General features: G+C 36.9%; 1 protein-coding gene, 2 long non-coding RNA genes and 1 pseudogene across 3 annotated transcripts in view; all 4 read right to left on the bottom strand.

Annotated features, from left to right (window-relative positions):
* Positions 1-38,696: 38,696 nt before the first annotated feature.
* Positions 38,697-40,799, bottom strand: LOC147480685 (protein FAR1-RELATED SEQUENCE 5-like; annotated as a pseudogene).
* A 7,877-nt stretch (positions 40,800-48,676) lies between these two features.
* LOC147480684 (uncharacterized) lies at positions 48,677-51,239 on the bottom strand. The gene is made up of 3 exons (XR_015203509.1): positions 51,001-51,239; positions 49,870-50,109; positions 48,677-49,018 (listed from the first exon to the last, which is right to left on the bottom strand). It is a non-coding gene; the product is annotated as an uncharacterized LOC147480684 (long non-coding RNA).
* A 2,128-nt stretch (positions 51,240-53,367) lies between these two features.
* On the bottom strand, positions 53,368-56,873 carry LOC147480683 (uncharacterized). Its single transcript, XM_086578716.1, has 4 exons — positions 56,865-56,873; positions 56,613-56,746; positions 54,040-54,266; positions 53,368-53,852 (listed from the first exon to the last, which is right to left on the bottom strand). Exons 1-4 carry the CDS (start codon positions 56,871-56,873, stop codon positions 53,368-53,370), a joined length of 855 nt encoding a protein of 284 aa, XP_086434842.1.
* A 12,503-nt stretch (positions 56,874-69,376) lies between these two features.
* The window catches only part of LOC147480682 (uncharacterized), a 3,070-nt gene continuing 357 nt past the window's right edge, over positions 69,377-72,089 (bottom strand). The window contains exon 2 of the long non-coding RNA XR_015206614.1: positions 69,377-70,555. This is a non-coding gene — a long non-coding RNA (uncharacterized LOC147480682). The remainder of the gene's footprint in view (positions 70,556-72,089) is intronic.

Genomic DNA, 72,089 nt, shown 5'->3' with positions numbered 1-72,089 from the left:
GAGAGCAACAACAAAAGAGCACATGGGCGAAGTGATTGGGAAACCTGCAGTTGGACAAATGATCTGAAGTCTAACTAGAGTTGAGTCTCATACTCCCACTAGCATCCAAGGGAAAGATCCAGAAAAGACACCAAATGATGAAAAGAAAAGTATCGACAAAGAACGATGTTATATGGGCTTCGATGTTATTGCGACATTCACATTAGAAGATCGAAGAAGACATTCGACTTACTACACTAAGAGACGAGGTTTTACGTGAGGACATTTCTAGGCTTTTTGATAGACAAGAGTACATTTTCTTGCAATATTTATATTTGGTAAATTTAGTAAACTTCTGCCCTCTTAGTTAACAGCGATGTAAGGCTACATATTGGCGAGAATCGCTTAAGTGACTGACTACGATGTCTCCAACCGAATAGTAGTTTGTTCTTTGAATTATTGGTATGCTTGTTCTGGTTTCCTGTCATAGTTTAGTTTAATGGATCCCTTGGGTCTTTTTAAACATACTTGAGTTTTTCATAAGCAACAACCTCTACATATAAAGAAGCTTCAAAAGCTGCAATAACAGTCAAATACTCAAAATAGTTCTCATGGTGGTAACTGGAGGGTAGTTTCTAATAACATCTTTGTGAAGGATATATATGATGAACATGCCAGAGAGCCTTTAAAGATCAGGTACCAATTTGTGTTTGATTATATTTCCTATAAGTAAAAGATTTATTAGTTCCTTTTGGATTTAAGTGACAATGACTCCTTGTGCATATTGTTTCGCATAATCAGTGCGAGAGAACTTGGTGAAACCCCATCCACTTTCTCCTAGCTTAATCAGGGTTTGAGAAGACAACACAAGACAAGACATATGTTCTGTTCATATTCTTAGTCTAGACATAATTAAATTAACAAATTATTACCTGAGATGCATTTCCAAGCCCTGAAGATTGTGGCTTAAGGTCTGCAACTTCATCCTGAAGTATCTTGCGAGACTTGTCTGCTTCATCAAGTTTTGCCATGATTGCCTCATAACCTGACTCACTGGTTTCATGCGCTCTCTTCTCTCTTTGAGCAATCTCCTTATAAGGAGCTGAAGCATGGTAAACAGTCTTTGTGACACCACCACCTAGACCGCGAACACGTCCCCTTCCATCACAACCAATAACCTATTAAGCAAACAAAAGTTTAGGTAGAACTTTGAACAAAACCCATTTGAAAAACCAAAACAAGATGAGGAGAAGCATCACACCATTGCAACGGGGTCATTTGTCTAGATCCCTTTCCACTATGTCAGACGTTGTTGTTGAGAAATCTGAAACGGGAAGGTTACTTTTTAATTCCCACGTAACCATAATATAAATATAATCATGGTCTAAATGTAGTATAAAATATGGATACATCAGACGATTCGATTCGTTCCAATTCATTGGTTTAATCCGGTATAAATATCAGAAAAAGACGACTTCTTGACAAAATAAACAAAAGATATATCTATTCATGTCATGTTTGTTTTTAATGGCTTTTCACAAGATAAATAGATATTTTTATCCCCCTGGAGAAAGATGTTTCTTTGATGAAAAGTTTTCTATTTTCTTTATTGATCGGCCATACCTATATTGAAATAATATGAATCTTGCAAAATACTAGGAATGGCTCGCTATTCACTCGATTTCTGGGTCATAATCATAAGATTTCTACAGGAGAGATGGCGAGTGGTTCAAGGCATAGCATTGGAACTGCTATGTAGGCTTTTGTTTACCGAGGGTTGAATCCCTCTCTTTCCGTGCACTGCAACTAATTCCACGAACATTCTTGGCCGCAATGGATCAAATCCAATAAAATAACAACAATAGATATCATTATTCCAACGTTTTTAACTTTCTTTAATATAGATTGTATATTCCTAATTGTAGTTGTTGTGGTGCTTGTGGTACATAAAATATTGGAAAGATTAAGCCAAAGGGATGAAAATTTCCCCTCGACCCATTTATGATAAATGAATGGGAGAAAAACCCGGATAAAATTCCTTGCCTTAGGCGATTTATTTCCTCAAAGGGGCAAAATTATCCGAACTTTTTTTTTAGTTAGGTTCAAGTCCGACGGGAATAATATTCTACGACTAGCAATTCATTTATTTTCAAACCGACCCCTTACTATCTATTATTTGATTGACCAATCCTTTATATTGGGATGAGTGAAGAGTCAAATGTTTTGGCAATTCCTCGCGGGGGATGAATCAAGATAATTTTGAATCGAGCTCGGATTTTTGTTCATCCCTTGTAGTAATATCTCGGGGTTTGCATCGATAACTTCGGTATGTCTACTATCTGGCCATTAACTAAAATATGCCTATGGTTAACCAATTGTCGGGCTCCAGAATGGTGAAGCCATGCCTAATCGAAAAAGGGTGTTATCCAAACGCATTTCAAGTAATTGTAGTAAAACGACCCGTTGAACCTTTGGCTTTTCCAGTGATATGAGCGTATTTAAGTAATTGTCGCTCTGTCGGACCATAATGAAAACGCAATTTTGTTTTTCTTCTAGGCGAATCACGATATTGAGATCTTTTACCGGAGCATAATTGGTTTCTAAGATCACTTAGGGGTAGGCCTTTTACTAGTTAGTCGGTAAAACACCCGGATGGCATATTTTTTTGAAGCGAGGCCCTCGGTAGCGAGACATAAAGACTCCTTTATTTTATTGAAAAAAAATTACAGAATAACCCTAAATTAAAGACTGGACTAAATGATAAACGGCGAAATCCAATGAAGTCTTGTATTATTAAAAGAAGAATGGGATGAATTGTATCAATATCCGGACCCCTTTGTATATATAGGAAGTTAGGTATACTTTTTCTGATTTGTTGGTAGAGATCTAATTGCTCCAATCCATTTTTATTCATAGTTTGAAGTTCTTCCGTCATAATAGATCAGCGATCCTTGGAGAAGGGGGAAGAAGTCTTTCAATATTCTTTGATTTCAAGGAGACATTCTTAATAATTTATGTAACTTGATTATGTAAAAAAAAAAAAAAGACCAAAGAGATAAAAGCCGGCTATCATAATCGAACCGATGACCATCGCATTACAAATGTGATGCTCTAACCTCGACCTAAGCGGGCTCATATAAAAAGAACTTGCGGTAATGCGTAAGGCTTTAGTGAACTACTGTAATCTTGGCTATTCATTATGAATTTTATAATTTTAATTCATAATGATAATGAATATCTTTGTATATGTTATGTAATATGTAATATAAATAGAATAAATAATAATATATTTATATACAATACAACAATATTATTATAACAATTAATAGAATTAAATGGAAATAACTATAATAACTTAAACTTATATTATAGTAGAATAACTCTATTCTAATTATCAGAAGGTCCTAAGGAAAAGATAGGGATAAAGATTAAGGATAAATCCAGATTAGAATGAGACATTCCTCTGGTTTAATTCGGAAAGGTAGGGGATAAGGCGAAAAAAAAAGGGAATCGACCGTTCAAGTAATAAAAATTATAGGGAAAAATGAGAGTAAGAGAGGCATATATATATGTGGTATATATCCATCCATATTGAATTGCGGATACATCAATGATAGAATCATTTTTGATTGGACTAAATACAAATATAGGTCCTCTGATATATGAAATGCAATAAAATAGAAAAGAGAAATCAAACAAGGGAGACAGAGACACTTTTTCTATATAGAGAAATGCATATCTAACGAATTAAACGTAAAAGGCTCCATAATAAATGAACGAAAAGGGGTGGCATCCCAACGAGATCCTAGTCTCAAAAAAAGTGGGGATATGGCGAAATTGGTAGACGCTACGGACTTAATTGGATTGAGCCTTGGTATGGAAACATATTAAGTGACCACTCGTGCTGCACCCCTGTCCCCCACTATCCACCGTCACCTCCATCAAACACCACTGTCCCCCACCATCCACCGTCCCCCACCATTCACCGTCACCTCCGTCAAGCACCACTGTCCCCATCATTCACCGTCCCCCTTCCCCCTCCTTCAAGCACCACTGGTGCTGCACCCCCTGTCCCCCACCATCCACTGTCACCTCTGTCAAATGCATTCAAACTTTAACATCCATATAACCTGACCCTTACCTAAACACCAACAGATCAAAAAAAAAAAAAAAAAAAAAAAACAGTTCACGTTCTTCTCGCCATCACCAGCTCCATGGTGCACTTCTCGGGCAGCACCGGCAGCCACCACTAGTACCACCTTGTCCCGTCATCACCAGTCAACAACCTTCACCAACCCCTCACGCCATCACCCAATTTCCATTAACCCACTCCCCACTTATCAATTTCGTTCTCTTTATACCCCACTTTTCAAAACCCCTTTACCACCACCACTACCATCGGTTGCCAGCACCACCATACACCATCATCCATCATCTTGTACCCCCATTACCACCACCGCCCTTCATAATCTCCACCACGTCAATCCACAAAATCATCCCCATCCATCATCTACCATCGACCACCAACTCCACCTTCGCCGCACTACTCGTGCAACACCACCACCACCCTTTCCTTTTTGAGCGAAGTAATTCCATTGTCACCAACACACCCCGGTTGCCACCCCTCTTACTTCTGGACCGCCCACAACATAACTCCGCGGTGAGATTGGAATTCTGCATCCCGCTTTTTTCACCACCACCATTTAACAAAGAACAAAGCGCCTAATTGCCCAATTCACCCACCACCCGAGCCCCTCCACCCTTGTAGCACCCAACAACATCGTCGCAATATATGTTGGATTGCCTAATCTATGGTGTTTGAAGTACAACTGGAGTAGTCATTCACTCATTCTTGTATGAGTGTGCTACCAAACTTGATACGAATGGCACCTACCTAATGTGAATTTCTTGTCTTCGAACTATTTCAGACTGTGGTTTGGTTAACTGATTAGATGGGCATGGTTGTTTGTTGGTTTTGATGAAGTTGGGTTTGTTTTGATGCTAGGTTTGTTGTTTGGGTTGGGTGTATGATAGTGTTCTTGTTGGTTGTGGTTTGGATTTGTGCCGACGGTTTTTTGGGTTTGGTAGAGCATAGGGTGTCGTCACCATGCTCTCTCAGAAGAAGCATGTGCATTGCCCTTTTCGTGAGTTTGATATGTGCAAAGATGGGGCCAATGGTGGTGGCGGCTTTGCGGTTTCGTATATCGAAACTCACATCAAGAAACAGCACATGGGTGGTCAAGGAGATATAGATAGCCTGCGGGATAAGATTAAGAAGGACATAAGTTTATATTTATCCCTTCTTAACTTTTTGAAAACGGTGAACAAATGGATATGTGGTCACTGTCTCAGTATGCATGCATTAACCATACCATGTCGTCATTCAGGAGGCATCACAAAACCACCGGAAATGACTGATAATGGAGAGTTGGGATGTCTTATTGTCGGTATACCAGAACCACCGCCTATCCCTATGACTGTGCAATCTGCACTCTCATCACAAGGAGACGCTAGTGCTATCCTGAGGCCTCTGGGTGTTGTTCCCTCTCTTGATGAGACGTTAATTGATAGGGCATTCCGTATACCCTTTCGCACTGTGAAAAGTATACCACGTGCATGTCGTTTGGCATTTTCTGGTGCATTGAAGTCTGCTCTCTGGGATATTACGGCTGATCCTAGTGCAGTTTTGTCATGGGTTCGTCTTCTCCTTCTCCCGTGCTGCACTCTACAGGTTTTTCAACCACAGAATCGTCAGGAACGTCGATCTGGTACTAGGAAAAACCTTCAAACCGAGATACTACATGCGGTGACAATATGGAGCGAGCACGGTGGGATTTGTTTAAGCCTCTTAGAGTCTCTGCGATAGAGCCTCCTTCAATCCAGCCACCCCGCCGATCTGTTTCTACTTTCGGAATGTGCGTCGATGCTTCTGAAGGTTCGATGGACATTTTACATCAGCGGTAAAAGTGTTGTCATTATCGGGGTAAGCCCTAACTTCGGCGGAGACTATCCAAGCATTAAAAGAGAAACACCCAACGCGACAACCACCGTGAGACCAACTGTTCCTTTTCTTTGAGCCTCCTTTATTTGTAGAGAGATAACTTTTGTTGTCATGCATTAGGTCGTTTCGAAAGGCACTTCTTGTGGCCGTGATGGTCTCGAGCTCGGCATTTGTTGGATGCTATGAGTGGTCTGCGGCGACTATATCGTCGATTTGCTAGATGCATTGACCCCTGTGGTGAATCTTTGGTTCTGAGGACGATGTCCACAGGGCGTTAAGCGGAATTCATAGCGAATGCTCCGCTTACCCCACTTCTTAAGCCGGATAACAGTATTCGTCCTATAGCTGTGGGCATGGTTTGGCGTCGTCTGGTCTCTAAGATTGCAATGAGAGGAGTTTCCAGAGATGTGGTTGCGTACTTACAGGATTTCCAGTATGGTGTGGGTGTTTCTGGTGGAGCAGGGGCAATTTTGCACGCTGTCAACCGTATGGTGTATGCTAACAGCGACAATAGCTCTCTTTCTATGCTACTGGTAGATTTTCAGAATGCTTTTAACATGGTTGATCGGACTATCATGTTGAAAGAGGTTCGTATCCGATGCCCAGCTATTGCCCCGTGGGTCGAGTACTTGTATTGTCAGCCTGCGAGGTTATACGTGGGGGATGGCTACATATGGTGCGCTCATGGGGGTCAAAGGCGACCCTCCGGGTCCCCACTTCTATTTGCACCGTGTTTGCATCCTCTTATTCTACGGATCCAGTCCAGTTGTCAGTTATTGCTACAGGCATGGTACCTAGATGATGGGACTCTGGTCGGGGATACAGAACAGGTGGCGACAGCTTTGGGTATGATTCAGGAAGAAGGACCTTCTTATGGGTTGGTTCTTAATGTAGCCAAAACTGAGATATTTTGGCCAACTCTAGATCCACGTCGCTCTACCCCTGGTCTTTTTCCTTCAAATTTGTCCCATCCTCGGTGGGGGTCAGGTTGCTTGGAGGTGCAGTTAGCACTGATGCATCTTTTGTCATGAGTCTTGCTCGCAAGCGTATTGACAAGGCTATGACTCTGATGGACCGTTTGGCTGTATTAGAAGACCCACAGTGTGAGTTAGCGCTCTTACAAGCTTGTGTTGGGCTCTCTAAGTTGGTCTTTGCGATTCGTACTTGTCCACCATCCTTTTTTGAGAGGGACTTTTGACTTTGATCGGCATCTCCGGTGTTCTCGTGGTATTGTGGTTTCGATGGTCCCGGCCCGGTGATTTGATGATGGCGTTTATCGACACTCCCATTACGTCTAGGCGGTTTAGGTATTTATTGTGCCACCGATGTCTACATTTGCTTTTGTGGCCTCCTCGGTCGGACTTCCGAGCTTGAGAACCACATTCGAGGAGTTCGGCCCGATACCTTTGGATGAGATTCTTGATGTTGCTAGCGGTGCATTGAGTATCCGTCTACCCGATTTTGACCTCGGTTCTATGGCTGTGAGTGCTACCGTCCCCTCAAAACCACAAAAAAGTTTTGGCGGAAGCGTTCTATGGTAAGATTGTTCTTTGGTCTTGAGAGGGAGTTTATGTTATCTGCTTTCGTCGAAAAGTCATTGGATGCTTCTGGTCGAGAACATGCAAAGGATTTCCTACTTGCTATTCGATGGAGGGACTTGGGCGATATGTCGCCCGGTAGAGTATCGTTCTATTCTCGGTATCGTCTTATGATTCCTTTGTACTCGATGGTGGCACGTGGCCCTGTTTGCAAAAAGAGCGGACTAGATGCTTTTGGGGACCATGCGGCCACATTGTAGATATTTCCGGGTTTCAAATACCGACATGATCATGTCAGAGATATTTTATGTGATGCATTTTGGAGGGATGGGGTACAGGTAAAGAAGGAGGCTCCTGTGAATTTTCTTACTGATCCGAATGAGGGGAGATCGACACTTCGGCCTGCGGATATATTGATCTACAGTTGGTCTGAGGAGAGGCATGCATGTGTTGATGTAACTGGAGCCTCTCCATTGGTAGGGTTTGGGAATGGAGTCTTTGAGGTGGGTGAAGCAGCTAATAGAGCAGCGGCAGGGAAAATTGAGAAACACGAGGATGCTTGTAGAGCTAACCAGCATTTTTTCATTCCTTTCAGTTTTGACACTTTTGGTTTCTTGGCACAACAGTCTGTTGAGCTCCTTAAGAGATTGCAGAAAGTTATGGACTGCAATGTAATGACAGTTGGTTCTAACGAGTTTGTTTTTAGGAGGATAGGATTTGCCATTCAGAAAGGACTTGCGCGCACTTGACTTGTTGACGCTTGTCCTAATTATTTGTAAAACTTCGTTATCATTATTAATAAAATTTCCACTTAAAAATTAAAAAAAAAAAAAAAAAAAAAAAAAAAAAAAGAACAAAAAAATAAAAAAAAAAAAAAGGATAGGTGCGAGACTCAATGGAAGATGTTCTAACAAATAGAGTTGATTTGCATTGATCGAGGAATCCTTCTATTTAAACTCCATATAAATAAAGGATGAACCCATATACGTCTGAATACATAATAAAATATCAAAGATTCATGGCAATCGAAATACTCTTTTTTTTTATATGCAAAATTTAGGAATTCTTGTGAATCGATTCCAAGGTTAAGTAAAAATAGAATATTCATCGATCAAATATGTTATTCCATAGTCCGATAGATCTTTTAAAGAACTCACTAATTGGACGAGAATAAAGATAGAGTCCCATTATACATGTCAATATCAATACCGACAAAAATGAAATTTATAGTAAGAGGAAAATCTATCGACTTTTTAAATCGTGAGGGTTCAAGTCCCTCTATCCCCAAAGAAAGTCCGCTTTACTCCCTAACTATTTATCTAACTAGTTTTTTTATCCTTTTTTTCAGTGGTTCCACATTAGTTATGTTTATTAGTCGTTTTACTCTTTCACAAACGGATCGTGGGAGAAAGGTTTCTCTCTTATCACAAGTTTTGTGATATATACAACATATGTGCAAATTAACATCTATGAATATGAAAAAGGAATCCACGTTTGAAGCTAAGACCATTCCAATGCTCCTTTTCGCCATGCATAAATAGCTCCTTTTATTACAAGCATAATTGTAACAAGATTTTTGGGCTTCGATTACCAAGGAATAGAAACTTTACAAATGAAGCCCGAGGATTGGCACTCCATTGCTGTTATTTTTATTGTCTAAATATTAAGGAGCTAAGACCATTCCAATGCTCCTTTTCGCCATGCATAAACTGAACCAACAATTGGGATAAGCACGAAAATTAAAGCTTCTATAAATACGGATACACCCAATACATCGACACTCATCGCCCATGGATAAAGAAAAACCGTTTCAACATCAAAAACAACAAAAACTAGAGCAAACATATAATAACGGATTCGAATTGTAACCAAGCATTGCCCATCGGTTCTATACCCGATTCATAACTAGAAAGTTTATCTGGCCCTTCGTTAGTTGGGTTGGGGCCAAAACTCCGGAAATTAGAAATGCCAAAATAGGAATAACACTTGATATTATTAGAAAAGCCCAAAAAAATATCATAAGGTGGAAGCGAAACATAGATGCACTCCTATGAATGTGGAAAATATACCGGATTAGTCGATTCAAATTGTAATGTGAATTCATCCATAAGTATTTAGTCGAACTAAATATGTCTCGTTTCAATATTCGTCGAATAAAAAATCCCAATTTAAACTTTCTTCGATTTGATATTCTATTTCGATATGGTATAGACATATCATGTCCGTATACAAAAAAACTCTTTCGTTCACCGTGCCTCGGGTTCTCGCATTCAAAAAAAGCAATAACACTAGTATTATATATATATATATATGTATATATATTAAATTAAATACTATATTAATTATTAATTAATATTAGTACATTAATCAGTATGTATAATAATATAATAATATATTATTATATATTTATATAATAATAATAAATTGATTGATATTTTTAAAAAATGAATATATATAAAAAGTGTCGTATATACTTTATCATTAAGATCCAGGCAGAATATTTTTATATTAATAGATTATATGGAAACAGAGTGCATTGACCGATTTATTTTTTTATCTCTCCATGTACGAGACTTTAAAGATTGGATTGAATGCGTTGAATTGCGAGGAGCCCTTACATATAACAACGCATAGGCTCCTATCCCCATTAGGATCAATTCATTTTCTCTGAAACAATTAGTTGGGGTTGGTTGTTCTTACGTAAAAAAGTTGATAAGATAAGTAGGGGGATTTCCTAATTCGTCTAAGTTCAAATGGGCCTCCAATCTTCTTGGATAAAGCCAGCATCAGGAGAATTCAAATTTGGAATGGTGGGCAATTGGGTTTGAGTATATTAGTCGGGCTTATGTCATGATTTTTACTTCAAAAATTTACTTTTTTGGTATACCAAAAAAGTAGTATCACTAATTCTTTGATCATGGATAGGAAAACAGGAAAATGCGTATGAATGCGTGTGTATGTAATTCACCCACGAAGATAAATGAAAAAGAGTGGGTTTGTCGAAATTTTTAAAATGCCGATTGGTTCCATTGAAATGTTTTTTTTAGTTTCATGTTCCGAAGGATCCCCGAAAGCGAGAATGTAGGAATGATTCTATTTCGATTTCGATGGAGCAACCAACCGGCCGACTACAAACAACAAATAATAATAAGGAAATGGAAATAAAAACTATGTAAAAGTAAAAAAATTATTTTAATAAAATTAATATTAATGAAAAATTAGGGCTATCTGGGACTCGAACCGTAGACCTTCTTGGTAAAACAGATCAAACTTCTTATTTTTTTATCCAAATAATTGAACTGTTTCAAAGACCCAACATGCATTTTTTTTTTTTTTTTTTTTGCATTGGGCTCCTTCATCGGTGATATAAATATCGGCCGAGTCCATCATCTTTTTTCTTGACGAGAAAGATAACGAGATGGCTCGCGTGCTCGATTCTTTATTTTTATTCAGGTAGCAATACCAAAGTGTTTCAAAAAGAATTATCTTGGCGTAGGTCTGCCTCGGCCTAGATCAACCTAAGTTAAATGGAGTCTCTATCGCTCTGCCCAAAGCATCAAATATGAAACTTCATACACCTTCAAGTTCATAGGACTAAAAAGATTTTTTTTTTGAGGTCCTTATACTCATTATGCCTGGCATTGAATGGACTAGGTATTTACCTTATCAATTATAAAATCAATGGTGGGTTCTATTTGACGCCTAAACCGGCCTCAATTGGACCAACCAACCATTTGTCGCTATTGTTCTCTTGTTCCCTCAAATCCATGGAGTAAGACATCAATTTTGTACTAAGATAAATTACGTTGATTGCATGATGGACTCCTCTGAAAAAGCATTGCGCGTGTAAGCGAGGTGCTCTACCTAACCGAGCTATAGCCCTTGTGTTTGTGATAAATATTTTAATATGTATATAATTTGTTGTCAAGGTGAATATTGCATGATCCGACCACGATAGCTCGATCTGTTTCCTACCAAAGGCGGGTATTGCTTAGAAGTAAAATTCCATCTATAATCTATCGATGTGGCGTGATGGGTTCCTTTTGTTTCTCTTTATGATGATAAATGACCTACTTAACTTCAGTGGTTAGAGTATTGCTTTCATAATGGCAGGAGTCATTGGTTCAAATCAATAGTAGGTAGAACTTATTAGATACCATAATCAATGGTATCTAATAAGTATTTTACCCACCTTACTTTTTTTTTTATTTCTTTTTATCTTTTCCATACTCCACTACTCAGATTCTTAATTCTATATTCTATTAAATTTTTTTTTTTCGATTTGCACCTAAATCTGATTACATTTGATTGGATCGGCAGAATCAAAATAGGGTGTGTATAAACAAAACTCTTTTTATTATTTGGGACGACCGCACCAACAAACAACTAGTTATGAAATTGCATTGATAGCCTCTAAGCGTCCTAGCTCGTCGAGAGCTAAATTTGCCTCAATTGTTTGTCTCTTGCCTTCAAAGACTACTCAAGTTAGCTTCCGACTATTTCAAGAGTTTTTAGCTTCTTGGATCAATGTCACTACCCTCTCTGCATCATTGACTAAAATGGTGATTTCATTATTACCTATTCTAGCTTAAACCGCCCATGAGCTATTGTTAACCATTGGTCGTTAAGGCGTATTCTCAAAATGCCTATATCTACAGCCGTGGCAATAGGGCGTGATTTGATAATACACCAATTTGACCACTATTAGTCGATAAAATGATTTCTTTCACTTCGAATCCCAAACAATTCGATTAGGAGTCAAGACACATAGATTTAAGGTCATTTCTTCAATTTGTTCTCCACATCTAAGTTCATAGCCTTGGCGGTAGCTTCATCGATATTACCTACCAAATAAAAGGCACGCTCGGGAAGACCGTCTAATTCTCGGAAAGAATCGGTTGAAACCCCTAATTGTTTACGTTAGACCAACATATTTTCGGGAGAACCGGTAAAACTTCGCTTCTGAAGAAGGGTTGTGATAAGAAACGCTCAATTTTTCGTGCTCTTGTTATGGTTAAACGATCCTCTTGGATAATTCGTCCAACCCAAGGATAGCTATAATGTCACGAAGTTCTTTGTAACGTTGTGAAGTTTGCTTAACTCTTTTGGCGCAGTTTCATAATGTTCCTCACCAACGATCCGAGGTTGGAGCATAGTTGATGTTGAATCTAAAGGATCTACTGCTGGATAGATACCTTTGGCAGCCAGCCCTCTTGATAGTGCGGTAGTAGCATCTAAATGCGCAAATGTTTGTGGCGGAGTGGGGTCGGTCAAATCGCCTGCAGCAGTACATAAACTGCTTGAATCGGGTTATGGATCCCTCTTTCGTAGAAGTAATTCTTTCTTGCAAAGAACCCATTTTCTGTACTAAGAGTAGGTTGATAACCTACCGCGAAGGCATTCTTCCTAATAAAGCGGATACCGGATCCCGCTTTGGACCGAAAACGAAAAATATTGTCGATAAATAGAAGCACGCGTCTTGTTCATTAACATCCCGGAAATATTCCGCCATGGTTAGGGCAGTCAAACCAACTCTCATACGAGCTCACGGCAGTTCATTCATCGACCATAGACTAGAGCTACTTTTGATTCGAAATATTTTGTTCATTAATCACCGGATTCTTCATTTCCATGTAAAGATCATTTCCTTCAAGCGAATGCGTTAAGCCCACTCCGTAAAATACGGATACACCTCCATGAGCTTTGGCAATGTTGTTGATCAATTCCATGATGAGTCTTGTTTTACCCTCCGGCCCCGAATAGCCCGATTTTTTCCTCCACGGCTATAAGGAGCTAAAAGATCCACTACTTTAATCCCCGTTTCAAAAATGGATAATTTGGTATCTAAGCAGTATAAAGTAGCAGATCTATGAATAGGAGATGTTGTGCGAGTATCTACAGGACCCAAATTATCAACGGTTCTCCAAGAACATTGAAAATTGTCCGAGAGTCGCTCCACCGATTTGGAGCACTCGTGAGGAGCTCCCGTGTCAATCACTTCCATTCCTCTCATCAGACCGCCCCGTCGCGACTCATAGCTACAGCCCTAACTTCGATTATTTCCTAATAATTGCTCTACCTCGCTAAGTTACGTTAATTTGCTGGCCAATGTATCTTGACCTTTAACTACCAAAGCATTGTAAATATTAGGCATCTTTCCACGGAAAGGATACATCCAATCACCGGACCAATTATTTGAGCGATCGTCCCGAGGTTTTTTTTTCTTCAAGTCGCGGAAACCCTAGGACCCGAAGTAGTAGGATTTATTTTCATAATAATAATAAAGTTTTATATGTCGAAATTTTTTTTTTTGCAAAAAGAATAAAATAAAAAAATGTCCGATAGCAAGTGGGTCGGTTAATTCAATAAGAAATGGAATTGAGTACTTTCGATTTTGTTGGTACCATCCAACTGAATCAATTCAATTGTTTACTCATTCAATGAGTGCATTTTCAAAAAATAAAGTAGATGGATAAGAATTATTATGATTCATCATTTTTATGACATTGGCCGCTGTTTTTTATTTCATCATATCTATTTACACTTGTTCTTTTTATACTTATATATAATACCTTTTTTTCATTCATGGATAAATTCCACATATTTTCACATCTAGGATTTAGATATATAACTACAACATATATATCCTTTGTCAAGAGTTAATTTCTTTTTATTTAGATATTTACTTAATTTATATATATATATATATATATATATATATATATATATATATATATATATTTACAAAGTGAGTGATTCAAAACTTGCAAAAAAGGGGATTGGGTTGCGCCATACATATAAAATAGTATACAATAATGATGTATTTGGCGAATCAAATACCATGGTGTAATAACGAACCATTTGAATTAGTTGATAAGATTTGTTGATAATTTTGTGAAGGATTCCTGTGAAAGGTTTTCATTAAAGCCTAATCCATGTCGAGTAGACCTTGTCCTTGTGAGAATTCTTAATTCATGAGTTATAGGGAGGGACTTATCTCACCACAAACAGAGACTAAAGCAAGTGTTGGCTTCAAAGCGGGTGTTAAAGATTACAAATTGACTTATTATACTCCTCAATATACACCCAAAGATACTGATACCACGGCAGCATTCCGAAAGTAACTCCTCAACACGGAGTTCCACCGAAGAAGCGGGGCTGCTATAGCTGCCGAATCTTCTGGTACATGGACAACTGTGTGGACCGATGGACTTACCAGCCTTGATCGTTACAAAGGGGCGATGCTACGACATCGAGCCCGTTCTTTGGAGAAGAAAATCAATATATTTGTTATGTAGCCTATCCTTTAGACCTTTTGAAGAGGTTACATTTACTAACATGTTTACTTCCATTGTGGGTAATGTTTTTGGGTTCAAAGCTCACGCTTCACGTTTGGAGGATCTGCGAATTCTGTTGCTTATGTTAAAACTTTCGGGGGCAGCCCATGGTATCCAAGTTGAGAGAGATAAATTGAACAAGTATGGTCGTCCCCTATTGGGATGTACTATTAAACCAAAGTTGGGATTATCTGCTAAGAACTACGGTAGAGCGGTTTATGAATGTCTCAGCGGTAGACTTGATTTTACCAAGGATGATGAGAACGTGAACTCCCAACCATTTACGCGTTGGAGAGACCGTTTCCTATTTTGTCTTTGAAGCAATTTATAAAGCACAAGCTAAACCGGTGAAATCAAAGGACATTACTTGAATGCTACTGCGGGTACATGCGAAGAAATGATAAAAAGGGTTGTATTTGCGAGGAGAGTTGGGAGTGCCCATCGTAATGCATGACTACTTAACGGGGATTCACCGCAAATACTAGCTTGTCTCATTATTGCCGAGATAATGGTCTACTTCTTCACATTCACCATGATGCATGCATGCAGTTATTGATAGACGAAGAATCATGGTATACATTTCCGTGTACTAGCTAAAGCGTTACATTATGTCGGTGGAGATCATATTCACTGGGACCGTAGTAGGTAAACTAGAAGGGAAGAGAGATCACCCTAGGCTTTGTTGATTTACTACTGCGACGATTTTATTGAAAAAGACCGAAGTCGCGGTATTTACTTTACTCAAGATTGGGTATCTCTACCGGTGTTACACTTTGTTGCCGAGGGGGTATTCACGTTTGGCATATGCCTGCTTTGGACCGAGATCTTTGGGGATGATTCCGCACTACAGTTCGGTGGAGGAACTTTAGGACACCCTTGGGGAAATGCACCGGGTGCCGTAGCTAATCGAGTAGCCCTAGAAGCCTGTGTACAAGCTCGTAATAAGGGACGTGATCTTGCTCGTGAAGGTAATGAAATTATCCGTGAGGCTTGCAAATGGAGCCTTGAACTAGCTACTGCTTGTGAAGTATGGAAGGAGATCAAATTCGAATTTGAAGCAATGGACACTTTGTAATCGTAATCTAGTAATTTAATTACTGCTCGTTACCTTAATTGAATTGCAATTAAACTCGGCTCAATTCTTTTAGTAAAAGAATTGAGCCGAACTGAATAAAGAATGAGGCCCGTAGTTACTATATTTTTCATATCATATATAGTTTAATTATTAAGAATAAACAACCAAAATGTGTCTTTCTATTGTTGGATCCATAATTAATCCTATGGGTCTTGGGATTGGTAGATTATTTGATATTTATATACCGTGGATTGAGCCAAGGAGCACAACGCCCTCTACCCACCCCGTATATTGTCCTTTTCGTTCCGTGTTGCACTAGAAACTTATTATTGTACGAAATTATAAGAAAAGTAATTCTTCATATTTATAATATAAGAATATGTATAATATAAGAATAAGAGAGAAAAAATATTTATCTTTTCGATGAAAATTTGTTCACAACATGGGAGAAACCTCTCTTTATATTTCGAATTGAAGAAGGGGTGCCATCATCTATAGTGAAGTGATACCCCGATTTCCACAATAGAATCATTTCTTCCAATACTTACTCGTTATTAGTTAATGATCCTAGTGATTGGATCTATATGCTTATTCCGAGAGGAAATTTTCAAATGATTATTCATCGAACGGCTATTCATCTATTGTATTTTCATTCAAATAGGGGCAGGGAAGGCTCTATGGAAAAATGGTGGTTCAATTCAATGTTGTCTAAGGAAGAGTTAGAACACAGGTGTGGGCTAAGTAAATCACTAGCTGGTATTGGTCCCATTGAAAATACCAACGGGAGTGAAGACCCATTATGAATAATATGATTCATGGTTGGGATGATAGCTCTAATAATGTTGATCATTTTTTTTGGTATCGAGAGACATTAGGAGTTTGATCTCGATGACACTTTTTAGTTAGGGATAGTAATGGTGAAAATTATTCCATATATTTTGATATTGAAAATAAAATTTTTGAGATTGAAAATGATCGTTCTTTTCGAAAGTGAACTGGAAGTTTTTTTTTCTAGTTATCCAAATGATGGGTTTAAGAGTGACAATCACTACTATGACCGTTACATGTATGATACTCAATATAGTTGGAATAATCACATTACTAGTTGCATTGATAATTATCTTCGTTCTGAAATAAATATGGATAGTTCCATTTCAAGCGGTAGAAACAATTACAGTAAGAGTTATATTTATAGTTACATTTGTAATGAAAGCGTAAATAGTATTGACAAATGAGAGTTTCAAATTATACAAACTAAGCGCAAATGGAAGTGATTTCGATATGATAGGAAGATATACTGATCTTGATATAAGCCAAAAATACATGCATTTGTGGGTTCAATGCGAAAATTGTTATGGATTAAATTATAAGAAATTTTTTAGGTTAAAACTTAATATTTGTGAACAATGTGGATATCATTTGAAAATGAGTGGTTTAGAAAGAATCGAACTTTTGATTGATCCAGGCACTTGGGGTGCTATGGATGAGGACATGGTTTCCGTGGATTCCATTGAATTTCATTCGGAGGAGGAACCCTATAAAGATCGTATTGATTCTTATAAAAAAAAGGGGTTAAGCGAGGTTTGTTCAAACGGGCATAGGTCAACTAAACGGTATTTCCATAGCAATTGGGATTATGGATTTTCAGTTTATGGGGGGCAGTATGGGATCCGTAGTAGGCTAGAAAATCACCCGTTTGATCGAATATGCTACTAATAGATCTATACCTCTTATTATAGTGTGTGCTTCCGGAGGGGCGCGCATGCAAGAAGGAAGTTTGAGCTTGATGCAAATGGCTAAAATATCTTCAGCTTCATATGATTATTGATAAATGTAAAATGAGTAGTTTACCTATCTTATGAACGATGAATCCAAACGTAAGTAAACTAAACTTGTCCTTTTACGAGTCTATTATCAAAGCTTCTACTCTCAATGCGAATTGCACTAAATGGAGTACGAAGTTCGTTCCACTCCTAGTTCCCTAGCATGGATTGTTTTCTAAGTCTAACTAGTCGCTCTTAAGTCAATGAGAGCTTTACGAAATATTATACTACGATACTTAATTAAGATGATTACTAGAAATGAACTACAAATGCTATGGAAATACTATTGTTGACTCTAGATAAGGAATTAGAGGGGAATTGAATCCACCTCGAATCTAACTTAATGACCTAGCATAGATTGTGGTATCTCGATTCTTACGTTTTCGGCAAGAATTCCGAGTCTAATCCCTAGTTTTCATGGCATTTCTACCAAGTACTAACTAGCATGTGAGGTCGCCCACCCATTCTCATGGCGAAACACGACCTTCTATAGTGGAATAGATTCTACAACGTTTCTATACTAAACAACTAAGTTTTCATCAAGGCTTCATCAACCCCTCTAATGGAGGTTTAGCCTTGAGTCATCAATCTAACATTTACCATTGAATCTAAACTAAACATAATGTGAGAAATTGAGAATTACTTAATTTAGCAATAATGAATCTAATTTAATGGTCGGAATAAAACAATGACAAGAATTGAATTTAGATCTAAAATGGAAATGACAAATTGAACTTGATAAAAATACTACTTTATTTATCTAATCAATCGAACAATGATTAGGAGATTTAATCTAAAACAAGAATTTAAATGGACTAAAACTTAATTTAATTAATAAAACTAGATCTATAATTCTATATTTTAATTTAGGTCTAACTAGCTACCATTAACAAAGAGCTAAGCTTTTGTTTTATACATCCAGATCCAAAATTCGTGCATGGGCTTGGAGCCATGGGTTGGGCAGAGAATCGGGCCCAAAACCAATTCTTTCGATCCAAAAGGCCTCTTCAGCTGCAGTTGGCTTCCACAGACTTTTCGTCCACTTCTGCTCCTCTGATTGGGTCAAGGCTTGGACCATTGCAAAGCTCTTTCTGAGCGGTCGTTTTGACATAAGGTAGGCCTCAATCCGAGGTCTGAGTCCAAAGATATGGCATTCGGAAGTTCTGTGACTTTTTGCTCCTTTATCTCGCTAAAGTGGCACATTTCAGCATAATGGACTTTGAAGCCTGAAATGCATAAAAACACGTAATCAGTATTAACTCTTACTTATTATTCACATAATTGGTCTAACAGTATGATTATTAAGGGGTTAAAACTACAGTTTTGGGCTCTTATCAAACCACCCAAACAAACATTTTGCTTGTCCTCGAAGCAAATATGAGAAATTAGAATAAGTGACCAAAAATGGAGTTCTACCTAATCTCGTTTTTTGAGTCGCGATTGCATTGACCATATGCAACAAGGCCTTAAACCACTAGGAATTCCCTAGTGGACGAGTTATAGCCTCGTGAGAGTTTTCTAGTGAAGGTACTCACAAACTTCATCTATACTTCAACGACTAAGAAATAAAACTATTGTTTTTCCTTATTCATGCTCAACTATCTATACATCTCTATAGCAATTACATAAGAATAACAGTAAAAAAACCTAAGTTAATATATGCATAATAATCAATCATCTACAATAAACATATAACAATGAGTAATACTATGAAATGTTTAGCAGGTTTGTTTTTCGAGACTTTCGAATAAGCGTCCTTAAGTAGGTCCTCACATAAATGTCAAGACAAAAACCTCTCTAATTTTTCCACTCAAGTTTCGCTACTCCAGTGTGCAGTGGGCACACTTTACCTTACAATCTCAATGACAACAAGGGAGCCGGGGTCGATCAAACACATCTGCCACTTACTATCACACTAACCTATTCCTAATTGAGCTAGAGGTCTTTATTAGGTGTTGCGGGGATTAGGAGATGGTTTAAGAAGGAAGGAAATGGATATTCTAGAGAACAAGTCTGAGATAATAGAGTCTTCATATTATGTAGCTAGAAAACCTTGTTATTTACCTTTGCTTCTACACTTTGTTTCCATCCTTAGCCATATTTTTTTTTTCTTTTCTTTGGCTTTTTGACTCCCTTTTATTCTTTTTTTTTTTTTTTTTTTTTTTTTATTTTATTTCTATTTTTCTTTTCTTTGGATGGAAACTTCTTTTCTTTATTTTTGAAGCAACTAACAAATTTTTTGTTTACACGGTTTTTCTCTTCTTCTTTCTTCACTCATTCTATTCTCGGACTTATTCTAAATTGGGTAGGTTGATTTATTCTCTTTTTTTTTTTTTTTTTTTTGTTTTTTTTAACAGGGTAAAGGAATTGTGGTTTATGGAAGGCTAAAGAAAGGGCTCGAGTGGCGACTAGCGGAAAGTAATTCATAGGTTTGAATTTACGGCTATATCGATCCAAATGCCTAAATTCTCGCTTAGGATATGGTTTAGTGATCAAGCAAGTGGGCGTGTGATTTCTCTATCGGATTTTACTTCTCCCCTTGTGTCATTTCTCAAATGTTTTGGCTCATATAAGGCTTTAGGCTATATTCTCCAGGATTTGTAGAATAAGTACTCTAGCCTAGATTTGAGAAACTTCTTGCTAACAATCATAGATACTCATGTAATAAATTTATAGATAGATGCAAAGATTATTACCTACATATTAACCTAAGTTTCTAACAATTATTCGATCTGGATGACTCATTGAGACTTCTAGATTGTTAAAAGCATGGAGAAAGAAAACAATACCAATATTCCTAAGTGTATAGCATATTTTTTTTTTTATTTATATTTTTGAATTTTCGAAATTTTAACTAGAAAACAAGTGCACATTATACATATCTCTATCCTAACAGATGTCTTAATTACACGTGTTTCTATGCCCCCAAAACAAAAAGCATGCTTTGTCCTCAAAGCGTTTAAATAAAGAGGGTAGGAAAAATACCATTGAAACGCGGGAAATTCAGAAACATCTGCAAAACAATGTTAGAACATACTAATATAGGAAATAAAAAACCGACCTTAACACTATAAGAGTTCCACCCATTATGGGGTTAACAGACTTAAATTGCTTGGGACATAAGCAGACACTAACTTAACTAAAACTTACCTGCACCCCAGCATTTACTCGCCATCATCCTCTTCTATAAGAGGTTCTTTCGCATCCTGCCATGCCATAACAACTTGCCACGCCTTCCGTCGTGTATCATCAACTATTGCTAACCTCTCTAGTGTTATTTGGTGCGATGGGGTGTAAGGAGCAACCAAATGTGGTTGCACTGCCATCCCGACCAAGTCATGGCTCGGAATGATCTTACCACCACGATTGGTGGGTCTCATGATTTCGACCCTTTTCAATCGGTGTCGCGTGTCTCTGAGAATCACGGGTAGGCAAGCTGGCAAGATAATGCGGCAGACCAAAGACAGGCATAAGAAGGTACTTATGCCTCAAGGTATGGGCTAAACCGAGTAGCAACTAAAACTTCGGGGAATGTCATACCTACGGCGTCCCTCGGCTAAAGCAAGGAAAATGTGTCACCGGTATTATTGCGTGAATAAACCGCCGTTTCCTAGAATGTTCATCATGATGAACAACATGGTTGTGCCTACATTCAGTGATAGGCTACTTTCGAGGCGATGTTATATTGGTCTTGGTCCATGATCTGAAATACCCTCCCCATAATACTCATGGAAATAGGCATATTCATATAGGTATGAGTTATCGTCATATATCCCCGCGTGTGCATAGGGTCGGGGGTAATGGCAATCCGAAACCAAAGCTATCAAGTGCTTATTGAATTCCATAGTCGTACCATCAATAGTAAGGGAAAATTTTTGTTCTCCTTCTTGGGTACAAAAAAGTAATATTATTATAGAAGAATTCAGTTAGCTTAGGTGAAAAAGAATCGGCATCACTCACGGAAGATGCCGCCATCCTAACTTGCAAGATCATTTCGTGGAACGATGCTCCATAGGTATAGGTTCCCATCAAGTCTTCAAAAGGCTGTTGGGGAATGACTATAGGTGGTGTCATCTCAACACTACTTTGTAGAATAGCTGCGAAAAAACGGAAGAACCTCGAGAAAATCTAAAATTCTGTGTTTACTAAAAAAGGCGCTGGCTTCATTATATAAAGCGAAGTCGCTCTTTGGTTTTTGAAATTACGGTGTTTTAGCGGGGGGCGCTCTACTTGAATGCTGGCGCCGCTTCGGTGATTTTTGATTTCGGTGTTTGGCTGGGTGGCGCTCTACTTGGCTTGGCGCACTCTAGTGAATTTTCGATTCTGATAAAAAGGTAGAAGTCGGCGCTCTGCTTGCAAGCTGGCCTTCGTGGTGAGAAAGTGAGTTTCTAAGAAAAAAACAAGAAAAACTAGAAAAAGGGCTGGAGTGAAAAGTGAAAGATGATTGTGGGGTGTAGTGTGGTTTGTGAGTGTAGTATGATGGAAGTTTAAATAGGTTACGGGTTTCCAAAGCGAATCGGCAAGTTGCCAAATTGTTTTAAAGGCAATTTTAGGAAATAGAAAAGCAAAACCGCCAATTTCCCAAACCGGAAACTAACCATAGTTTTGATTTCCTAACAATCATGGTATCTAAACTCTCCTACATATCCGCTACCACTATTTTCAACTTTTACTCCAAGACAACCTTCACGAAAGATGATCAAAATAAATTATATTAAAATACTATGAAATCCAAGCAATCTAAAAAATTAACAACTTAATACTCAATCTAACTCTTTGAAATAAAATTCCACTAACAAAACAATAAAAACAATGTAATTAAAGGACACAATGATGGTGCACACCTAGGCGTGTGAAGAAGATGGTCCACGAGATGGGAGGCTGGCTCTGTGGTGACGAATGGCTTGAGCCATCGGCTGCTTGGCGACACGCTCATGCCTCTCGGACTTCGGTGAGACGGACTCATCCACGAGTGGCATGCGTCGTAGCATCTCTATCCTGAACAAGCGCTGTTCTTCCATCTCAGTCTTGAGTACGGCATACTGGGCTTGGTGATTATTGTGGATAACCTCCAAGTTAAACAATATATCTTGCTGACCCCTTTCGAGCATTTCAACTCTCGTCTGAAAGTTCGTTTGCTTATTCGAATTACAATTTGTCTATGTCTAATGTCTTCACGGATATGATAAGCGCATCATAAAACCCGGTTTGCAGCATTATCAATCGTTCTAAATTAGAAGTATGACTATCAAAATTATCCTCAACCAACCATGTCATATCTTCCCCTACATTATCCGACTCGACTTCCTTCTCTGCAGACAACGGCCAAGTCTTTTGAATGCATTCCTTATAAATACTTGGATTAGAAGGCAATTTGATCTTAATAGGAGCAGATCTAGCGGCGGCTCTAAATGAGAGCATAATCTTAGTGATCAATCACGGGAAGAGGCGCCGGCTCTTTCCCACTCCTCTAATCACATTCAAAATTAAATCAAGGATGCAGAAATTATACTCCTTCGTTTGCAAATTCAGGAGAACGTCGCGGAATTACGAAGTCCGATGTCGTGACTTTGTCTTTCAGGGGCGTTCTTACCAATCCAGCGGGCGACCCGGTTGATTGGTTCTCGTGGTCGTGCGGCGAGCGCGAATGAGATATCGTATTGTATTCACCCTCTATGACCGTATCTTTCATCAAAACGAGGAACTGCAGTATTCTTGGATTCTGAATGGTCGTATCTAGGTTGGTTACAGGGGTGATTCCTAATAGCTCGACCAACAAGCGTCTCGTAACTTCCCTCCGCGTTATCTATCTAATGAAAATCCTATTTCCCTCCACTTCTCGTTTCTTATAAAACTGTTCTACCAAATCAAAGTGATAGAAATCCTCTGTCGAATACCACAGTCCGTTCAATTTCTCTTAAACATCTCCAGCGTCATAAAAATAAAAATCGGAAGCAAACGCGTTTTTCGGGGAATTCTCGTCGTTCGCCATTGAAGTTATTTACTGATTTGGGGTTTGTAGATGGTGGTGGATGCGAGTTTGATGAAAACTAACCAAACCAACAGTGGTGGTTATGGTAGGTTCGGCGGCAGGTTCGAAAACTCGAATTGGTGGGTGGTTTCTTGGTGGAAACGGTTGGAGATTGTGTTGGTGTTTGACAATGGGGGTTGGGTGGTCTTTCTATTTGAATGTATTCTATTTTTATTTATTTTTTTTTTATTTATTTTTTTTATTTGGGTTGCTAGGGTTTGGATTTAAACTTTGTGTCAAGCGGCTGGAGAAGAAGAAGATCGCGATTTGGTTTTGGAAAGGGGGGCGCGGGCGCGCTCTAGGTGAGCGCGAGTCGGCCCAAGCCCAATTCGAATTTTTTCGACTTTTGTCGATTTTTAGCGCAATTTCAAACTAGATTTCCCGCTTCGTTATCGGTCCGATTCTTGCGAATAAGATATGGAAATGATCAGGAGAGAATTTCCAATCCAATGATCCATAAAACACTCGATTCCAACCGGGGGTGACGAATAAGATAGTGGAAAACGCCTCGTAGTGCGTGCATGACGTAAGTTATGCGAACTAATGAACACTAAATTTGATAACGTCAACCCCAATGAACTATACTAATGGACCTAAACAACACAACTAGAAAGTTCGAGCAATCCGGATGGAAAGACTGATTTCCCACCCCAAACAAATTTTTAACCACAAAATTTGTTTACAGCGTCAGGGTCGTTTAAAAGTCGATTCCCAAGACTTGTTGGATTGCTATGTCTATGATTTTTATGAATTTTAATTTATTTTTATTTGTTTACTATAAGAAACACGAAAAACAATAAATACATAATTCACTCCATAGAGGAACATGACTCAAAAATCGAGAAAACATCGCGAAAGTGGAAAGCGTGAATTATGTGAGCTGTGGACTTAGGATCCGGTACTTACAGACCACACACTCCATAAGGAGGGCCGGTTACCTGAATGGTGTACTTATCGGTATATGGAAATGAAAGTAAGTACACACCAAATGACAAGGTCGATCCTCATAGGCGGGGTCTGTAAAAGGACTTCCTCCACATCGGGGACAAAAGTTCGTGAAAATGTTTTAACCGTTGACCATTAACTTGAAAGGTGCTGTTGTCCTTGGGATTTACCAAGGTAATTGCCCGTAAGGGGGTGACTTGATAACGAGAAAAGGACCGGACCAACGGGTTTTAGTTTCCACAGGAAAATATGTAGGCGGGAGTTGTAAAGCAAAACCTTTTGTCCGACCACAAACTCTTTACGCGGGATATGCTTATCATGAACACGTTTCATGTTGGCTTTATAATCCTTGGCGAGATCGTAAGAATCGCCACGGATTTCTTCAAGCTCATTTAATTGTAACTGCGTTTGGCGCCGCCTCATCAATATTGAAATTAAGGCTTTTTTATAGCCCCGAGCCGCGGTGCTCTAATTCAACGGAAGCGGGCAAATGACATGGTTTCCCAAATACAAGTCTAAAGGGAGACATACCTATAGGAGTTTTGAAAGCAGTTCTATATGCCCATAAGGCATCCGATAGGCGCCGACCGGTCTTTCCTATCGGGGTTTCTTGTTGTTTCTAAAATCTTTTTGATTTCCCTATTAGAAACTTCTACTTGTCCGCTAGTTTGTGGATGATAAGGAGTTGCTACTTTGTGTGTAACTCCATACTTTTTCACTAGGGATGCAACAACAACTCTATTGCAAAATGTGTTCCCCATCACTAATGATGGCTTTAGGAATGCCAAACCCTCTGAGAAAATGTATTCTTTAATAAAAATACTACGGTCTTATGGTCATTGCTACGGCAAGCTAGGGCCTCTATCCATTTAGACCGTAGTCCACGGCAACTAGAATATAAATATAACCGTGGGGAATAGGGAGCGGGCCCATGAAATCAATACCCCAAACATCAAAAATTTCTACTATTAAGATTGGATTTAATGGCATCATATTACGCCGTGATTAAGCCCGAGTTGTTGGCAGCGAATACAGGTCTTGCAATGCACTTGGGCATCCTTAAAAGGGTAGGCCAATAAAATCCACATTGAAGAACTTTAGCGGCTGTTTTCATTCCACTAAAGTGGCCACCACACTCTTTGTCATGGCGAAGGATAGAACTTCATTATATTTGGGGGAATGCAACGACGAATAATCGATCCGCACAATACTTAAAAGGTAGGGCTCATCCCAATAGTATAACTTGACTCGGCCAAGAACTTCTTACGTTCATTTCTTGACCAATTATGAGGCATAACATCAGCCGCTAAATAATTTCACGATGTCCATACCATGGTGATGAAAAATAGCATCTGGATGCTCATCGGGGAAAAGAGTCGGTATGGACTCGGAATCACTACTATCGTCATTTGTAAGTCTAGATAAGTGGTGGTGGCAACTTCGTTTTCGACCCCTCTTTTTGTCCTTTATTTCTAATGTGAACTCTTGCGGGGAGAAGAATCCATCGGATTAATCTGCGCTTAGCATCCTTCTTTGCAAGAAGGTACCTAAAGGGCTGCATGGTCCGTGTAAACTAAAGTTTTAGAACCAACCAAATAAGGAATGAAACTTATCTAAAGCATAAATGACTGACTAAAATTCTTTTTTCAGTAGTTGTATAATTCCGTTGAGCATCGTTTAATGTTTTACTAGCATAATAAATAACGGTGGACTTATTATCTATTTTACGTCCCAAGACGGCACCAACTGCATAGTCACTAGCATCACACATGAGTTGAAGGTTTTGACCAATCGGGGAGGCTGTATAATAGGTGCGATGGTTAGAGTGACTTTTAAGGTGTCAAAAGCCTGTTTTCTGATTAAAATTAAAATCAAAGATTGCATCCTTCAAAAGCAGGTTAGTTAAAGGCCTAGCTATTTTTGAAAAATCTTTAATGAACCGCCTATAAAACCCTGCATGGCCTAGAAAGGCTCTAATCTCGCGGACGGATCCGTGGTTTTAGGTAAATTAAGCTATCTTATCTAGTTTGGCTTTATCTGCCGATGCCATCACTAGATACAATATGACCTAATACTATGCCCTTTTTGACCATGAAATGACACTTTTCCCAATTTAAAAGCGAGGCTCTTTTCTTCACCGTGTCAAAACCTTAGGCGGAGGTTAGACAAACGATCGTGAAGGAGTCTCCATAGATAGAAAAATCATCCATGAAAACTTCCATAAAGCTCTACCATGTCACTAAATATATGAAGCATACATTTGGAAGGTACGGGGAGCATTACAAAGGCCAAAAGGCATTCGTTTATAGGCATATGTTAGAAGGGACATGTGAAGGTTAATCTTTTCTTGGTCATCAATATCAATAATAATCTGAAAATAGCGGAGTAGCCATCCAGGAAACAATAAAAGGCATGACCGGCCGGGGCGTTCAAGCATCGATCTATAAATGGTAAGGGAAAGTGATCCTTTTCGTGTCATAGCATTTAAGCGTCGTAATCAATCTGATTCTCCATTTCATAGGACCTTGAGTGACAACATAGTCACCCTTCCGTTATGTACCATGGTAATTCCGACTTCTTAGGAACTACATGAATGGGACTTACCCATTCGCTATCGGAGATTGGGTATATAATACCCGCATCCGATGTCGCAAGACTTCTTCCCTAACCACCTCTTTCATGGCGGGGTTCAAGCGGCGAGGTTCGCGAGAAGTCTTGGCGTTATCCTCAAATGTATCGATGAGTGCAGACATTAGGGTCGATGCCCTTAATGTCAGCTAAGGACCAACCAATCGCAGACCGATGTTCCCTAATCACCCTTATTAAAGATGTCTCTTCATCTTTAGTTAGCAGAGAAGATATAATTATCGGGTGACTACCATCCGGATCAAGTTGAATATATTTTAACTCAGGGAAGAGGTTTAAGCACTGGTGTGGACAGAATGTCCGTTGATGTTTCATAAGTGTCCTTATCTTGTGTAATGAATACTTGCTTAGGTAGCAAGTCTTCATACTCAGTATATGGAGCAACCGACGGGTCTACAATTGGTGTGGACTCCAGGATGGTGTTGACCTCCTCTAAGTAGGAGTCATTCACAAAATCAGAAGTTCCAAAAGAAAGGAATTTGTACATATTGTTTTCAGGAAACGTGTTGTTAAAATAATCTTGAGCTAAACTCTCGATCATGCTAACCTCCCCATCTATAGAAGCGAATCGGTAAGCTGTTTCATCATTTTAAAACATTTACCTCACGCGGAAAAGATGGCCAAAAGATAAGGACATCTTTCCATCGCGACAATTTATAAAGCGCGTTGGCGGTTGCCAAGAAGGGCGCCCTAAGATGATTGGTACAGAGTCATTAGCGACTTACGTATCGAGGATAACAAAATCAGCGGGGATAGTAGAAATCACGAACCTTAACAAACACGTTTTCCACTACACCTTTAGGATACTTAATTGACACTGTCCGCTAATTTCAGCGTTATTTTTGTAGGTTGCATTTCTGTAGACCTATTTGTTTATACAAGTAATCACGGGGAGTAAGTTAACACTTTCGCCCCAGGTCTAATAAAGCGGTCGTCGTGTGGGAATCTCCTAAGGTGCATTTTCTGATGGGGCGACCGGGGTCCTTGTACTTAACAATTCCATTATTTTCGGATAAAGTTGGGGGCTATTTTGGTTAAAAAGCGTCTTTGGGTATGTTAGTCTTCGCCTAGTAGTGCACAACTCTTTAAGAAACTTAAGCGTGGTTAGGAAGCTTTTTAATAGCTTCGAAAAGGGAGGTTTATCGTTAGATTCTTGAAAAGCGTTCCTAATTTCCTCAAAGTTTGTATCCCTAGTTAGCATGGCTAATTTTTGAGGAGCGGTGGTTTAAGCTCTATATTTCGTGATATGGCTCTACCTGCTGTGTAACCTTGGCTTTTCGGTTTCTTTGGTTGTGGTTTAAGCGGGTACCTCTACCGTGGTAGGCTCTTCGGTTTCTATTGCGGTATCTAGTTCGATATCTGGTGTAGGGAATCTTGATGGGGTAACTATAGGCGTAGTTACTTTGTTATCAACCACTCTTCGAAGCGGAGAGTGGTGATGGCATTTAGGTCACCTACGATTGTAGTTTCGTACTAGAATTACCATTTACCTCAAAGGCTGTGTTTGCTGTTTTAGGGTTTGGTATCGGTTGACCTGGAAACACGCCTTTTGGTTGGGCTTTCTCTTGGGCTAACTGTTGTATGCCCTGATTTATGGATTGTAAGATCTGTTGGTTTGATTGAGTCATTGTCTGGAAAAGTTGTTGGGTAACTTGTATAAAGGCGTCTATCTGATCCGGTTTGTGTAGGTGTAGTAGTCACGGGTGGTGCATTTGGAACTATCTCTCGTTGATTATTTATGGGTGGGTTGTGATAGTTATTATTATTAACCGGAACGATACCTCTATTGGTATTATAATTATTATAATTATTCTGACCTTGTGCTTGACCTTGCCTAGGTTGCGCTTGGTTGTTATAATTATTATAATTCCCTTGACTTTGTCCTTGTCCTTGCCTAAGTGGAGCTTGGTTATAATTGTTTGCTTGCCTAACGTTTTGATTATTGTACCCTGGAGGCGTTACTTGTTGATTATTTCTCCAACTGAAGTTGGGATGTTGTCTCCAAGGGGCGTTAGGAATAGGATAGTTATTAATAGAGTAAACATTATCTTGCTCTAGTGGTTGTTGTTCATAAGCTAGAGGACAATAATTGTCAGGGGTGCTCGGACTCAAACAGAAATTACATGGGTTGGAGTTTACATTCATGACGGGGATAGGCTTTTGTTGAGCGAAATAGCCTCCACTTTTTAGTTAGAGATTCGAGTAAATTTTTAAGTTCGGATCGGTTTTATTCTCAAACATACTAGCGGCCTTGATTTGTTGAAGAAGAACTAGCGGAGCGGGGATATCATCTCCCCCCAATTATTATTCCGTTTAGTTTGGTCTTCTAAAATTTGTAAGCCTCGAGGCTCCTTTACTTAGGAAACTACCCCATTCATTATGTCAAGGACTTCTTTATGGTGATGTTGAAGTCCTTTGAAAAGGCCGCGAACTAACGTGTCTTTTGCTAGGTTATGGTGTGGACACTCTATAAGGAGATCGGTGAACGATTCCATGCCTCGAGAAAATGATTCATGAGGGTTACGTAGGAAGAAATGGATCTTGGAAAGCATTTCATCCGTCTTTAGGGGTGGGTAAAAATGTTCCATAAACAGGTGAACAAGTTTAGCCCGCGTGTCCACAGAATTTAAGCAGGCGGTTAACCAAGGCGCCGCCTTATCGGCTAATGTGAAAGGAAATACCCTTAGTTTAATCTGTTTCGGTACCAACCGTAGGGGGTGGTGGAATGTTATAAGGACTTGTTCAATCCTACGCGTAATCTTTGATAGGTTTTTCATGGTCTAACCCATGAAAAACGGGTAACAGATTAAATATATTTGGGGGGATTCGAAAATCCCCGTTGGGTCTGCTAGAACGATGCAAGACTTAGGGCTATCGCTCAAAGCTTTGTAGAAGTCGGAGAGAGTCTCTCTTTCTTCACCATTATGTCGGTATGGTATGGTGTGTGTGATAGTAGCTAGAGGTGTCGTGGGTGGTGTACTAGATAGACTTGTTTGTTGCCGTGTAATTACGTTTGTTGTTTTGTTCGACCAGACCTTAATCTCATGCAAGACTAAGTTAAGCTTAACTAAACATGCAACACTCCAAACAATTCGATATACTAGTAGAAAACCTCTAAGCTGGAAAAATGCGAGGTATGGAAGAAAGGAATACCCGATAAGCGTCCTTGCTTCGCTTATGAATAGCGTCTTCTTGTGTACGTGTTCGGTGTATATAAGAGATTAGAACACTGAAAAGCTTGACAACTCGAAGTTCGAATCAAAAGCGTGGAAATCCTGAATTTTCGTGAGAAGCGGCGGGGCGGCGATTATCGGTAGCGGGCTTCAAGGCAATGTCGAGCTCAGTAAGATAGCTGGTCGCTCTCTTTCTTTTGGGCTTCTCTCTTGTAAACGAGAATTCCAAGAAGATAGCTGGCGGGCAGCGCTCTCTTTGAAGCGTGGGCCTTCGATTGTATTTTCTCGCGGAATTTTTCCAAAACTGAAACGGCAACCACAGTATGAATCAAACAAGGGTGGGTGGGTTTAATGGGACTTAAAAATAACTACTTCTACAAAGAAAACAATGCTAAAGTGCAACTAAGATGGCAGCGGCGCCATTTGATAACTATAAAATGAGTAGTTTACCTACGATATGAACGATGAATCCAAACGTAAGTAAACTAAACTTGTCCTTTTACGAGTCTATTATCAAAGCTTCTACTCTCAATGCGAATTGCACTAAATGGAGTACGAAGTTCGTTCCACTCCTAGTTCCCTAGCATGGATTGTTTTCTAAGTCTAACTAGTCGCTCTTAAGTCAATGAGAGCTTTACGAAATATTATACTACGATACTTAATTAAGATGATTACTAGAAATGAACTACAAATGCTATGGAAATACTATTGTTGACTCTAGATAAGGAATTAGAGGGGAATTGAATCCACCTCGAATCTAACTTAATGACCTAGCATAGATTGTGGTATCTCGATTCTTACATTTTCACGGCAAGAATTCCGAGTCTAATCCCTAGTTTTCATGGCATTTCTACCAAGTACTAACTAGCATGTGAGGTCGCCCACCCATTCTCATGGCGAAACACGACCTTCTATAGTGGAATAGATTCTACAACGTTTCTATACTAAACAACTAAGTTTTCATCAAGGCTTCATCAACCCCTCTAATGGAGGTTTAGCCTTGAGTCATCAATCTAACATTTACCATTGAATCTAAACTAAACATAATGTGAGAAATTGAGAATTACTTAATTTAGCAATAATGAATCTAATTTAATTAATTTGGAATAAAACAATGACAAGAATTGAATTTAGATCTAAAATGGAAATGACAAATTCGAACTTGATAAAAAAAATACTACTTTATTTATCTAATCAATCGAACAATGATTCAGGAGATTTAATCTAAAACAAGAATTTAAATGGACTAAAACTTAATTTAATTAATAAAACTAGATCTATAATTCTATATTTTAATTTAGGTCTAACTAGCTACCATTAACAAAGAGCTAAGCTTTTGTTTTTATACATCCAGATCCAAAATTCGTGCATGGGCTTGGAGCCATGGGTTGGGCAGAGAATCGGGCCCAAAACCCAATTCTTTCAAATTCAAAAGGCCTCTTCAGCTGCAGTTGGCTTCCACAGACTTTTCGTCCACTTCTGCTCCTCTGATTGGGTCAAGGCTTGGACCATTGCAAAGCTCTTTCCGAGCGGTCGTTTTGACATAAGGTAGGCCTCAATCGAGGTCTGAGTCCAAAGATATGGCATTGGAGGAAGTTCTGCTGACTTTTGCTCCTTTATCTCGCTAAAGTGGCACATTTTCAGCATAATGGACTTTGAAGCCTGAAATGCATAAAAACACGTAATCAGTATTAACTCTTACTTATTATTCACATAATTGGTCTAACAAGATTATGATTATTAAGGGGTTAAAACTACAGTTTTGGGCTCTTATCAATTATCAATCAAATAAAAATTATTCTCACGTGAAGCAATCCTTACATCTCCTACAACCGGTGGAGTGACCGCTAGTTTTGGTATGTTAGGAGATATCATTATTGCCGAACCTAATGCCTACATTGCATTTGCGGGGTAAAAGAGTCATTGAACAAACATTGAATAAGACAAGACGGACGGTTCACAAGAAGTCGAAGTATTTATTCCATAAGAGCGATTCGACCCAATCATTACCACGTAATCTTTTTTAAAAGGTGTTCGGGTGAGTTATTTCAGCTTCCTTTGTTTCTTTTCCTTGAATCAAAATGAAATCAAGTAGATCATTTAATTCTAATTCAGTTTTTTTGAGGTGCATAAGTATTTAGTTTATAGTAATCAAATTTTAAGTAAAAAAAAAAAAAATAATAAGCATGGAGTTTTGCTTGAGGTCATAAGATCTAATTGTATAAAGGATCCGAAGTTTTTGATAATTACTTTTTATTATTTCCTCGGATCCATTTTATTTCTACCTAGATTCATAATTAGTAATCATAAAGACTCTATAAACAGGATAAAAGAGTAAATTCTTATCATAAGTTATGAAAATAAAAAAAAAATGAATGTTCCCTTACCTTATTAAAATGTAGAAAATAAAGAATAGAAATCTTGCTTTTATTTTTCTATATTCCCCGATAACTTCCATTTTTACTAGGAATCCTGTTGGATAGTATTCTAACTTAATCCTTTGATAACTTGTAAGAAACTCTTTTGGTCTTTATTAGAAGATAAGTATAAGAAAACAAGAATAATCATAAATATAAAGGTAAATAGGTACACTTATTTAGTTCTATATTTCTTGTACCTATACCTATTATTATATACTGATAATAGATATACTTATCATAAGATATCTTTAAAACAGGTACAAATATTAAATCGAGGTATCCATTCTATGACAACTTTCAACTTACCCTCTTTTTTTGTGCCTTTAGTGGGTCTAGTATTTCCAACACTTGCAATGGCTTCTCTATCTCTTCATGTTCAAAAAAACAAGATTGTCTAGATTATTCAGGACCTAATCTCATCCATTTTTTTCAAGGCTCGGACTTGGATCATAATACAGATATCCATTTAGTAGAATAGGGTGCGGTCGTGTCTTCTTCCGAACACAAACTAAAAAGCTGTTATGCGCGTGTAACCATGACATGATATATGGTATGGTGCATTATATCTATTTTATTTTTATTTAAAAGGAATTAACAAATGTCTGGAATGAAAAGTAAAAGTATCTATATGGATGTAGATATCCATAGTGGGATCATATGAAGATATATATATTTTTTTTATCTAACTGATTCGATGAATTACTCCTAATGGTTCACATGATAATAATAGTGCTAGTTGATGAGAGTTACTTCGGGAATAAAAAAAAAATAAAGAAAGTCAAATTAATTTGGGTTATTCTCTCAATTCCAATAAAATGAAACAACTGGATCTAGTATGAACTGGCGATCAGAACGTATATGGATAGAACTTATAGCGGGGTCTCGAAAACACAAGTAATTTCTCTTTGGGCTCAGATCCTTTTTTAGGCTCACTAGGATTCTTATTGGTTGGAACTTCTAGTTACCTTGGTAGGAATCTTATATCCTTATTTCCTTCTCAGCAAATTATTTTTTTTCCACAAGGGATCGTGATGTCTTTCTATGGGATCGCAGGTTTGTTCATTAGCTCCTATTTGTGGTGCACAATTTCGTGGAATGTAGGTAGTGGTTATGATAGATTCGATAGAAAAAAAAAAGGGAATAGTGTGCATTTTTCGTTGGGGATTCCCTGGAAGAAACCGCCGCGATCTTCCTTAGATTCCTTATGAGAGATATTCAGTCGATTAGAATAGAGGTTAAAGAAGGTATTTACCATCGGCGTGTACTTTATATGGAAATCGAGGCCAGGGTGCCATCCCCTTGACTTCAGATCTTGATGAGAATTTGACTACGAGAAATTGAAAAAGGGCTGCGGAGTTGGCCTTTTTGGCGCATACCAATTGAAGTATTTTGAAATGAATTGAAGAATTAATGCTTTCGCAGCATTGAGTAAGGACCTCATAAATTTTGTCATATAACAACTTAGCTTAAGTTTTTCAGAGCTCAAAACAGAGGATCAAAAAATCAGTCGTTTATAACTATAATCATTCTATTTCTCTCTTTTTTTGCTACTCGTTTTTATTTTATCATATCCATATTTTTCTGAAATTTCCCTCAATTATTCGGTCTATGGGTAGCCGTGAAATTTTGGAAATAATTGATCTAAGGGGTTCTTTTGCCTCGAAACCGAAAAAGCTTTTTTAAGTGGCTCGATGAGGGATTCATCGAAAGGATGAAGTTGCTTCGAATGAAGAAATAATAAAACAACATATTGTTTCCAGATCCAAGGACTAACCAATTAATGAAAAAGGGAGGGAGTAGATCTATAGATTCAATACCTTGTTATAGAACTCGTGTTTCGTGGAAATATCAGATTGGATAGAGTCGAGGAATGAGGTGGTTTCATTAGCAATTCACAGATAAAAATGTCAAAGAAGAAAGCTTGCACCCCCTTCTATATCTTGCATCTATAGTATTTTTGCCCCCGGTGGATTTCTCTCTCATTTAATAAAAGTATGGAATCTTTGGTGACTAATTGGTGGAATGCGGCAATCCAAGTTTTTAAATGATATTCAAAAAAGGCGTTCTAGAAAAATTTATAGAATTAGAAGAACTATTCCTTTTGGACCGAAATGGTAAAGGAATACCGGATACACATATACAAACGCTTTCTATAGGAATACACAAAGAAACGATACAATTGGTCAAGATGCACAATGAGGGTTATATCCATACCATTTTACATTTTTCGACAAATATAATAAGTTTAAGCTATTCTAAGTGGTTATTCTATTCGGGTAATAAAGAACTTGTTATTATTAATTCTTGGGTTCGGGAATTTTTCTATAACTTAAGCGACACAATAAAAGCTTTTTTTTATTCTTTTATTAACCGATTTATGTATTGGATTCCATTCACCTCACGGATGGGAATTAATGATTGGTTTTGTCTACAATGATTTTGGATTTTCTCATAACAATCAAATTATATCTGGTCTTGTTTCCACCTTTCCGGTCATTCTAGATACAATTTTAAAATATTGGATCTTCCGTTATTTAAATCGTGTATCTTCGTCACTTGTAGTGATTTATCATTCAATGAATGACTAAAGAATGATCCCCTGATCTGAATCTACTCATAATGTTTTTACTTCGTACATAAACAAACCATTAAAAGTATTACTTATTCTTTATGTTTCTACCCATCCGGGAAATTCCTCCCGGATTCCGAAAAAATAGCGAGAATCGTGGATAGGGAACTCTACTAGCAACCTACCAAATTTATTGTAGAAATTTTTGGGATCAATGATTGGACCATGCAAAATATAAATATTTTTTCTTGGATAAAGGAACGGATGAATCGATTCATTTCGTGATCGATCATTATATTTATATATGTAATAACTTCGGACATCTATTTCACATGCATATCCCATTTTTTTGCAACAGAGTTATGAAAATCCACGAGAAGCAATGGCGTATTATTGTATCGCCAATTGTCATTTAGCTAATAAGCCCGTGGATATTGAGGTTCCACAAGCGTACTTCCCGATCATCAGTATTTGAAGCGGTTGTTAGAATTCCTTATGATATCTAAGCTGAAGCAAGTTCTTTCTAATGGTAAAAGGGTTCTTTGAATGTAGGTGTTGTTCTTATTTTACCCGAGGGGTTGAATTAGCCCCCCGATCGTATTTCTCGAAATGAAACAAAAGATGGGCAATCTGTCTTTTTGAGTTATCATCCTACTAAAAAAAAAAAAATATTCTTGTGATAGGTCCCGTTCCTAGTCGGAAATATAGTGAAATCACCTTTCCTATTTTGTCTCGGACCCCGTTACTAAGAAAGACGCTTACTTCTTAAAATATCCTATCTACGCGGGCGGTAATAGGGAAGGGTCAGATTTATCCCGATGGAAGTAAAGAGTAACAATACAGTCTATAATGCTACAAAGATCGTATAGTAAGCAAAATAGTACGTAAAGAAAAAGGGGGGTATGAAATAACCATAGCGGATGCATCCGACGGACACCCAGTCGTTGATATTATACCCCCGGGACCAGAACTTCTTGTTTCAGAGGGTGAATCCATCAAGTCACCATTGCAACGAGGTCATTTGTCTAGATCCCTTTCCACTATGTCAGACTCTATGCTAACAAGTCTGTTAATTTCCTCCTACAAAAGAAATCAAAGTCACCATTTTTTAAGTACATAATAGCTGGTCATACAAACATAAGCAATAGCTATACAAATATGTCTTGTTGTCTCTTACAAGAGATTGCCTCGTTTCAATGTTGATGAAACTCCCATCTCTCCTCGTATGGGTGGCCACATATCCTTGTGTCCTTGAAACCTCACCAGTAGGGCTATCCTTTTTTTGTAACATATTAAACAAGTACATAGATAAAGACTATTAGTTTAGTGCATACGATAAATTTTTAAGCACTAAATAGATGTTTACCAACTGCTTAATAACTGGAGCTGCTCCCATTCTACCAGTTGTATGTGAGTTCTTCATTTTTTCCCTTGCCAACTTGCCATTGCATCGCTTGGTTTTATCCTCTTCAGTTGAGCACATGTCGACAAATGCCTCCCATTCTTCCTTTTTCACCTTTTTAGGACCATTTATTTTTCGCTCTGCATCTGTTGGATACATGTCATAAAACCTTACGAAGTTCATACTTTTTTTGTTTCCAAGCTGTATTAAGCTTACGAAGAATGCATTCTTTTCAGATGAGTGGAAGATTAATTTCTTCTTGTAAATTGGACATGTCAAAGTCATTAGTAACCAAATTTGGATGCAAAACAAATTAAATTCAAATGTCTACTCAAATAAAATCAGGTGGAGTGATTTGCACTTACCAAGACATCCTTCCACAATTCATCCTTCGTTATCATCTTTGGAACTTCGCCCCAAATCCTTGTACATAGGTGGTCAGTGTGTCCTAGCCACCTGCCCGACTATTGTGGCATACTTTGCTCGATATTGTCAAGTAGCTTGTCCGTCAGCAGTGAACTCCACTTGGAATTTTGGACCTAAGTGAATGAATATACATATACATATTACAACGCCAATAAGTAAAAGAAGGTAAAAGAAGGTTTATACCCAAGTATGTAGCATTGAGGGGGTTTACTTTGAAGGAGCCTACCCGCTTCAACTATTGATAGAACCCCTTCCTATTCAAAACACGTTTCCAACTTAATTATTAGTGAGAACAAGTTACCTTTATGCCTTTATGTCTTTTGGGATTTAAAACTTCTCGTGTAATTATTATAAATACACCCACCAAAATTCAAATACCTATAATAAACCACCAATACAAGTACCCACCTAAAGTGAGACTTTGTGACTTGACTTCTTCTCGCATAGGTGTTGTCTGGCGAAGCCGTTTTCTTCCTTGCTCTTTTCAGTAAAATACCAAGCAAGAAGACAAGAGTTGGGGCTCTGATTGGTAACTATTTTCGTTTTCATGCTATATATTACATATTTAATTTGTCTTCTTTGTTTACATTTCAAAGTTATTCGACTAATTGATTCTTACTAATTAGCAATTTTAACAAATTATTAAAGAGGAAGAGCAATTAAATTATTATCAAACATGTCAATTCGAACTAGTTCAATTGTTTATTAGAAACTAGAAAAGCTTTTGTGGTTGTATATTCATACCAAGTGTTTGAATAAAAGACAGATAGATATAACATTACTACTTACTAGTATAAGGATAACAAGTGTTTGGTGTTTGACAGAACTATTTATTAAATTACATCTGGATCTTTAGCTCAAATAGGAAGAGCACTTGAGACTGCTTACAGCATCTCAAGAGGTGGTGGTTCAAATCCACCAAGGTTCTGTGTATGTTCTGAAATGAACAAGGTTATATATCTATATAATATGATAAATGCTAAGAACAAATGACACTTGAGATGAGAAAATAGTCAATTACAACGAAAAACTAGTAGTTAGAGATGAATGGAAAAGTACTACATCATTCCAAAAACTTTCGGCCAAAGGATATATGTAACTAGGTACTGACAACACGACAAACACTAAGTATTATCCATGTTTTCTGGCTGTGCGAGGGCATCGTTGGTACCTGAATTCACTTGTTTTTTTGCTCTTTTGTTGACTGAATTTTTCTCCAGTGCATCCTTTATCCTTTTTCTCGGTTCACCTTTTTTTCTTTTTGTCGGTGGATCTCTTATAGTAATATGATCATCAACACGAGAACTTTCGTCTCTTCCGTTTGATGTTCTTCAGTAGGAATGGTAGTCGTACTTGCCTTTTTTTTTATATGCATCCAACTCTTTTAAACAATCACCTAAATGGCGTTTAACTATTTCTTCGGAACCTTCATCTGTGGCCCCCTTAACTGCAGCAGTGAGGGCTATGTGGGCCAAATTGATGTACCTCAAACCTGTATAATTTGGAGACACGACATTTTCACCCACTACAACACCCACCTTCGCATCTTTTGTCCATCTCCTCAAAATATATTGTGACGGAATTTGAAAAACTCGTCTAGATAGTAATACTTTCAGTGCATGCACACATAAGATTCCTGTAAATTCAAAACTTTTGCAACTACACTCCACTGTGTCTTCCTTAGAATCAAAAGTCACATATTGATCTCTATCACGCCATATCTTATCCACCAATTCAACCCTGTGAATATAAGTTGTTCCACTTTCGCGTTCAACATGATCAAGATAACAAGCAAAGTTTTTAAATCCATCTTGAAATATATTAAACACATGTCTTGTATATACTTTTGATGCTTGTCTTTCGAAAGATGACATGGACGTTAAGACTGGGTTGGTTTGCTTACACTGGAAATCTTCCTCAGCCTCTTTCTCACACCTATTTGACACTGCTTTATCATATTGTATGATAAATTCTGAAATGCAATTGTGCCCTTCACAAAACCCTTAAAAAAACTATTTACGCTTTCACTTCGTTGCGTAGTGGTCATCCATGCACAAAAATGTTCTCGACCATAAGCAGCAGCCCACTTGTGTTGCAGCCCATACAGAGTTCCCAACCATTCATTCTTAGTCAAATTAAATCGTTCAAGCATAGTTGCCTATTTCGATTGAAATTCTTCTTTAGTCTCAGTATCATAAATGCAGCTTTGAAATTCTATCTTGAATTCCTTATCACATTCATAAACATGGGAAAGGTGTTTGGCAGCATTTTTAAAAATATGCCACAAGCAAAGGCGATGATGAGTTTCTGGTTCTGGCATAACATTTTCTATAGCTTTTGCAATTGCTGGGGCTTGATCAGTGAGAATTGTCTTGGGTTTTTTTTCCTGACATTGCATTCAAAAATGATTCAAATGCCCATTCGAAAGATTTAGCCGATTCATCCAAGAGTAATACACACCCAAAGATAACAGTCATCCCATGGTGGTTCACCCCAACAAACGGTGCACAAGGCATGTTATATTTGTTCGTTCGAAATGTCGTATCGAAGCAAACTACATCACCAAAGAAGTCATAGTCAATCTTCGACTTGGCATCTGCCCAAAACAAGTTGCATAGTTGGCTTTCACGATCTAGTTGTATAATATAACAAAATGCTGGATTCTCTCTTTGCATATGCCTAAGATGATTCAGAGCCACTTGAGCGTCCCCATCTTTATATATATCTCTCCGCCTTCTTTGATAGTAGTTATAGGAATCTTTTAGTGTGAAATTTACATTTTGGGGACCTCCATGTTCAGAACTCATGACTAAATAAGCTTGAGTTGGGCCACACCCTGCTGAATACAAGGAATCCATATAAGTGCCTTGCACGTCATCAATTTTCCGTTGTGATCTCAAGAGGTGTGCTTCTTCACTACTTGCCAGAAGATGATTATGCTCTTCTACAAACTTGATCACAATCCAATTTCCATTTTCTTGCACTTTGAACAATATTCTGGCCATGCAACCAGTTCGTGTATTTGCTCTTGGATGTTTTGCGGGACCTCTAGGATGGTTTGCTCGAACACCTTCTTTTGAACAAACATATTGGCGTCTTCGAATATGCCCATTTTTTATCTTCTTTTGATGAGATCTTCTAACACTAAACCCTGCAATCCTAGCGTATTGATTATAAGAGCTATAAGCTTCACTTTCACTGTTGAAAATCATACCAATTTTAGGAATGGAGTCCTGACAGTCAATTGAATTTTTGACATTTTCTTCCTCGTCTATACCAATAGCTTCTTCATTTTCAGTTGCGCCTTGACAATCGTTCTGATAATTTGTACCTTCTTCCTCGTCGATATCAATCGTTTCTTGAGTTTCAACTACGTCTAAGTTAAGATCCCACAAATGCTTTTCAAATGAGTATAAATTGTCAAAATTTTCCATTGAAATGTTAATCTTATAATAAAAGTGAGAAAAATTCAAATGATGAAAGCAGTGAAGAAAATTGGATAACTTAAGACTCATATTGTAAGAAATAAGCTTAAGTGGAAACGTGCTTTGGGGGGAAGGAACTGAAAGGTCGTGCATTTTGGAGGGAAAAGTGAATTGATTTGTTATTGGAAAAAAAAAACAACTTATTAAATACTTGTCACGCGCTAGTTACTTGGAAGCATTTCCCAAAAGGCATAAAGGTAACTCGTTCTCACTAATAATTAAGTTGGAAACGTGTTTTGAATATGAAGGGGTTCTATCAATAGTTGAAGCGGGTAGGCTCCTTCAAAGTAAAGGTAACTCTCTCTCTCTCTCTTTTTCAGTCCAACTGATATACACCACTAAATGGGTCTCAACTCTCAAGTCTCAACATATCATTCAAGTAATCAAGGACAGATCTAATCTAGGATTTGTAGACATCCCTACAAAAATTGCACCCCGAACTCACCAGATGTAGTTATAGGATGTATGCAAGAAAGTAAAAGCTATAAAAAATTTCATGGGTCCCAGTGTATTGATGACAAATTTATTCCAAAACGCACTTGGCCACTTAGTACAAGGTACCTTGCCATGCATGTGTGACAATCATGATAGTTGTTCATCTTCTCTCATGTATTCTGTCAAGTAACATTAACACTGCTTTGCAACTGTTCAACACTGAACCACAACAAAATACCTCGAATGAAGAATAAGTTTCTCCCACATCTATAGGCTAAGGAAATGGTAATACAATTCCTTCTCTTTAAAGATGTACTAGCAGCATGAGGTTGCTTCATGTAGATCATCTCCTAGTCCCTTTTAATTCTATACTTGTTGTCCCAAAATCTAAAGGTAACACCAAATAATCTGTGGCTTTTACCGCGGTAAATGAAGATCACAATCCCATGAAGCTAATATTCTTTAATGTCAAGAGCAGCAAGTAGAGGAGGTTTAAAGCTCACTAAGCGGCTAAGAGCATAGAATACGGAAGGTTTACAACGCCAATTAAGTAAACAATAATCAAATCAAACTTATTACTTTACCTTTTGGTTTCGTCCTCGTCTCACTTGCTTCAGATTCATTTGCCTCAAATCCATTTCAGATGCTTTTGACATGACTTCTCTTTACCTAAATAGAGAGTTCAACAAAATGGTTAAAGAAAACTCTGTATTGCACCACTCAAAAAAAAAAAAAAAACTCTGTAACTCACCTATACGATGTTGAGAATTTGAAAATATGAAGAGAAACAAAAGATACCTAATTCAAAAAAGAGATTATTCCTTGATCCTAAACAGACCCCTTGTCTAGCATTTAAAGAAGATAAAAAAAAAGTTGAAAAATGACCAAGTCAATAATACATTGATAAGTTTCCTAACACAGAGGATTACACTTTTAACTTGATGTTTTAAGATTAAAATTAGTCTTTGGCAACTTCTAGAACGTCCTCAAGTAAAGTTGTTGACGAAGAATCATTAGCTCTTGTTCTAGCCTCAAAGACCAGTGGGTCTCCGTAAGCATCTATCTCTTGACTTAACCTCTTTGGAGCATCCAAGACAACATACCAATTATCTCTACTTAAATCCCTGCAATAAAAGACTTGTTTAGCTTCAGAAGCAAGAATGAAGGGCTCGTCAACTTCACTTGTATTCCTCATGAACCTCCCAAGATTTACGAATACCAAGTTTGTATCTAGATCAACTATGCAACCATTTGTTTTATCCTCAATTCACACCCAATCACACTAGAACACAATTTGTTTGAATTCTACATTATCAAGTTCAAGAATTCTTTTGACAACTCCATAGTAAGTGACTTCATCATCAACAAGATTCCTATCCTTGCCACTTTCCCTAAAACTAGTCACAGCCCTCATTGAGACCCCACTATTCTGTGTTGTTGTCATTGATTCAAAATCTGATGTATAAAAAGCATACCCGTTCCCTGTGTATCTATTATATGACATCGCTGTAAAAGATGGACCATCAACAATCCTCTTGAAAACAGATACTTCTTGGTTTTGTAGTTGTAGTCTTAACCAAGGAATATAATCCAACTCTTTTGCTTGACTGCCCCTACAATTTTTACCCCTTGATTTATGACTTTGGAGGTATACTTAGTACCTCCTATGAAAATAATAAAAATTTAAGACAATTAACATGTAGAACTCAAGTATTGACTACCAAAACAATGGTAAATGCATGACTTACTCTTCCCACTCAACATTTTTTGGAGAATGCATCAAAACCCACTTGCGAACTTGTTGATACTCTACATTTGGAAGAACGTATTGCTTTCCCTTTTCATCCATAGGGTGTGCACTTTCGATGTTCTCATTCATGATCACCCTTCTCCCAGTCTTATGGTTTCCCAAGTTGCCATCATGAATGTACTCCATGCAGTACATCATCGCCTCTTCCATGAGGTATTGCTCTTGAATGCAACCCTCTACAAAAGTCTGATTGGTCACATACCTTTTATAAGTCTTCATCATCCTGTGCATGTGTTATTAATTAATACAAAATGACATACTAATCACAAGAAAAGAATATTGTGTCTATATATATATAAAGAACTTTACTCGCCTCTCAAACGGATACATCCACCTATATCTAACAGGTCCGCAAATTTGTGCCTCTTCCGCTAAGTGCACAACAAGGTGTATCATTGAAACAAAAAATGAAGGCGGGAAGTATTTTTCAAAGACACAAAGTTTCCACGATGCATATTCTCATGGTTGAAAGCTTTGCACGACAAATAACTTTGGAGCATAGGACGTTAAAGAATAAAGACAATTGGTGAATAGCTTCACGCAATGGCTTGTGTTTTTTGAATAGATGCATCAATAACACAGGCAATAAATGTTGTGAAAGGATGTGATAGTCATGCGATTTTAGGTTCTTGAGTTGAAAATCCTCCAAGTCCACATTATGTTTCCAGTTTCCACTATATCCAATAGGAACCTTCAATTGGTGCAAAGTTCTACAAATCAAAACTTTCTCTGCACAAGAAAGAGAAAAAGCACCTATTGGTTAAGACCACTTGTCATTCTTCATTGCCGACCACAAGTGTTTCTTTATCTTCCTAGCCTTAAGGTCCAAACGGGCTTCGAGTCCATCCTTACTCTTACCTGTACCCATGTGATGTGAGGACATGATGATTAGTATGTGCCACGCACATGCTTACATATTTCTATTATTTAGACTAGTTGTTTCTTTAGTGGAAAGTATATTTCTGTAAAAAGGAGTTCCTTATAGGTATTAAGGTAGCGAGGAGCTTCATGGTCAGACTTGATGATAAACTCACGATGAATAAGATAATGATGCCAATGTCGTACTGCTTGTACAACTGCATAATATTCCAAGTCATATGTAGAATAATTCAGTTTAGCACCAGTAAGTTTCTCACTGTAGAAAGCAACTGGTTTGCCATTTTGGCTTAAAACAGCACCAATGTCATGCTTACAAGCATCACATGTCACCTCAAAGAGTTGGGTGAAATCTGGCTGATCTCACTCCTTTTCTTGGCGATAGTGTTCCACCTATTCCCTTGCCTGTTGATAATACTGTGGTTCCTGGTGCTGCTATAGATAGAATTGAAACTATTTTTGAGGTCTCTTTTACTACGACAGTAACCGTCCATCTTTAGAAAATGCATGGATTTCTGATGCTGCATTTCAAGATATGGATCCTACTTTCTACCTTAAGTACAAAGACTTAATCTTGAGGACGAGCTCTTCCCAAGCTGGGGACTGATGTGAGGACACATAATGATTAGCATGTGCCACGCACATGCTTACATATTTCTATTATTTAGACTAGTTGTTCCTTTTTAGGAATAGAGTTTGGTTTCCTAATTCAATTAGGAATAAGAATAAAATGGTTTCCTATTTGGTTTCCAATTATGTTTAGTAGTTGTTTTCTTATGTAAAGGCATCTAGGCTTTCATTGTTAGGAGGTTATTATTAATAATTAATTCTTTGTGAATTGTTCTTCATGTTTAAAGGTTTAAACCCTAGATTTAAGTGTTTGTTTTATTAAATCTTATTGATGTTCATCCATTATTGAAGCTTCCGCCAACAAGATACATCACCATGATTGTTGCAAACAGATTCTCCGCAACATTTTTTTCCACGTGCATCACATCTAGATTGTGGCAAATAAGTAGATGCTGTAGGAATTAAATATATAAGTGAATATATGGATATGTATACATAAAGTTACATGATATACTACTACACAAATATTAAAAATACCTCACAATAAGGCAATGTAAAGAAGATAGAATCCTTTGAAAATGCTGAATTTTCTAACTCCTTAGTCTTTTTTCTCTTCTTCTTCCTTCCGATGTATCCGGCACCTTACCAAACTTGTTTTGAATTTGACTCATTTTAATTTTTATTTGAGAACCCTTTAAACGAATAGGGCGCTTACCATGTTCTACTTTGCCATTAAATTGTGCCTTCTGGACTCTAAAGCGATGATTCGGATCTGCTAGAAACTTTCGATGACCCATATAAGCAAACTTTTTTCCATGCTTCAGCCAAGTAGAATCTGTATCTTCACTACAAATAGGACATGCATACCTTCCCACCGTTTTACGTCGAGAAACACGGTGAAACGCAGGAAAATCGTGTATCGCCCACAAGCAAATTGCCTTCATAGTAAATGTCTCTTTAGCATGGGAGTTATATGATTCAACTCCAACACCCCATAACTGTTTTAGCTCTTCGATTAAAGCCTGCAAGAAGACATCGATGTTATCCCCTAGGCTATTTGGACCAGGAATTAGAAATGTCAACATAGTAAACTCTTTCCGCATGCACAATGATGGAGGCAGATTGTATGGAGTAATCATAACAGGCCAACAACTATAAGTGTTGCTTTTGTTCCCAAATGGATTAAATCCATCCCTAATCTAACATTACGTGGCTCTGCAACAAACTCAGGCCATTTAAGATTAATTGAGTTCCACATGGAAGAATCAACAGGTTGACGCATATTGCGTTAGTCAGAAACTGCATTTGCATGCCATTTCATATTCTCTGCAATCCATGGTATGATGTACATCTTTTGCAATCTCTCGGCCAAAGGAAAATACCTTATCTTCTTCCATGGTTTAATCTTAGCCTTCGGTTTTAACAGGTTCACTGGTTGCCATTTGTTTTTACCACAAGTGGAACAACTAATCAAATCTTTATATTTGTCACCCCAATATATAATACAGTCATTTGGGCATGCATCAATAATTTCGCACTTCATGCAAGAGGTTTGATCAAGTTCTTAGTAGCATAGGTCTTCTTAGGTAGTGTATTCTCTTCTGGTAAAGTCTTTTTAAAGAATTGCAGCAACTCTGTAAAGCTACTATTAGACCACTTGTGTCTAGCCTTCATGCTCAACAACTCAATCGTCGTTGATAATTTTGAATCTTCACCCCAACATGATGGATATATTGGTTTTAAAGCATCCTCCATCAACTTATCGTATTGAACATCCTGCGGTATGGCGTTGGGTGAATCTTCATCATCAACTTCATTAAGACATGCATCTAAGTCAACAGGATGACTTCGTTCAAATGTGTCATTGACCATCTCTTCCATCCTTGGCAACATATTTGCAGGGCCCCTAGTAGAAGAAGTAGTGGGAGCTTCAACATAGTTACTACTTCTGGAAGATGGCTCTCCATTATGTATATGTCTCATCTATACCATCACAGATAAGATGCTCAGCAATATCTTTTGTTGTTGACTTCCCCCCTAAATTACGACAATTAGCACAAAGACAACAATACCAGTCAAGTTCCTTTCCTAATTTCTCTTGTGTGAACTGGATGAATGATTTAACACCTCGAAGGTATTCAGTAGACGAAGTCGGTGCTTTCATCCAGTTCTTGCTTGGATCCATTGAAGACATTTTCTAGATAAATACATCAACATATATAATATTAGTACGATTTCAAAAAGAGTATTCAACTTGAAACCTAGGAAATGTATATATCATAGAAAGTGGTACTCAAATTCCTTTCTGCCTCCTAACACACTTAGCACCCCCAACAACCCACCTACCAAGTCTAAATGGTTTGCTCAAGATTGGAACAATTACAAGAATAATGCAAAAATATATATATAAATATATATATATATATATATATATATATATATATATATATATATATATATATATATATAGGACACTTGGTGATTTCATGTTAATAGCAACTTCCTTATTCTCTATGGCCAAGACCAATTAATGTCAAAGAAGTCATCATTTACAAACAAGAAACCAGGTTACTTGAAAATATAAAGTTTGAAATAAACTAATCTAACTCAAACTGAAATCTGTAGATATATATTCTAAATCAGTAGAGGCTGAATATCCAAACAATGAAAAATAACTAACTCAATCGACCATGCACCTGATGTTCTTAAAGATAGACAAAAAAAATATGGTATAAAAAAAAAAGTACAACTCATAACTAAATAGCAAATAGCAAAAAAAAAGATACAGATAGCATAAACATAAACATAGAACAAAAGCAGGTTTACAACTTCACATGGATTCTAGGGTGGACAGAGGCCTCCCTCAATCAAATAGCAGCATATTTAGAATAATCAAGGCGTATGTTAGTACCCAAAGTCCAAGATTTACTTGTGGGTATACTTCAATATTAATTTTCTATGTTTGCAAGGAATGCCAAGCTTCTTTAGCCCAAGTGTACGAGTAACAATCAGTTTTTGAAAGTCCTCAATCTTAATTTCTAGTTTCTTAACATGGGTTTCAACTCCTTTCCCTATTACACTTAAAATTCTGGTATGCCCATCTTCACAACGTATGGGGAAGAGGTAGAGAACAATTATTTGTTTCAAGACCATCGCCATTTTCAACACGTTCAACACTTCCTAGTTTTAAAGTTAAATCTTAGAAACAAAGAATAAATAAAGTTAAACCATTTTATACCTTGCCTTGAATAAGCAGTGAGAAAGATTCAGCCTTTACTTGAAGAAAAATTCCAACGGGAGAAGAACATATTAAATCAAAACATCACAAACTTGTTAGTGAAGAACAAGCAAAAAGTGAATAACAAGCAAACCCCATCGAGAGTGTAGCTTAATTTCGTGAATGTTGTGATGTTGAATTTGGGGATTTAAGTGCAAAACTAATTTTAGTGAAAAAAAAAAGGAAAGAAAGAAGTGGGTACCTTCTTTTCGCAGAAACAAAGCAGTGAGAGAAAGAGGGAGTGAGAGATTGGTATTTGGGGAACCTGAAAATTTAAAGGGGAAAACAAATTGGGTCAATTTTTTTGGGGGAAATGGTTTCTAGGCGCTCAAAGGAGAGGGGAGTAGCTCGACAACATGCTGAAGATGGAAGTAGATAGCGGGAGACCGACGAATATGCATATGACTGATATAAACCGTCTAATACCAGGAATTAACCGTGGTTTAGTTTTAGACAGTTAGAAGTTGTCCTATCTGGGGTGTCATGCGTGTCCTAAATCCTCCATTTTGACGTAGTGTCTTACCATTTTGAGCTTATGGATCCATTTTATCACAAACCAACATTGACTAGCTACTATCACAAACCAACATTGACTAGCTACTAGAAAACTCAAGAATAGCCTAAGAAACTATATACAAATAAGCAGAACATGTTTTTTTTGCAACTTAAAAATTCTAAGTTACTAACTACAAAAGTACCAACCACGCTATTGAACCATATAATCATGACAATGTTTAACTACTAACCCCAATCACTTTCAAACAAGTTGAGGTCAACAAGATATAAAAACTGTGTATGCCTGAGTCCTTGTGGATCATCAATGCCAAATTTTGTAGAGACATCAACCACTTAAGCTTATCCTTTCTCAGAAATCATCTCCACAAATTCCGCAAAATCTCATACTAAAACCGATAACTAACAATATATTTCTCCCTGAAATAAGACATGCACAAGTCTAGATATGATATTGTTTACTCAAAAAAAGTCGATTATGGTTAAAATTGCTAGCAGTAAAGTTTTAAGAGAAAGAAATGTTGTACGAGGAGACCCCTAAAAAATGGACCAGTTGCTATCTTCTCATCTGGGCTTGTTCATCATACTAATGTAACTAATCTTACACGTGCAAAGGCATGAATGTCAAATTGGGATGTCCATGAGAGCCTTTGGATTTCATGGCCATTCATTTCCCATCACCTACAACTGCAATCAGATTGATAATTGGCATGAGCAGGAAGCTAATAGCAAGTTAACCTACTGTTATATCGCATATTATGAAGGACGAAAAAGCATACATAAATTCACAAGCCAGTTCATTATGAGACAAAAGGATAACGAGACAAAAGGATAACGTGAGAACTAAAACTTAATTTATCAACACCCTTCATTCCATCATCCTAATGCATGCTGGAATACCTCCAACTACTTACGACGCTTACAATCGAATTACTACTCTAGTAATAGCTATTGGTTAGCTAGGCCAGCCAGTTCGGCAGAAATATATATTGATAAAGAAAATCACAAGGTATTATAAACAAAAAATAAGTAAAAGGACCTCGCTCGGCAATATAAACTTGATAGGTATACATAAGAGCAAGATAGTTAATTGTCTACATACAAGTTATTCTTAACATATTTATCCTACTGCAATATTTGATTAACACTAAGAGCAGACATGGTCATGGACAATATGACATTTCTTTCTAGGAAATATTCAAACTACATATCCTAGTATCCTACTAGTGCGGTCAATGTTTCCAAGTGCACCACATTACAAGGGCCTTTAACATAACAAGATATTTGACCATATATATATACACATTTTAGTTATCTCAGTCATAAGCATTCTAGTAATTAGAAATTTCAACAACTAAATTAAGCCGAAAAAATGACAAGTGACAGTCACAGCAATTGGACATATAATGGAGTAAGAGAGATAGAACAATGAACAAAATTAATAGTTATAAAATACAATGCAAGCACAAGATTCATACGAAAACTTAATGGAAAGAGGACTTGTATACACTACTTAAGTTAAACAAAATGATACATACACATTGATTATATATGTGCTGCTTCTCATGAGTTGTAGTGAAATATGACCCTGAATTTCACCAGTAGTTCATCATGGTAATGGGTTATGAACCTGTTTAGCGATAACCTTCTCACTTTATGCCACGTACGTAAGAACCACGTGTCATTAAAAACAAGTCAAACAAAGACTTCATATCCAAACGAAAAGCCATTTCCATACCCTTAGGGTACAAGTGAAGGCCAAGCTTTGTTCCCCATTTCTGCACGTTAAAATACAATTAAAAACGTTTATCCAACTTTGTTGCAAAGTCTTCCATGATAATGATTATTTTTTCAAATCACAGTTAGAGGTTGCACATGATTTTTGTTAATGCCTACTTATCCTTTTGGTACATACCCCCTGATTATTCTACATAGGAAGGAACTCAGGAATGTAAGCAAAGAAGCCACCACAAAGTACTGAACAAGATGAAAGAAAAATACCCAAATCACAAAACTATATCTATCATCTAATATCCCCTCGCTACCTTAAACACCTCCAAGAGCGACGAGGTACACCACTTTGTAATAACAATGCCATCAAATAAAGCAATATAGTTAGCCACATTATATTAGGAAACAACTTAAACATTCTCAAACAACAACCAAAATCCCCAGACTTTGAATCCATTATTAACAAAAGTAAAGTCTATTTCAACGCTCAACTTAATCCCAAACCCATGCAATTGCAAATTATGTTTAATAACCTCATAACCCAATAACACACTAGTAACACTAACAAAATTTGGTCTAAACCCACCCATAAAAACAATCTAAAACTCCATTAATGCTTTGCTAAAAATACCCACATTTTGAGATAAGCCCAAAATAGTTGGGTTAATTAAGATAATATAATACTTCTTTCAGGCATCTTATCAAGCATTTTATTCGCATCTTTTTGAAAATCACCATTCTTAAAAACAGATATGAAAGATTTTTCTTTTTAGCAAGGGGAATCAAATTCAACAAAGTATACATCAACTTGTTTTTATTTTTTTAGAAAACTTAAATACCCAATACCCAATTTGAAAAAACCTAAATTGTCGATAACTCAAACAACCAAACCAAATATTCATATTGCATTAGAAAGGTAGTCAATGAGAGAGATAAACCTGTTTTTGTTGTTCTAGACGTCTCCACCAAATTTCACCGGGAAAGAGAGTGGAGCAGGAGATCTCTTTAGAAACACACATTTCGCCTTTGAAATTAGCAGGTGGTTTAAATTTTTCGTTTTTCACAAGTTTATCAAAGCAAAGTTTTTGACTCTTTGTTTTCAACTAGTCCAGAAACTTTTATTTCTTACCTTCAACTAAAATACAGGAATAGAGATATGGAAATACCGAAACAAAGATATAAAGTGATTTGATATTTCCAGGTTTAACAACAGTTATAAAGTGATTTAAAATTTTTAATGTGACAGATAGAAATTTTTTTGGCAATTTCATTTCATTCGCCAAACACCGACCAAAATACTCATAAATTTAGCAGCCACTCGCACCGGACAATTTTACCTGTACAAATGTTGGACGGGTCAAGTTTTGCCGTCCATAATGTTTTAATTTTTTTTATTAAAAAATTTAAACGGCTTGATTTTGTACCGTTGGGCCTACGATGTTGGACGGTTCAAGTTTTGCCGTCCAGAACTTTTTCAAATTTTTTTAATAAAAAATTAAAATATAAAGGGGCTGGTCTCGCTCAGATTTGCCTTGACCAGAATGCGCCCCCCGTGCCCTTACCTAAAAAAAGAAGATTGTTTTTTTTTTCCTGCTTTTCATGAAACAAGTGTACCTAAAAATTTAAAATAACAAATTAAAGCGGCTAGATTTTTTTGGGCCCAACGGATATATATATATATATATTCATTGGTGCCTCACTCCATTTTCACCAATTCACTCATCTTTTTTCTTTCATTTTTCAACAAAATGTCTTTACAAAGGTCTAGAGGTAGAGGAAATAGGGGAGGTAGAAATAGCCAAGAAAATAGCAAACATACCCATGTTCAAGATCGTTCAAAAATTTTCATAGTCGTAGAAGATGAAAATTTATGTCATAGTTGGATTTTTATTTCCAAAGATGCAGTTGTTGGAACGGGGCAAAATAGATTTATTTTTTTTTTGAGAAAATTGCTCAAGAACTGAACAAGCATATGAGCCAGCTTGGTTATGTAGGCCAACCACGAACTGGTGGATCGGTTCAAACTCGTTTTCACCAAATCCAACATTCGGTAAGTTTATTTCAAGGTTATTATGATCAACAACCGAGAGTGAATGCTAGTGGTACTAATGTGGATAATACAATGTCATGAGCTCGTACTATTTATTTAACTGTTGTAAATTAACCATTTTAATTTGAGCATTGTTATTGGGTTTTAATTTTAAGTCCAAAATGGAATCACTACTATCAAGCTAGAAGTGATACTAGTTCAAAAAAACAGAAAACCACTTCTGGTAGTGATGTTAGTGGTGGCGTCAGTGGTGGATCAACCGCTAACAATATTGGAATAGTCAATATTTTGTTAGATGAAGAAAGTCAACCATCAAGTGAAAGTGAAGTACCCGCATCAGAAAAACACCCAAAGGGAAGAAAGTTTAAGAAAATAGATGCTGATGAAGTTGCGTACCAAATGGCACAAACTATAGAGGAAGTCAGAGACAATCAACTTACAACTGCAAAATATCTGCAAGAACAAACAGACCTAAAACGACAAATGTTCCTCTCAATGAAAAAGGATAAAGAAGATGAAAGATTGAGACTTGAAACTTGAAACACATAAAGAACAAGATATCATGATGCTTGATCTAAGCAAGTTTAGCGGTATTCAACTTACATTTTGGGAAGCTAAGCAACAATCTATCTATCATAAGTGGGTTGAACAAGAACAAGGTATTCATGCTGCTCCATCTATTCCTCATTATCTAAATTTTCCAACGTCTCCTAGTCCATACATTCTAACCCTGCCTAGTCCATACACTCCAACCCCTCCTATATACTACATACATTCCAACCCCTCCTAGTCCAATCCATACATTCCAACTCATATTTCTCAACAATTTGGGTCGTTTTCTTCTTCTTCTGGATCAACAAGTAATGTTAGTCAGTCTTGTGGTAGGCGAACACGCTCTCCTAATCCATTTATGAGGGATGAAAATGAAGAATATGAAGTTGATGGTTTTTAGTTGTAACGTTTTTAATTTGAAGTAAGTTGTAACATTTTTAATTTGAAGTTATAACGTTTTTAATTTGAAGTTGTATTGATTTTAATTTAATTTAATTTAAACAATGCGCAAATTTCTACCAAATTAACAACAATCGTATTCAACAAATCATAATCTTATTTAAACAAAACAAACTTGATAAAAATACACTTAACAGAAAATACAGTTAAGACAAATCAAACTTAAACAAACTTATTAGTTGTTCCTTTAGTTGCGGCGTGCACCATAACATGTCCAATGATGTTCAACCAGATCATTCTTCAATTATTCATTAGTAGCTCCACAACGAATACTTAATGTGCTGGCTACCATGTTTTGCACAAGCTCATGTTTATTACTCTGCATCTCAACTTCATGTCGCAATCGTTCATCTGAAGGTGGTTTCCACATTGAAAGTTGTTCATAACACTCATTCTCAACAATCATGTTGTGAAGTATAATACATGTCTTCATTATACGAGATAGAGCTCCTATATCCCACTGACGAGCAGGCCTACTAACAATTGCAAATCTAGCTTGTAAAACACTAAAACCACATACCACATCTTTACGAGCTGATACTTGCGCTTTTGCAAAGTTAATATCCATGGGACTAGCAGGAGATGAGATTGTTTGAATCAGTGTAGCCCATGGTCGATATATTCCATCGGCAAGGTAGTAGCCCATGTTGTAAGGATTAATGTTATTAACTTGATAAACACAAGTTGGAGTTGTTCCTCTGACGAAATTATCAAGTAAATGAGAATTATCTAACATATTAAGATCATTACATGATCCAGCCATTCCAAAGTATACGTGCCAAAACCATAGCTCCTGGTCTACAACTGCTTCCAAAATCACAATCGCTTTTCTAGCATGGCCCAAATGAGTTCCATGCCTACGCAGTTGGACAATTTTTCCATACCCAATGCATATAGTCTAAACTACCCAACATACCTGCCCAACCGCGTTCTTCACCTACTGCAAGCAAGCGTGTTACATCTTCTTCTGTTAGGCTTCTCAGGTACTGTTCTTCAAAACACTTGACAACTGCATTGCAGAAGTGATGAAATGATTTTTGAGCCATACTCTCAGCAAGTTTTATCCAATGATTCATTGAATCAGCTGGACAACCATAAGCAAGCATCTGTATTGCACCTGCCATCTTCACCAAACCCGAAACCCTAGGCAAACCAAGAGCATCACAAGAAGGCTTAATATGGATCAAAATTAGTTACAACTTCCAATATACGGTTAAAAAGTGGTCTTCTCATATGAAACCTACGACGAAACTTACCTAATTTATAATTTGGTCTAGCAGCAAAATAATCAGTCACCAACCGTTCATGCGCACCAACACGATCGCGGTTAGTGTATTCTCTACCATCAACAGATCCACCCCATTTTGGTACATATAAAGCGTTGAAATCTAGAGTCATTAATGTCACTACAACTGCATCACTTTGCATTTGTTGAACGATTGCGGTAGTTTCATCATCATCGTCGAAAATCAAGTCACTTACTCTTTTGCACCAATTTTGACTATTACTACTACTAGCAAGATGCACATGCTATGCACGCGATGTTAAACAAAACTTGCCGAAAAGTGTAAACATAATTTGGGTGAGCACACTTACAATTGACATTATGTCTGAACAGACACATTGGCGGCCGTTTAAATTTTGAATTGAATGGAACTCCATTCCTATTTGATTTCCAGACATACCTAAGCAATAAACTTTAAAGTATAGCTCCAAATAACATGTACTTTGAGCCTCTCATCCTAGCAAGTGCACGCTGCAAACGATAAAGATAAAAGATTAGTGCATCAAAAACATCTATGTAACGATATTCACTGAAATCAATATCCAACCCTTAGGTAAATTGAGCACGCTCGATGAGCCTGAACTGGAGAGGTAGTCTTGAGTAATTGCTTCTATTTAACCGAGGACATTGGCTCTGGTATTTCATAATGTCGGTTGGCATGATGACATGTGTTGTAAAACGTAGACAACGAAAATTTTGAATATTTAAACAAAAAAAATTATTTGTGTATCTCAAATACATGACAACAAATTAAAAAAAATGGTGATATACATGGTAAGAGAAAAAAGGGCTAAGCTATGATGTCAGAAGAGAAAGGATGAAGCCTTGTGAAATGCATACCGCTTCAAGCTGGCAAATGCTCCGACCAAGTAATATGGCACTTAGATGTTGGAATAATGTTCTGTAGTAGAAGCACAAACTTATATATCTGACCATCACAATCCAATATGTTCAATATTTTACTTGCCAAGCAACGACACCGATCCTAGTCGTGATTTAATTGCATTACAACCATTCGAAGTCAATATGCTAAAGTGCAATATATTCTATGTGTAGTGTTGTTGCATTTTAGGTACTTTAGTAATATATCAACTAATTTTGAGTATCCACATGAAATAATCTCCAAGTAACACACTAAAAAAAATAAGATACGCTTTGTACAATACTGACACATCTTAGAACCTATACTAATAGGATACTCGGTAATATAGAATTCTTGGCGCAGCGTACCGCATTTGTATTTTATATCAACATATTGTGATACTATGTTAGTATCCAGTGAGGTTAATCTCTACATATCTCATTGTGTGTGGACATCATATATGTTGTTTAACCTTTAAGAATTGGAAGGAAATTCGGACCAGATAAAAACATAATTGGCATTGCCCATAACTCTGGAATTAGTAAATTATATTCAATAAGTAAATTTGATTGATTGGGTAAAGTATTAAGCACAGTTGCAAAGGTGATTACAGTTCGGACTAACAAAATTAGATGATACAATTAACAACAGTACGCATGGTGATAACTCTATCGGAGTCAAGTCCTAAGTATTGATTAGACTCGTGGTAGACATTTAAATGAAATGATCCTGAAACTTTGGACACATTGGTCTGGTGTAAATGGTGTCTGGTTCCTTTTCAATATCAGTTGATAACTTCAGAAGGGGTAGTGCATGGTTGAACTCGGAGGCTGCGCTGCATCATGTGTCTGCTGCGCGTCTGTCAACTAAAGCCATTTAAGATTGCTTGAGAAACTCAGGTATAGACATTTTACGTCTCAAGTAACCATCAAATTAAGTATTTTAACGACACTTACTCTTGTATATCAATGCAGAACATGTATCATTAGTGTAAACTAAAGACCATCTCTCCCGCGTCTCATACAATCCTGTTAGCCAATTGTTACTACATAAGTAACATTTCCCAAGCATTGGCAACCCAATTACACTTAAATTCCTCCTGAGAGGACCTGCTAAACAAATGGCTGTTGAAGCCATCAGTGAAACTCTTATGTTCAGTTATCATTTGGTGTAAATACTATTTGGCACTTCGCATAATGTTCCACAAGTAGTAAGAAAATAATGGTCTTCTGAAAGACATAACATGAATTTGAAGTTTCAACATTATTTTCTAGCGAATCAGTGTTTTGATTTTTTTCTAATTTTTTTATGGGTCTAAAATAATTGTTCTAATACTACGTACCCGCTATTATCTTTATCAAAGTATTGGAATTGGAATATAGTATAGAGATGCTCTTGTCCATCCGTTATGTTCATATGCATTGCCACTGTGATGAACTCATCATAGTCTATGGTGCCATTGCCATCTGCGTCAACCTGTTTTGAAGATTGATTTTCTGATTAAAAATTATAGAGAAATGATAAAAGAATAATCTAAAAGTTTTCCTTCAAAATGCTCAACTGTCAATATTTCTCACTATGTTATTGGACTTACAGCTTCCATTAACTGTTTAACTTCATATTCGGAAAGCTTTGTTCCTTGCTTGGACAGTACCTGCTCTAGTTCTTAGAGCGTTATGGTCCCACTACTGTCAGAAGCCATGTTCCTTAACATTTCCTTGAGTCCCATGAGTTTTGCTTCTGATAGACAACCTGCAATCACCTAGTATCAATAAAAGAAAAAGGGAATTTTTCAGGTGCATGTAGACATACAACCTAAACTAAAAGGGATCCTATGCCAAGTCATTTGGAGTGTTAAATTACCCTTGCTACCAGTTGTTCTAAGGTCAATAATGAATAGTGTTACCCCTCAAATATATATAGAAATCAAATGAGATTAGGGGAGTATCATTACTAGGAGCTACTGATATTAGGGGAGTACCATTGCAATGGAGATACTCAGATATATTTTGCCTCATTACTGGGAGCTATCTTAGTCCAGGATCTTAGTCCTTTCTAGTGTTAATGATTGATGGTTGGAATAAATAAAACAATCATATATGGAGTGGTTATCTTGGTAGAGCAACCGGCTATAGATTGAGAACATGATTTTGAGGCGAAACTTCGTCAAACAATAGTTAGAAATATACCACTATAGTACTCCGAGACTCTATTTCACAACTTACTTTATCAAAAAAAAAAACTCTACTTCACAACTTACAATATTTTTGAATTTCATATCTAATATTCTCAAGCAAAAATCTTCATATACAGTGAGACGAAGACTTCTCCAAGCAACTAAGAACAACATTTATCTCTAAATTAACTACTGCAATTATAGCAGCTGTAGAACAGGAACTGATATCCATGTGCAACTATAATTATTTATAACAAGTACAAAATTACAAATTATGAGTTATGACTTGGCTATTCAAATGATATCTGTTAAGCCATTTTGCAAGCTATTCTTTACAAATATTAAACCAAACATCATGGTTAACAAACAAAACAAAGAGACCAACTCTCAAAGCCTCTATTCTACAGCTAAAGGGCCAAAAAATAAAAGAAAAAAAGAACAAAACATCAATTCTCACAACATAGCATGCCTAAATCCTCAACACTGTACAACCTAGTACTGAGCCATTACACTCTGTCATAGGTGTAACCATTCTCCAAGTTGGTCTCTCACTCCCAACTATTAGAACATCAACATCGGACTGTGGTTTGATATCTAAATTCCACCTTCCAAGTCCGATCACTCCACCAATCACATAAAGATTACCTCCCAGTCCTATCATGGCAAACCCAATTCTACTCTTAAAGTCTGATGCCGAAGCTAATACCTTCCTTTTCCTTTGCTCCCTGTTCTGCTTGACGATAAACCCATGACTGAATATATAAAGTTCGCCCCTTACTACTGCCATTGGACCTTGAAGCCACCCATAGTCTTCAACCACTCACCTCCACTTAGCATTCTCAAATACCTGGACTGTAGACAGTCCCTTGTGAAAGACATGCACCTTCCCATTGATGAGAACCCCAGAGCAAGTGGAGTTGTGTGCGTGGGGAAGGTCAGGTATTAAGTAGTCGTGTAACGCAAAATCAAGATCTGGATACCTGTCTCCTGATGTATTAAAGTTAATTCAGGATCTAACTTGTCTCCTGATCTGAACTCATGAACCACACTCTTTATTTCTATCCAACTATACCTGGGACTTTTCACCACCTTATTGTCCTTCATCAATTGCCGAACTCTGCTAACCTGGTCCCATTTGTTCATCGCAGTGTAAACATTAGCAAGCTGAACATAACCTGCAGCACTTGTTGGATCTAGATCAAGCAAGTTTTGAGCTGCATACTCAGCCACCTTTGAGTTCTTGTGTGTCCTACAGGCGCCTAAAAGAGTTCCAAATATTGCACAATGGCATTCTCTTTATCACTTCTACCGCTTTGTTTAGCAGACCAACTCAACCAAGAAGATCAACTATATATGCATAGTGATCTGGCCTAGCTTCAATCCCATACTCAGTTTCCCATCGTCGAAATATGAACCCCAAGATCCACTAACCCAAAGATGGTTACAGCCCGATAAGACCGCTACAAAGGTGATCCAATCCGCTTGACTCTTCTCCTATTCATCTCACCAAACAGCCCCTTCCTACCAAACCCATGTTGAGCATACCCGAAATCATCAATTCCAACTAACGATATCTTTCGCCTTTACCTCCCCAAACAACTTTCCAAAGATCATCTAATTCCCCACATTTGCAATACATACAAAGCAATGATGTTCCCACCGTTGTATTAAAGTACAATGGTGATTTACATGCATCTTGATGGACTTGCTTACCTAATTCAAAGTGCGGATAAATTACTACAACCAAGTAGAACGCTACTAAAGCTCGACGGATTCGGTTTTACCCCCAAACCCACCATCTTCCGAAAAAGCTTTAAACCATCTTCCGCTCGACAATTCTCCACATAACCTGAAATCATACAATTCCAACTTACTAAATTCCTCACTGGCATCTCCTCAAACAATTTTTCCACCAACTCGATCTTTCTAAACTTCATATATCCCATAACCATTGCTGTCCAAGCAACCACATTCTTAACCGGAGCACAACCCTTATTCCAACTTAAGGTATCTCCACAAAACACGGATACCACACAGGCATTGGTACACCTTAAAATGAGCCGTTAGAGTAAACTGGTGGCTTTAGACTGCACCTGCATTGAAGATAGCAAAGGTATATAAAGAGAGCAAAACCATAATTAAATATCAAGGTCAAAGTAATAACAAAAAATTGATTGATTATATATACCAAAAAAATAGTTATGCTTACTTGCTGCTATTTTATTACATAGAAGTTAATCATCGTGAATAGAAGTCGAAGTGGTCCTTGTTGTACTTGTACCATCCATATGAACATTTGTATGGGAATAGATGTGAACTTGTGTACTACCTATTCTTTGCCTTGTCTGTTTTGCCTGATTCGAAAAGTGAGGACTCAGCATCCACATGCCTTTTTTGCTGCAACTTTCATTTTCGCTCAATCTTTTTTATGCAGATGCTAGTTGTTCTTTGCTTAAGACCATTGCTTCTGGACAAACAACACATGATTACAAAAGTACAACAATAAGAGTTAATCTTTGTAAAATTAGTACTCATAGTAAATAATACTCATATGAACATTCTAAAAGTATTGTGCAACTTAAAAGTTTAGGTATTGATTATGTTACCGTAAAACCTTAAAAGTACTGTTCAACTTAAGTTATCACTCAAGTCCACAAAAAGAAGTTAGCAGCAAACAGCTTAACTCCAAAAAGGCATTGCATTTACTAAAGAAAAGATGTTCCCCCTTATACCGATGCCATTACACATAAAACTAATCATCAAATATCTCTGAACCGGTAAGTTTGGTTCTTAACCATGCTTTAGAACGACATGAATTGAGTTACTTATTTAACATTTTAACCATATCTGGAATTATTTACTAGTAGAGGAGGATTGACAAAGTCCAAAAAACAAAATCATTTTAAATCAGTCAGGACGTCGAGGGATTTAAACTCCTCTTCTTGGTTCTGACAATTAGAAGAAGAGTGTTCACACTGTCATATAAAATGATAGACCAACATAGTTCAGTAAACAAATCATTCCACATACTGGGCTTTCACTTTTTAGTTTCAAATCATTCCACACAAAGAGAAACTAATACGAACATTACAATATTATCCATAAAGAAAAGGATTTCAAAAGAAAAGAAAAAACACTGTTTTTAAGTAATGGGTGACCTTAGGCTACAAATATTTAAAAAGTTTGCACTAAACAACAGAACGAGGAGATGAAGAAAACGAAACCATAGAAATATCCTTACAGTAAGCATTGGCAAAAATGTGGCCTTTAGTTCACTTGAGATGCTGGGTGGCGATTCGAAACGTAACAACCCCAGAACCACAAAGTAGATGTTGTTCCAAAGTGCTGCCAGTGGAGTTTGGTCAAAGGCAACTTTGATAGGAACAACCCACCAATCCTGGAAGGGGAATAGAGCCTGCAAAGCAACAAAACCTATGTCAAGCTTCCACTCAATTTCAATTAATAAGATGAAATTAACGTATAATTAACGACTCGTACAAAAGATCAAAAGATAATAATCACCTCACAAAACTGGTAATAATAATGGGAAAGAGATCCATGAAGAGAGAACCCAACAAGGCCTGATCTGAACATGCGTGTCCGATCAAAATAAAAAAAAGGTTTCCTTCAACGCACTACAAATCAGCAGAATATGAGAAGAAAACTATGGAAATAGAAACTAAATGTATCAGAGAGCCTCAAAGTGTTACCTGCACAATCCAATCTCCCAGAGAGTAGACTACGCCATTTATCATCATTTTAGCTAAAACAGGATTTTCTCTTAAAGCTTCTTCATAAGCAGTCCAGTTGTGCAGTGGTGCATATCTTGTTGTCTCCGGAGAAAATATGAATTTTTTTCATTTTGTTATTTTTACTGTTGGCAAAAGAAAGTGGGAGAGAGAGAGACGGAGATTGAGAGGGAGACGGAATGTGAAAAGAATATATGTATTTATGGTAATTAAAGGCACGTAATTAATATTAAGTGGACAAATGGTACAATTAGGAAACCAATAGCAATAAAGCCAAGGATGTAGCGCATGAGCTGCTTCAGTGACGAAACCACTAGAAGATACGTAATTTCCTTCTTTAAAAAAAAATTCCAAAACATATCAAACTCATAGAGTACTCGAGGACTATTACAATCAATTTAGCTCAACCAACAAAACAATTCTTCAAAGGGGCTTTTGTATTTGAGAAGACAAACAAATCTTTTTCCAAACAAAATTTGAGTGAATAGTAAAGTTTGCAACCATATGTTATTTCCTATCGATCCCTATATAGTTTCTATCTAAGGTCACATAAAGCTAGGTTCTTATAGAAATTTACTTTGAATATGGAATTTTTTTCTGATGAACGTTAAAACGGCTAAATAGCTTGTTGAAACAAAACAAGACTAAAGTTAGTGTACCTCAGTTTTCCTATAATAGGAGTAAATGTCTTTAATGCATTCAACAATGGCAAGTGGATTATTCAAATCACAACTGTCTATATCAATAATGGGATCTGGCGATACGTCCTCCATTTCAACCTCCTCCTACAATACTCCCAAGAAGGTGTAAGATCATCAGTTAAAAATTTTAAAACCTGTTTCACAGAGCTGTCTTAGTTAATCAACAACATAGATAGTACATACAATCTCAACTTCTATGAGTTTTGTGAACATCGGCAAAGGCAAGTCATTAGTTGCCTGCTTGTACTCATCCACATCTATGATAGTACAGTCTTCTGGTAGTATCGACATTTTTGGTTTTTTAGCTTCCTATAATACAAAACAATCTCATTAAAAGAATCTAGCCAGTGCTGTTACATAAAACGAAAAAGAAGGATACAACAAACATGTACCTCTAAAGTAAATATCTTGAGAGGAGAAGGTTGCTTGACTTCCTTCTTGTTTGCCAATTGCGCCGCAAACCGCCTTATAAAACAGCAAAAACTGATCATTAACTATCGATAAAAGCACATTTAATTCATTCCAGTTTAGAAAGAAATACAAAACTTAATACATTGTTCACTCCTTACCTTGTAATTGGTCGATGAACCGGAACATTAGTTAGATTTCTATCATTAACTCCATTGCTTTTCCTTCAAAATCAAACAGTATACATATAAGGCAAAAGATCAAGTATTACAATTAGGTTAAAAGAGAGAACTTATCAAGTGTTTTTAGAACTTACTCTTGTAATCCTCTTTTGTTCACAACAACACAAGGCTGATTTCCAATTACATTCGGATTAATTGTACTCAAAACTCGTCGGTTACGTCCAACTTCAGCTGTTACCACCTTCCCAAATCCCACTCTTGCACCACCTTTATTAATCAACCACAAACCAAACAAAAAAAATTCAAATCAGAACCATGGTTTTAGTTTTAGTTTTACAGCTCAATCCAAAACACACCCACACCATCAAGTAGAAGATCAAAAATATTACCTTGCAGATTCTTGGGTCCCATTAGTCCTGAATTGTTTTCTTTCGAAGTATTCATCTTTTTAAACTATCCTAATACAACAACAACAACAACAACAACAGCAAAGAAAGGGGCAAAAAAAAAAGGATCAATTTCTTGAAGATGTTTGTTCAAATACCTCAAGAACATATATTGACAAAACCACAAACCTTGTATTTCATGAAAGATAATCAAGAACAAATATCTCTGAGTCAGATAAAGCCTTCCGATAATCCCGTACCTGCAATAGGACCAAATCCGATGGAAGGTAAAAACCATAAGAACTAATAAAACAAAAATTGATTTTGAAATTTGATTGACTGAGAGATTTGGGAAAAAAAAGAAACATACCTGATTTCAAATTATGTAACTTGCTAATCGAAACATACCTGATTTTCAAATTGTGTTCAATAAGCAATCACCATACTCTCTTTTCCTCTCTGTTTGTGTCTGTTATCTTGTTTTCTAAAGCTTCACTGCTTAATTTCTTATATTTCATTATATGATAGTGGAACTTGTCCAATCAATTTCTCAGTCAGAACATTTGCATTCAATGGATTACTCTATAAACGTTTTTTAAGAGATACATACACTTTCATTGTGGGTGGGAAGTTACTAAAAATTGATGAGCAAAAGCATTCCAGCCATTAAGAAAAGAGGAATTTAATTGAAGTGGTACGTACACTTTAATTTGGTGATTGAGCTTGGTTGAATTTCATGGAAAAACCTTCATGAAAGATTATGTACTAACCTCATGGTCACTGCTTGATGAATCGCGTCTAACCGGCCTTGCTTACTTTTCTTCCAAATCTTTGCACAGAACTTGCTCTTAATATATCTTCTTCTGTTATTCTTCTAATGGGAATTGTTCCTTCAGGACATAATTCACCATAAAGTGACCATAACTGCAAACCTTAACATTCGTCGCGTTGTAGCCATTTGGTCTTTCTGGTGGATCCTAAAAGCAGAGATAAGGAAAAACTTTATGCTCTTAACGGTATGTTCTCTTCCATGTTTCTTGCATTAAGAGAAAATCCAAGAACCAATATCCATTACCAAAGGTTTCTGTCCTTGTAAATGACGGTGATCAAAAGCTAGTTGTTGGTGAGATAGAACACAATATATTATATCGCCATCAGGACTCTACAGCAACAGCAAATTGATCAACTCTCTAGAGTAACTGAGGGTGATCAAAATCTAATTTGGATATATTCTACAGTTTTTGCCTACCCAGTGTCCTTTTATTTTATACATTTAAGGGTCGAGAAAACAAATTGGTGTTGAAAAGTTGTGATGCCATTGTTCTCTGTTGCGTGTGTAACTATGTATACACTTATACAAAGCAGAGATGCGCTTGCGGTGCTTAGCCTGTTAGACTCTGGCCATTTGCTAGCCAAAAGTCTTGTCACCTTAAAAGAAATTGTTCACACATCTAAATTACTCTATTAGGCTAAATAGAATGGCAGAAAGCGAACTACAAACTCGTTATTTGGCTTCTATTTGTATACATTGGATTACTTTCACAGATAACGAAAATGGCTTACTTAGCTGATGAATATTCAAAACTTATACCCTCACTCCAAATAATCACTTGAAGAATATAAATGTGCAGTATTAAGAATTAAGAATTAACTATGACGTTTGTGTGAGTTTCATATTTGCTTCATACCTTTCTTTGGAGAAACCATGTAACCATCAGCATTGTGATGGAATTTCATATGACGTTAGTATGAGTTTCATATTTGCTTCGTACCTTTATTTGGAGAAACAATGTAGCCATCAACATTGTGATGGCATTTCCTGTGCATCCAGTTGAAGATTTGTTGCTCCAAACAAAACACATATAAATAACTCAACAGCAATATGTATTACGTGTTTTTTATAAAGTTTATAGAACACAATCTATTATATCGTCATCAAGACTCTACATCAACAACAAATTGATCAACTCTCTAGCCAAAGCAGAAAAAATGATGTTAAGAAACAAAAAGGCCTACCTGAATTGTCTTGACTGAAGGCTTGTTAATCTTCTTTAGATGGGCTCTTACTCTTTTTAGCTTGGTTGAGACGTTTGATTATTTGTGGGAGAACTCAATTTGAAGAGAGAGAACGATGGCTGATTTTATTTTATTTTCTGTTTGCAAATGAGGGGGAGACGTAAAGTGGAGAATTGAGAGGGTGAAGGAAGTTTGAGGAAGAGGACGAAGAAGGAGAAGAGAAGCCATAAGTAAATACCTGATTGGGAGAGAGAAGAAAAGAAGAAGAAGAGAGGCGGTTGGTTTCTTGAATTTAATTTTTGTATAAAAGGTAATTATTTGGCAATTAATGAAGGGTAAGTCACGAACAATTGAATAGGGGCGTATAGTTGATTTCCGACCTGAATTTACACATACGTCCTTAAGTTACTATATAATCTTAAGGGTATAGATAGTAGTAAATTTTGAAATGACTAAGTAGTCCTTCTTAAAGGCATTGAATAATTGATTTTAATATTTTATCAAGGGTATTTTATGGTAGAAAAAAGGTTGGTCCAATTTAAATGTCCATGTTAATTATGGTATACTCTACTAATTGAGATAGCTCATGACAATATATATATATATAAAATTATAACTACAAACTTAAACTGATGAGAGGAGATGAAGAAAAAAATGGAAGGAGGAGGAGATGAATAAAGCATATGGATGCTTCCTGTAATATAACGTACAAAATGGAGGGAAATGCTGGGCGCCAAAATGAATTGGCACTAAGGAAATGGAGGGTATAATGGACGAGACAAGTTTTGCCGTTTAAAAAACTAAATAAATAAATAAATAGACGGGACAAGTTTTGCCGTCCGAGATAGAAACTAACAATTTCGCAAAAATGCATTGGTACATGACACATTTATAACAATTGCGACTGATGAAAAAAGCTGATGTGTCACAATTTTTTTAGCAACGCGCTGATGATGCTCTTATAAGGTGATGAATAAGTGATGTTAACTCTTCATACCACATCACTATATTTACATCATTACAAAGAGTGACGTTGTATATTATTACTAAATCACTTTTAGCAAAAGTGATGTCAAAACAAATTCAATACCAATTTTTGACATCACATTTGGATAAAGTGATGTCATATTTTCTATATATATAACATCATTCTTCAAGAAGTGATGTTAAAAAAGTGTTGTTAAAACACAAAATTGTTGTAGTATATATATTATATTGTAATGGTACTACCTTGTTCATCATAAAATTATGGTTTTATGCGTGTTAATAAATTTCAAAGCATTAAATAATATAGTGAGCATTTATCCTTGTTGCAATATTTTTTCCTGTTGCGTTGCAATCTCATGTTTCGTCTGTACCTATCCGTAATGGGACAAATTTTTCAGACTGGAATGAACATATTCAGTTCCACTTAGGTCTTATGGATATTGATTTGGCACTGTAGTTTGGAAAGCCTGATGAACCCACTAATTAATGACACTAATGAGGAGGACAAGGCCTTTTATGAAGCTTGGAAAAGGTCAAACAGACTTAGCATTGGGTTTATGAAAACAACTATTGCTAACAACATTAAGACATCGCTTCTTAAGACTGATAACGCGAAAGACTTCCTTAAGGCTGTGGAAGAGCGTTTCAAAACCGCTGACAAATCCCTTGTGGGGACCTTGATGGCCTAGCTGACCATGATGAAATATGGTGGGGTTCATGGGATGCAAGACCACATCCTGGAAATGATGAACCTGACTGCAAAACTTAAGATTCTAGGACTGAATGTTGATGAATCTTTCCTTGTTTAGTTTATTCTGAATTCATTGCCTTCTCAGTATGGTCAATTCCAAATCCATTATAACACCATTAAGGATAAATGGAATGTTAATGAATTGACCAATATGGTCATTCAAGAGGAGACAAGGCTTAAGCAACAAGGATATGATTGCAAATTGTTCATCTTATGACTCAAGGCTCAGGATCAGGGCATAAAGGTAGGAAGCCTGTAAAAGGCAAGAAACGAGTATCTTCCATGAATGAGTCTGCTCATGCTTCTTAGGCTCAAAAGAAGGGTAATGACATAATGAAGTGGAAATTCTGTAAGAAGGAAAGACACTATCGGAAGGAAGAGATGAGATCAATGGAACATAATGAAGTCTGCTGGGATCTTGTCGAATTGCCTAAAGGATGCAAGAAAGTCGCCAGTAAGTGGATCTTTAAGATCAAGCGCGATAGTAAAAGCAATATCAATAAACATAAAGCCAGATTTGTTGCCAAAGGTTTCACTCAAAAAGAAGGCGTTGATTACACCGAGACCTTCTCACCTGTATCTAAGAAGGACTCATTTAGAATCATCATGGCTTTGGTGGCTCATTTTGATTTAGAGTTGCACCAAATGGATGGATGTAAAGATTGCTTTTCTGAATGGAAATTTAGATGAAGAAATTTATATGGATCAACCAATTGCAAAAGGCTTTGCAGAAGAAGGAAAAGAACATCTAGTTTGCAAGCTTAAGAAATCAATATACGGACTTAAACAAGCTTCTAAGAAAATGGTATATTAAGTTTCATAACACCATTACATCCTTCAGTTTTAGTGAAAACACTGTTGATAAGTGTATATACTTGAAGGTCATTGGGAGCAAGTTTATATTTCTGATTTTATATGTTGATGATATCTTGCTTGGCAGCAGTGATCTTGGTTTATTACATGAAACCAAAAAGTATCTCACCAAGAACTTTGAAATTAAAGATATGGGTGAGGCAGCATATGTGATTGGCATCGAAATTTTTCGAGACCGTTCACAAGGATGGTTAGGGCTGTCTCAGAAAGCATATATTAACAAAGATCTAAAGAGATTTCATATGGAAAACTATAAAGCTGGGGAGTCTCCAATTCAGAAGGGGGATAAGTTTAGCCTTATGCAGTGTCCAAATTAAGAATGAATTAGAACGCAAACAAATGGAAGCAATTCCATATACTTCAGCTGTAAGAAGCTTAATGTATGCACAGACTTGCACTAGCCCAGACATTAGCTTTGTCGTTGGCATTCTAGGCAAATATCAGAGTAATCCAGGGGAGAACTAACACTGGAAACTCGCAAAGAAAGTGATGAGGTACTTGAAGGGAACAATTGATCATATGCTCACATTTAGGAAACCGATCATCTTGAGGTGATTAGTTACTCAGACTCAGATTTTGCTGGATGTCCTTATAGTTGAAAGTCCACATTTGGTTATGTGTTTATGTTGGTTGGAGGGGCTATTTCATGGAAAAGTGTAAAGCAATCGATCATTGATGCATCCACTATGGAGGCTGAGTTGGTGGCTTACTTTAAGGCCACAATTCATGGATTATGGCTGCAGAATTTTATCTCAGGGCTTAGAGTTGTTGACTCTATTTCTAGGCTGCTGAGAATTTACTGTGACAATGCCGTAACAGTCTTCTTCTCAAAGAATGACAAATATTCTAAGGGTGCTAAACACATGGAGTTGAAGTTTCTTTCTGTTAAGGAAGTACGGAAACAACGAATGTCTATTAATCATATTAGCACAAAACTTATGATTGCTAATCCACTAACCAAAAGGCTTCCACCAAAGACATTTAAAGAGCATAGTGTTAGTATGGGTCTTCGTTGTAACCCTTGATGTTATCTTAGTTATTTGGATTGAATTATGAGATCTCTTAATAATATGGACACTTTTGAGATCTCAAGTAATGTGTTTATGTTATTTCCTGTTTCCATTACGTACGTATATTAATAATAATTAATGGATTCAAACAGGATATTATGTGGACATAATGTAGGCATAGGCATTACTATGGCCGTATGCCTCTCGCTTATGGTTCATGTCAATCAAGTTGCTAATGTTGTGGTACAAGGAAGGGACTGTGTCGTTTTAATGACATACAACCACCATGACTCCATAAGTAGGTTGTTTGATTATGACATTATGATAACCAAATTATGTGAGACATAACTTGGATACATAACTATTGAAAGCGCGCATAAATGTTATTTTCTTGTAAACCCACATAACATACCGTTTTTATAAAAGAAAATTACTATTTAGTTTTATCATATGGACCAAGTGGAAGATTGTAAAAAACGATTATATTAATGATCCATATTAATTAATGAACCATCTAATCAAATCATTCTCATAATGATGGTCCATAATAATAAAACTAAAAAACGTTTTGATTTTAAATGTGTGGGTTAATTATCGAATTATGTATCTACATATCGTGTCCCTCGCTATTGGTTCGAGATTAACGTTTCTCTACGTTTATGGGATGGTGAGTAATTGGAAAATAATTGTGAGAAATCCGTCCTCTCCTACCATTATTTAAGTTTAAAATCCTATTACTCTAGACAACAACACGCTGAAAGTTAACTAATGGTTAAGGAAAACGGTTATTTTAAGAAAATTATTCAAATTATTATTGATTTTCTATTCCGCTTTATTATATTCATCCACATGGATCAAGATAAGTCATTTTATTGGTTCTTTATTTATGTTTAATATATATGTGAAATAACTTGTGATTTATATCCTTAATACACTATTAAAATAATGCTTACAGTGGACTCTAGACTGAGATTATTTGCTCTTGTAGAAACTTGTTTCTCAATAACTAAAATCAGATTTGGCTCTATCCTTGTAACCCTTTTGTAACAGTTAGTTTCGCTCAAAAGCTTCTTCACCAAAATGGCCAGCATAAGAAAGTCCCTTGGAAAAGAACACCACTACTGACTGTCTAACTAATCTACGAAAACCCAAAATTAGGAAAAGGCAATACAGATTGCTAGAATACCCCAACCAACCACTAATCTGTTACTTTCCCAACTCAACTCGTTTCAAATTTTCAACTTCTTAATTTGAAACCCATCTGGTAAGAAATATAAGCATCCACATATGCATACTTAATTTGATCCTCCCGAAGAACTCTGGTTTCCCAGTTTTGGGCTTCTTAACAGATAGATCCAGTATCTTGGAAGCAAGCTCTTTCATACTAGTTTGATTACCAGGACTCTTGAGCAAAGATGACCATGTGCTGTTCTTCACCAAATCCGTAATGTCCTGAATACAGGAAAAGTCCAGTGTATATTGTTTCCTGAGCTTTGTTACATCAGCTTTAAGGCCAACCCCAACAAAAGAGATGTTAGAATCATTAAGAAATTCCTTGGGCATCAAAGGAATAATGTCCATATGGAAGAGTTGAAGAATGAGACACTTGTTATCTACGCACAGTTGCAGCAATGCAACATTATTCAATTTGCCTCCCTTTATGAAACTTGGTTTCCACTCGCAGTCCATACCCACAACAAGTGGGCTTTGGTATAAAGTTCTCACATTACTAATCCAGTTCTCAACTTGGGAAGCTTGATTTGTAACTGTTGCTTCTAGGGCTTTGCCACAAAAGTTGACAATGTGTTGAGAAGTGTTTGAAGGAGATTGCAATGGTGGTTTTTGTTCTGTTGTTGAAAGTGTGGAGAAGGGTACTTTCTGAAATGGATTGTACATGGTGCTCATCAGTTTTCTTCTCTGGATATATAATGCTGCCATTGCTCTTTTCTTTGGGGGCTCGCACAAATACTTCAAAACTTTGCACTCTGCATCACATTAACTTGTATACCACCTCGCTATGAAGACTAGTAGCAGGTCCCAAAATCTCTGAGGAAGAAATGCATAATTCTATTAACAGTATTCACATCTTATAATATTTAATTTTATTTTGTAAATCAGGCAACAATGTAAAAGCATATCATATGTATTCAAAAAGATAGGCAACTCTTCTATTCACAATAAGTTTGATGCGCACTGAACCGAGAAAAAAAGAGAGATCCCTTTTTGAATCGATTAAAAGATGGAGATGACACTAAATTGTTAAGATGGAGATTACAAACATTAGAGATCGAGTCAGTCACTTGAATAGAATTAAGAACCCAAGCATTCATGAATATATCTCACTTTTAACTCAAACTTATATGACAGACCTAATTAAAAAGCTCATTAGGTTTCTTGGATCATTCTGGCACCTGTACAACATTCAAAGCCAGTATGTATAGACGCCACGATGATACAATAAAACCCTTATGTTACAAATGCTAAAACTTTCTAATAACTGCAACATATGATAAAACAAATCCGAGGTTAACTCGAGACTCTTGAAGATTTCAGATATAAAATCATTATGTGAGCAGTATTGTAAAGGAAACAAAAGTACAACCATGTTCAACATCAATCGTTTGGAAAATAAATAAATAAATAAGGGGAAATAACACCAATATAATGATATAAAGGGCATAATACAGACCTTTATCTAGATTCATGAATATATTGCATCTATCATCTATGAAATATATATTCAATCTACATTCCTCATAGTTTGTCTTAATATCACAGAAGTAATTATATAGATCATTAAGCATCATGCTACAATGTACTTGCAACATGCTAACTTAATCTAATCAATATTCATCAATGCTACAAGCCTAAAAATGTATTAAAGGTCTAAAACTTAAAGGCATTAATAAATCATGAGAATTCTGATACGAGTTCTAAGAGTATCTAATAATGGCAACTTAAGATAAAAGAAATCAGAGATAAGCTTAGGTTTCTAAGGAAATCAGAGACAAGTTTTTATTTTTTTGCAGAAGTAGACAAGCTATTAAACCATATAAAGAAAAGAAACATTTGAACCACTCACCTCTTTCACTTGGAAAACACCATATCAAATCCTAAATAGGTGATTTATGTATCACATTAGCTTCGCCAAAATGTTTGTGCGAGAAGCCAAGAACATCTGTGGACCCTTTCCACAATTTGACAAGTTACTTTAACCACGTTTATGAAGGTTTTGTCACATTAAGGTATACCTTGGATGCTTGGAAGAAACCATCCAATAATGTGGTCATACACGATGTCTGAAGGGATTGTCTCTTTTCTTCTCTATTTCATTAATTTCTGCTTTGTTCACTTGCCTCACTCTATTCTGACTTTATGGTTGACATGCTTTAGAAAATAAATGTATTATGTCACAAATTATGTTACAGTTTATCCCAACATAGTAGTCTTTCGAAAATATAACATTCGATATAGGAAATCCCATAGATGCCAAATCAACTATCTAGAGATATATGTTCTTGTAGAAACATGTTGTTCAATAAGTATAAACCAGATTTGGTTCAATTCATAATAGATGGTG

The sequence above is a fragment of the Coptis chinensis genome, chromosome 8 (genome assembly GCF_015680905.1).
Source record: "Coptis chinensis isolate HL-2020 chromosome 8, ASM1568090v1, whole genome shotgun sequence".
Lineage (NCBI taxonomy): Eukaryota > Viridiplantae > Streptophyta > Magnoliopsida > Ranunculales > Ranunculaceae > Coptis > Coptis chinensis.
This window is presented reverse-complemented; position numbering and strand designations above follow the sequence as displayed.

What these genes read in the sequence shown, in the direction of transcription:
- LOC147480683 (XM_086578716.1), bottom strand. An exon ending in TTTGATAAAGATAATAGCGG is followed by an intron (nt 54,267 to 56,612) that starts GTACGTAGTATT and finishes TGGTTTGCCTAG; the next exon opens with GGTTTCGGGTTTGGTGAAGA. An exon ending in TGAAGAACGCGGTTGGGCAG is followed by an intron (nt 53,853 to 54,039) that starts GTATGTTGGGTA and finishes TTAATATGTTAG; the next exon opens with ATAATTCTCATTTACTTGAT.